Source organism: Copadichromis virginalis, linkage group LG19 (assembly GCF_057382275.1).
Source record: "Copadichromis virginalis isolate Kocher_CV1m ecotype Utaka linkage group LG19, C_Virginalis_male_GT1.1, whole genome shotgun sequence".
NCBI lineage: Eukaryota > Metazoa > Chordata > Actinopteri > Cichliformes > Cichlidae > Copadichromis > Copadichromis virginalis.
The window spans coordinates 21,255,276-21,326,914 of NC_140636.1; the positions used below are offsets into that span (position 1 = coordinate 21,255,276).

General features: G+C 40.5%; 3 protein-coding genes and 1 long non-coding RNA gene across 4 annotated transcripts; all 4 read left to right on the forward strand.

The window, feature by feature from the left end:
- Positions 1-487: 487 nt before the first annotated feature.
- kcns3a (potassium voltage-gated channel, delayed-rectifier, subfamily S, member 3a) lies at positions 488-4,968 on the forward strand. Its single transcript, XM_085442371.1, has 2 exons — positions 488-528; positions 3,471-4,968. The coding sequence occupies exon 2, from the start codon at positions 3,521-3,523 to the stop codon at positions 4,832-4,834; it is 1,314 nt and encodes a 437-aa protein (XP_085298497.1). The 5' UTR covers positions 488-528; positions 3,471-3,520; the 3' UTR covers positions 4,835-4,968.
- Positions 4,969-15,203: 10,235 nt separating this feature from the next.
- Positions 15,204-22,959, forward strand: LOC146685996 (G protein-coupled receptor family C group 6 member A-like). Its single transcript, XM_085442370.1, has 6 exons — positions 15,204-15,736; positions 15,819-16,113; positions 16,286-17,047; positions 18,861-19,073; positions 19,153-19,267; positions 20,337-22,959. Exons 1-6 carry the CDS (start codon positions 15,549-15,551, stop codon positions 21,272-21,274), a joined length of 2,511 nt encoding a protein of 836 aa, XP_085298496.1. The 5' UTR covers positions 15,204-15,548; the 3' UTR covers positions 21,275-22,959.
- Positions 22,960-33,423: 10,464 nt separating this feature from the next.
- On the forward strand, positions 33,424-34,961 carry LOC146685997 (uncharacterized). The gene is made up of 4 exons (XR_014916859.1): positions 33,424-33,519; positions 33,596-33,704; positions 33,919-33,989; positions 34,108-34,961. It is a non-coding gene; the product is annotated as an uncharacterized LOC146685997 (long non-coding RNA).
- A 134-nt stretch (positions 34,962-35,095) lies between these two features.
- LOC146685998 (uncharacterized) lies at positions 35,096-36,786 on the forward strand. The gene is made up of 2 exons (XM_085442150.1): positions 35,096-35,346; positions 35,480-36,786. Exons 1-2 carry the CDS (start codon positions 35,137-35,139, stop codon positions 36,146-36,148), a joined length of 879 nt encoding a protein of 292 aa, XP_085298276.1. The 5' UTR covers positions 35,096-35,136; the 3' UTR covers positions 36,149-36,786.
- Positions 36,787-71,639: the final 34,853 nt, after the last annotated feature.

Genomic DNA, 71,639 nt, shown 5'->3' on the forward strand with positions numbered 1-71,639 from the left:
ATAAAATTATACTCACATTACAGCCTATAAAGCTTAAAAGATACACATATTGCATATACAGTATATACAAAAATGTTCCTTTATTTTTCCATACCTGGACCAATTTGTGTAAAAACAGGGGTGTCTATTCCACCTCTCTTCTTACTGTTAGTGTGTTAGTTTTATCCGCTTTTATTTTTATTTCACGACATTTGCTACATTTATTTTCTGTTCAGTATCCCATCATCGTTTTCAGCACTAATGTAATCGCAGAAAATTGTACACAGCACGGCGAAGACTGATTACAGAGTGATAAAATATTTACGCGGATCGATTTAACACACCTTAAAGGACCTGGTGCGACCTGGACGCAGTTTACACATCAAAGTTTAAATACCCACTCAGAGCCTGTTAGCGGGGCAGACGTGCCGTGCCAGCCATCCTGTGTGAAGTTGCGTCTCCACCTCTCTCACCGCAGAGCGCCTTGAACGGCACACTCCCCTCTGAACAAAGTCAGAAGATCCGCAGGACACATCGGCACATGAGCAGGTAAGCTGCTGGGCTTATTTCTCGCAGATTTGGGGGTCAACGAGATGTCTGAACAGGAAATATGATCTTACTGGGTGTTTAATTAAATTTTTTAGGGTTTTGGAGTTGAGTTCAAGCGGTGTTAGTGCAGAATATTTACTTATAAAAATAGTACTTTGTTGTTTCGCTGCATCTTTTCAGAGTCTAAAATAGTTTGATTCACCGCGTGCGTAACACAAGTCCGCACACACGGACTTGTGTTACGCACAAGAGCTGCACTGCTCCATGAAAGCCGGTATTGATTACCGCTTGGATGAAAAACGCTGCCCAGTGACATGGGTGTGTAAAAGTACATAAGTGGTTGGAAAAACACAAGTACTACAATTTGAGAAAAAGTGTTACATTTCATTATTTTATGCAGCGTATCCTATACATGCGTACAGTGCGCGCGTATGGTCTTTACACGAAACGTATAAATGTCTAATGTATAAACTTATAAATGCTATGGAAGTACCAGCCCGTTCTCACTTCTGGCGTATCATACCGACGGAAATTACACCAAAAGGTCACACAAAAATAAGGAGGAGGATGTATTTGCATAAGGATGGGTTTGGGTGATTTGTTTTTAAATTTTTGAATTAAAAATTCATCATTAAAATTAAATTCCTTTTTTCGTGTAATTATAATAAATTTAAAAGGATGTGCACTTTGAAAGAGTAGTATGTGACGTGACAATTTCTCGAGTGAAGTTCTGAAAATGAAAACGAAAAAACTGAATAATCATGAATATGCGTAAATGTATAATTCTGACAAATGATAGTCACAATCAGCTCAAGTTCTTGCCGTTTATTTATTTTTTTCATATGCTGATAAAAAATGTTTTAATTTATGTGCTGTTTTCCTTTCACAACACATCTCTTTTAGAGCAGAGTGAACACATTTATTTTACTAGCCTACACTTTTCCTGTTGGGCAGTTATTACATATGGAATTAAAATTATACATCAACTACAGTAAAACATAAGGTTTCTGAAAACTCACAATTCTAAAGAAATGTTCTTAATCTAGATATTAAACAAGAACGTTTCGTGACGATACGTCACATACTGGCCAGCAGGGGGAAACAATCAAATACTTGTGGCTGTAAAGAAGTCAATGAGAACCTGAGTTCCCTCATTCCAACATTTTCTAGATTACCTTACTTCCCGTTTCAGATAATACTAAATCACACATGAAGTTCATTATGTACATTAAGGTCATTGTTTAAATCAGGCAGGAGAATAAACCACTGTATCCTCATTGGTTAATCACTCACATGTCAATAGATAATGAACATGCCATATCTCTCACTTTCTCAGATTTACTCCTCAGTTGTGGCTACTAAAAAACCCACAAATACAAAAATAAGTTCTTTATTAAATAATTTAAATATCTGGATAAGTGGTAAAAACTGTGAGTGACATAATGATTTAAACAGATGACTTCGTGTTTAGAATAGATTAAAAACAAAAAAATAATATATCATGTGTGCACATGCTAATTTCACTACAACACTGCAGGACTTTCAAAATTTTTAAAAGTCCTGCAGTGTTGTAGTGAAAATTCTCCAAAGTCCACCATTGTTAGGTCCACCATATTATATCCAAACGCAGCATTTTCACTGTCTGGAACCAAAAGGAAACAAGTTTACACCACCTTTAACAAGAAGAAAAAAACATCTAGTTGATCTCTATGGTCTCAATCTTCGATGCTTCTATATCACTACTAAAGTCTTCATATCTGGGTTGACAGATTAATAAAACCCATTTGAAGTGGGTTAAAGCCACAGCAGGTGTGTAATAACCTAGGTCTTGCAGCGTGGTATCCACACTGGCCTGAAAATCTTTAGATTGTAGAAAGAAAAAAAGCACGACGAGCAAACATAACACCTCGGAGGGGACAGGGGACCCCACCTTCTTTATCAAACTCAATTTTAGATGATGTGTTTTAACATTAGGTTTCCACTCTCACAGGTATCACAGGAAGACGTGACTGGGTCATTTAAGGGCTTCTGACCGGAATTAAAACATAGAGCCTTTTCCTAACGGTTAAACACAATCTTTAACACAAAGCGCTCCATGGACTCAATCAAAGCATTATTTTCCTATGACCTACCTCTTTAGCAGGGGGCTACAAAACCCAATCTGTCGTTGTAAACATCACCCACAGGGAAACAAGCCAACCCTGCCTACAAGGGGGGATACTTAGACCTAGTTTCCACCGATTACACCAATCAGTGTCTCCATAAAACTTTTTTAAAAGGTCCTCAACCCTTTTTAAATCTCCCTCGTTTGCTCTTTAATATATTTCTTTTTCTTATTCTCTGTTCATTTTAACTTCTTGTGCATTCTTCTGGAATCCAGTCAAAATAACTTTGGTTCTGTTGGAGTTTTATTTGGAATAATGTTCTCACATATGACACTGACTTATTCTCAAAACATTGCAGGGGAATTAGTTACTTAAGGCTTAAAATTTAATTAAACTCCTCCGCAGCAGGCAGCTCTGATGATTTCAGGTCCTTCTGCACATTATTGCATAAAAAGTAAGTGAATTTTAACTTTTTAAATCTAACTCTATCCTGACTATGAAAGCTAACATTAGAAAAATTTTAAAATTATTGATATTGATTAAGAGTTTCACACATATATGTGTACAGTTGACGTGGTTCGACCGTGTGAACAGGATGCTTCCTGGGCACCTATGACACCTGCACAACTGTGAAGGGGGTGCTTTTGGCATTGAGATCCTGGGATCGATGGATGGATTTAAAATTGATTTAAAAGCCAGTAATGAAATATAAAGTACAATGGCAGTCAGGGCGTTCATAAAGAGCCGGACACTGTAATTCAATAAAGATAAAAAGAACTAAAAAAGACTAAAGCAAGCGTTAGTACGAGGTGTCCTCATTTCTGTGTTTGTTTGCAGGCACTGACTCCTTTGCAGGCACTGACTCCAGGGACTGGAGGAGCTTCATCATGACATATGGCAAGATTCTTCACCAGCCTGAGGGTTGCTTCATTAATGTCAACGTTGGAGGTTTCAAGCAGCGAATGGACCTCACCGTCCTGAAACGATTCCCGCAGACACGACTGGCTCGTCTTCTGTGCTGCAGATCCAAAGAAGCTATCCTGGAGCTCTGTGATGATTTCAGTCCCTCTGAAATGGAATACTACTTTGACCGCAACCCAAGTTTTTTCTGTTACGTTCTCAACTTTTATCTTACAGGGAAAATCCACCTGGTCGACGGGCTATGTGTGGTCTCATTCTTCCAAGAAATTGAATATTGGGGAATCAAGGAGCGTCACCTGGACTTCTGCTGCAGCACCAAGTTCCACGACCTGATGGATCTTGCTGAGGATGGAATCTGGGATCAGAGGAGCGACGAGATGCAGCTCAATAGCTCTGGTTCTTCTATTACTGATCTGTCTGTTTTGGAGGATGACGAACAAATGTTTGAAGGCTCCTGGTGTGCAAATGTCCGCCGGAGTGTTTGGATTCGACTTGAGAATCCAGGTTTCTCCACATCAGCCAAAGTTATGGCTGTAGCATCCCTCGCTGTAGTCATCACCTCCATCGTGGCCATGTGTGTTCACAGCATGCCAGACTTCCATCAGGTGGATCCTGCTGAAAAAAAAATAGAAAATCCAGTGCTGACGTTTTTTGAGAGCCTGTGCGTCGTGTTTTTCTCTGCAGAGTTTATTCTTCGCTTGGTTGTTTCACCATCAGCCAGGAAGTTCATGTGCAGCCCTCTCAACATTATCGATCTATTGTCAGTCATGCCCTTCTATGTCACTATCCTGTGTGACCTAATGAATGAGGGTGAGAGCACAGACCTGGAGAACGTTGGCAAAGTTGTGCAGATCTTGAGGCTGATGCGAGTGTTTCGTGTTTTAAAACTGGCTCGTCACTCAGCTGGCCTTCGCTCTCTTGGTGCCACCTTACGGCACAGCTCCCGTGAAGTGGGGCTGCTGGTGCTTTTCCTGTCTGTGGGCATTTCCGTGTTTTCCTCCCTCATTTACTGTGTGGAGAAAGACTCTCAAGAGTCTGAGTTGCAGACTATCCCTATTGGCTGGTGGTGGGCCACCATTAGCATGACGACAGTCGGCTATGGAGACACTTTACCTGTTACTTTGGCTGGGAAGCTCATAGGAACTCTGTGCATCATCTGCGGGCTGCTGATCGTGGCTCTGCCCATTACTAACATCTTTAACAAGTTCTCCAAGTTCTATCAGAAGCAAAGACACTTAGAGCTCAAGCCAAGCAATAACTGCACCAGCATGCACAACTAAAGAACAGCATCTAAAGAAGTCCTACCCCTACAGTCTCATTCATGATTTAACTTTACAAGAGATTACATCGGCAGGTTTAAGATTTCTTCATCGTCTTCCATGAGCAAGATAGAAGGGTTAAATAAATAGACTGCATGAAAGTTCTGAGTCATGGTCTTGTTTTTTGTAGTTTTGAATTATTTTAGTGTTTCTGTGCTTTGTAAAAGGTCACGGGATAGCTAAATATTAAACACAAAACACAGGAGGACGTTAGTGTAAATTTCAAAGATATGCAGTTTAGCATTACTGAGGACAAAGAAGACACTGTAGTTTTTACAAATGGCAGTTAGTGGGCTTTTTACAGAGAACTCACACAGTGTTGCATACTAAAATTACCAACCCCAGTCTTTGAACACAGCTGCCACTTTGTCACAGCTTCAGGATTACCAGCAATTAGCCAGATAGAAGATAACAAATACCAGCTTCAAGGTTTCCAGTTCCATGTGCCAGTAGTGTATGAATGAAAAGCTGAAATAAATGTAGATTGTCATCAGATCCTCGCCAATTGTTTTGAGACTGTATTGGAAAAATTAATGTAGTGTCCTATTAGAAATTAATTAAAACAGGAAATGGGTTAATGTCTGCATAAGTGGGAACAAACATGGAGACGGAAACAAAGCCATCAAAACAAAAACAAAAAAAACTGAGTTAATGCAAATATTGAGTAATGTTGAGTAAATCTCATCCTTTTAAATTGCATTAAGGTTTAAAGTTTGCAGGGTTAGCTGTAGCTGCTAGCAGTGATCTCAGCTTTTTTTAATCTATAGACTGGAACTCTTGACTGTGTTTGTGCTATTGGTACATTTTGGAATAATAACATGACCTGCTGAGCAGTTGATTGTCCAAAAGGTCTAGGTTCTAGCTTTGATGAATGCAGCTGTAGTATTTATTTAGTCTGTTACTTAGCATTTAGTAGCAAATATCTCAGTGTGGGCAATGAACTACTACAGTCTACAGATGCAACTTGGAAACCAAATCTAGTTTAGTACACTTCTCTTTTGACCAAATATGGTCACCTCTTCTGCCTCTTCTTCTTCATTTTTTAAGGGGTCACTACAGCAGATTATCAGCCCTATCCCTCCTCAGAACATGTCCAAACCATTTTAGCCTTGCCTCTCTAACTTTGCGTCTAAACTTAACATCTTTCGCTCTGCAACCTCCAGCTCAGCCTCCCATCTTTTTGTCAGTTCAACTGTCTCCAAAGCATACATTACAACAGGTCTCTCTACAACCTTGTATACCCATCTTTTCTCTCTTGCTTTTATCGTTCAAACTTACTTGTTATCATCACTACTGTCTCTAAAAAAACAAAACAAAAAAACAACAACAACAAGATGGCGATGGCCACCAAGCCAAAGTTGAGGCTTCAAAATAGAGTCTACAAACAAATGAATGACATTTCAGAGGCTGTGTTCATTGTTCAGACCCAATCTGTGATTTTTACCAACAAGTGTGAAATATAGCACAGAATTCTAGTAATGTCCTTTGTCTTTACCTATTGCTATCATGCTGCCGCAGACCTGCTATTGATCTGTGCCTCATTTCCCCTTCTCTTGCTTGTATCTTCCTTTCAAATGCAGTTAATTGCTTAATCCAGTGAGATGCCTCTTGTTGTTTGCTGGGTTATCAGTGTAATGAGCTCTTAATCAATGTCCCTGGGCTAAGAGTCAATAAAAAGAACTTGGAGGGTGCTGAATTAACAGTACATGCTATGATGAGTATTGATAGCCTGTAAACGGAGACAGTATAATGACTGTGTCGAGGTTTATTATCATTAGCAGGATTTATATTACGTCCACACAGCTCAAAGTTGACTGTGTGTGAGAGCAAACATTGAATCCTCCTCTCGCCGCAGTCACCTTCATCATCAGTATGTATGTGTGTCCTAATCTTCCACAGATAAGATCAATGAAAACAGGCCAAACGTCCTAGCTGCCCTCCAAATGCTGCCAATACTATACAGATGACTGATTTAAATACAAATCACTGAGTGCCTGTGGTGAAGTGGTGCTCTGTAGTCAGATTAGTCTCACAGACTGCTGAAAACAGTCATACTGCAGCCGTCAGCTGTCAGAGAATTGCTCAGCAGCCTGTGACTTCAGCACTTAAATAAATATTTGCATCAGCACTCAGGAGCACGGTCACCTTTTCTGCTTGATTTCTTTCTCCTGCGCCTTTCCTTTCCGCTAAAAGTCACGCAGTATTGCAATCTAATTCACTTCACTGCGTAGGTTGTTCTAACTGGAAACCACCGTCAGCAATATCTGTGGTTACCTCAGTAATAAAGGTCAGCTGGGAACAGGAACAGAGGGGTGCTTTTTGTCCTGTCATGGTATTCAAACTCTGAAAGTCAATACATGCTGGGAGACTGATAACACAATGATGCAAAGATGCAAAGACAGACAAAGCCAACAGTTAAAACAGTTAAACAAATACAAACTGTATTTGTATTCATGCGTATCGAGTAATTACAGTGAATTTACACAAAGTGTTCAGTAAGCACAGCTTTGAAATAGCTGCAGAAAGGTGCAGAGAAAGGACAAAGCTGCAAGCAAGAGAAGACAAAGTTTATGGCATGCAGCCCGAGCCTGGAGCACCAATAACTATAAGCTTTATTAATAGGAAAGCTTTATGCCTTCTTCTACCTTTTCTGTAGTGCTGTGCAAAAATCTTGAGTCACCCCTCATTTTGTTAAAACTTTGCTGGAAAAATTGAAAATGGGTGCAGTGATCTGTTGGAAAATGTACAAACATATATGGAAATACAGCTTATAAGGCAAAAAACAGAGTTTAAATGGTTCTAATGAGCTTAAGAAGACAGTATTTGACTACTTCCAAAAGAAGATGAAGGCTTTTCACTACTCTGGCAAAATATAATTCCTGTAGATAGAGGAACAAACAAAGTACTAAAGGTCTTAATTTCTTTTTTCAGCATCACTTAAACAGATTATTTCTAGTTTGAAAATATTTTAGAGGTGAAAAGAGGCAGTCATATAGGCATGTTTTATTTAAAAATTAAAGGGGAAAGGTGACTCCAAAGTTCCCTTAAAATAGATTGCCTTTCCACAGAAATCTAAAAAGCATGAAAACATTTCTGTCTATAAATTTCTGAACTGACAGTGTTTAGATGTCTAAAAGTAGGGAGTCACAACATTTCAGTATCTCCATATCTATGTTTATTATCTCTGTTGTTAGGTTTTTAGATCTTTGCTACTTTCTAATTTACCTTCACAAGATTTAAATCCATCCCATTTAATCTCCCTCTTAAATCACTGCTAACTCAGCACATTCACGCCAAAGAAGGATGTGCTGTGCTCTTGAAATGGAAGAGCAGAGGATAAAAGGACACACTCTCTCTGACTGAAGATACTGTTTTGAATTCGCTGTGAGCTGTAATCCAATCTTGGCGTGGAACTTGATTTAATCCAAATACATATAATAGCAGCAGGAAAGACAGAAACCAGATAAAATGGGCTGCCACATGTTCAAAAAATATGCATCAGAACGACAAGTCTTTTTCAGACACATCTGACTTGCACAATTGAGTCTGTCACAAATTAAGTTGTAGCTTTCTTTGCAGACAAAGCAAATTAATTTGCAATGATTAAATTACACAGTGTCTCTGCCAACTCCCTGACTCAGCCCAAACTCGGTGTTTGATTTCAACAAAAGTGCCCGTGCTTGGATTTCAGCTATTGATATTTGAAGGGTCCACAAATACAATCATGTGCACTCTGACGTGTGAGTACTGCGAGGATTAAGCAACAATCTGATGCTGCCGGATGTGAAGGACTGCGAAAAATTCCATTGTCTCAGAAACTAGGATCAGATTTTCTTTACCACATGAAAATTGATTTTTAGTTTTTTTTAGCTCTGCCTGGAAAGATGAAAAAGAAGCAGAATGACATTGAAATATATATAACATATAAAGTAATGAGAAAAGGAGCTAAAAAAAAAAGTGACACACAACATTGGCTTGTATTTAGGAGAGCAGAGACTGGTGAAAGAGGGGACGGTCACATCTATTTCTGGATTATTTATTTATTTATTTATTTAAATATTCTGATCCAATTAATATATTTTTCCTCAAATATTTACAATGCAAATAAAATGCATTTTGCATATTATTCAAATACAGTTGATAAAAATATCCCTTTATAAAAAGGGAACTGAATCAGGCAGGTGATCTCTGACACTTGGCCTCTATCTATGTCACCACTGGAGAGATGAACATGGTTATTTCTTAAAGCATATAGTTAGGGCTGGACCAGGTGAGCCTGAATCCTCCCTTAGTTATGCTGCAATAGGCATAGGCTCCTGGGGGACTCCCATGATGCATTGGGTTTTTCCTTTTCAGTCACCTTTTTCACTCACTATGTGTTAATAGACCTCTCTGCACTGAATCATATTTGTTATAAATCTCTGTCTCTCTTCCACAGCATGTCTTTTATCCCGTCTTCCTTCTCTCACCTCAACCAGTCGCAGCAGATGGCCACCCCTCCCTGGGCCTGGTTCTGCCGGAGGTTTCTTCCTGTTAAAAGGGAGTTTTTCCTTCCCACTGTTGCCAAAGTGCTTGCTCGGGGCTTGGGTCCTGGTTGGTGTGTTGCCGGGGTTGTGGGCGGGTGGGTGTATGGGGGCCCAGTCCTGGCGCAGGGTTCCGCCGGTGCATCGAGCCACCTGGGGGGCACTTCAACTGGTGGGGGAGGTTGTTACATCTTGCAGGAGCTCTCCTCTCTTCAGGAACTCACTCTGCAGGAGGGGGAGATACAGGAGAGGTGGAGGAAGATCTCAGCCTGGGTGTCTATTGTCTTGTGTAGTCTGGAAGATGAGTGGAAGACGGGGTGGGTGCAGTTTTCTCTGAGGTGGGGTCGGGTGGGCTGTCCCGGGCTCTGTGGAGCCGGGTGGCGCTGCTGTACTGGGCCCCGGTCCGGATGGGCCTGGGCCCCCTTTCCCTGGCGGGTTGCAGAGTATGGGGGTGCCTACTGGGATCAGCGAGGGAGCTGGCCCCAGGGAGGGGTCACTTGCCCCTCCCTTCCTTCCCTCCCCATCACGTAGATATTGAGGGCTATCGGGAGGGGCTATGTGCTTACCTGCTGCTCTCTGGCAGGTAGCTCCATGCCCTCCTGGGTTTTAAATGCACCTTAGAACACACATGCATCAACACTACATATGAGCGGGTGGAGGGAGGTTTGGAGTCTTCACAACCCCCCGTTCTCTGCGGCCTGCTGGAGCGGGGGGGCTAGGAGGAGAAGTTGGCCGTCCGACTGGGGTCTGGAGTGTGGGGCCTCCCTGCTGCAGAGTCCGGGTGGTCTGCTTCTCCCCACCCCAGGGAAAAGGGTAACACCACCTGGGTCTGGGTGCAGTTTCCCCCTCCAGGGACAAGGGTACCTAGACCCGAGGCTTAGAGTACACTTGGGGAGTGTGATTGTGTGTAAAGTGTCTCTTTATGTCTGTCTCCACGTGGGGTGAGTGTTGAGTAAGTGCATATGAGAGCATGAGGGTGGGAATGGATGTTTGTGTCTGTGTGTGCCTGTATGTCTGTGTCTATATGTCAGGTTGGGTGTCAGACGCCACCTCTCTGGGGACATCTCAGGCCCTCCAAGGTATGGAGGCCTATCTCCACCCACCACCACTTCCCCTGCCAGTGGCGGACTCCCTCAGACATCGGTGCGTTGGTGGTTCTTTGTGTCTGGGGATGGGCGTCCAGGTACACACCGGCTCACTCCTTGGTGGCTGCTTATCGGGGCCTGGAGCCTGGGGCTCGCTCGGGCCACTTCGGGGGTGGAGTGCCCCCGGCCTGGTGCTCGGTCACTCAGGCACAGCTGGCTGCCGGCGGAGCTCACGGGCACGTCACTGCAACCCCCCCTGGCTTCTGCTCCGCGGTTGCTGAGTGACCCCTCATCTGGGACTCTCATCAGCTCTTTCTGGGACAGTGGCGCGGCTGCCCCTCTGTTGGTCTTCCTTGGTCTCTTGTGTTCTGGGGGCCTCTGGATGTCTGGAGTCTTGATCTCCTCTATACCTGCTTCATGCCCTGGAGGACGGGGCTGTGGCTCCCCCACACCCTCTAGCAGATCATTACATGAAGGAACCTTTTAAATACAAGCGCGTCCATGCTCACAGGTGTACACACGGGTGCTCACACACACAAACTACACCCTTTTTGGCTCCTACCTCAAAGCACACAGTGCGCTGTCGATCTTACGTGCTGCACAATAATATTCAATATTTAGTATTTACTGTTATATTCACATACATCATCGTGATGTTGTTTATTCTATTGCTCTCATTTTCTTCTGCTCATGTTTTCTTTTTTCATTCTCAACAGGTGATCCAGATGATTGATATATGTATTTTTTGTCTGCTTATTTTGTTGGTTTTTGTTTTTTGCCCTTTATCCCCGTCCCTCTTCTCCGCTGTTTTTCTTTCCCTCTTTCTTTCTCCCCTCTCTTTTCATCATTCAAGTCTGTCCCGTATCTAGCAAGTGAAAATAAAAAATAAAATAAACAATAAAAGATGAATCAAATAGACCATTACAGCACGGCTGGGAGGGTCCATTTGGTAAAGTAAATCCGTTGGGCATCTTTCTTCGCCTTTAGACAATAATTCTGATGGCAAAAGAACCAAACGGGACAGGCAAAAAAAAAAAAAAAAAAAAAACCAACACAAAAACAAAACAAAAACAAAGTGCTCGCTCGTAGGGGGTCATTTGATTGTTGGGTTTTTCTCTGTATGTATTATTGTAGGGCCTACCTTACAATATAAAGCACTTTGAGATGACTGTTGTTCTGATTTGGTGCTATATAAATTGAATTGAATTGAATTAAATATATTCAATAATTTGGTGTTTTGATTATGATTCTAATTGTGGTCACTTTCCGTATGTTTATACATACATTGTGACTTTAAGTTTGGAGAACTGTTACTTCTTTAACAGCAAATGCCAACTATAGGTGTTGTTGGGTTATAAGAACACAGTTTATGGTACAGCTGTGCCAAACGTCATATTGAACTGACAACACTTAGAAATGAAGCTACAAAGCAAAGATGCCTCATTTTGTTAAATGCCTGTTTCCTCAAGTCCTCTTGTAGGATATCTTCCTCACCTCCTCTGCTTCCATCTCTGCAGGAGGCTCTGAAATGCAAGGAGAGGGGTCAAAAAGAGGAATCAAGGATGTGCAATCTGTAAAATAAAAAAAGGCAATGTGCGTGTGTCATTCAGTCACAGCATGCTGAGCTTGCATGAAAGGGAGAAGGTATAGCAGGTGTCCTTGTTACTTAACTTGGCACTAGTCCCCGAACTCAGTGAATGAAGCATTCGTGGACATTGTAAACACCGTGCCCTGTGAATCGAGACATTGTCACCCTGGACCACTCCCTAGATGGAAATTAATTCCTGGATGGAAATGCATGATTAAAGTGGAACAAATACCCAGAAGTACTTTTCAATGTTTTGCATGAACTCTTTCTGTAAGGGACAAAATGCTAAAGAAGAAAAAGGCCTCGGACAAAATTCCATTTTTTTTCTTTTATCAGCTTAATGACATAGATGCTTTTTTAAAATCGGAAAAAACAACTAAAACCAAGTGTTCTCATTTACAACCATTTAAGCACATTATAAATGTTATAAAATAAATGTACAATATGCTCTCTGAGTACAGCTTGCTAATACTGGTTGGACTTCTTTCAGACCTGCCTCAATACAGCAAAAATATTTACAATGCAAATAAAATGCATTTTGCATATTATTCAAATACAGTTGGTAAAAATATCCCTTTATAAAAAGGGAACTGAATCAGGCAGGTGATTTCTGACACTTGGCCTCTATGTCACCACTGGAGAGATGAACATGGTTATTTCTTAAAGCATATAGTTAGGGCTGGACCAGGTGAGCCTGAATCCACCCTTACTGCCTCAATACTTAATTGCACAAATTCACCAAGGAAATATTTGTTGCGGTTCTTGTCATGTTCAAGTTTACTTTCCAAAACCATAAATATACCATTAATTTAAATTCACATGATTTATTTTATTAAATGCGTGCAAATGCTAACAGCAACCATTTAAAACTAAGTTTATTGTGGAGTATTTCTTCTCTTTTTCCCCATCGTTTCTGGATTTGTTGAGCAGATTAGATCAGAACTAATTGCTGTTTCTTCCTTTAGTTTTTGAAACCAGTTCTTTGCGTTCATAATATTTGACTGAGTAATGATTATTATTGAATGATTATTTGATTTGATTTGATTTGATATACCTTTATTAGTCCCATAAGGGGAAATTTCATGTTAAGGCTGCCGACCTATTGCACGCAATGGCAGCGCCATCTTACCCTCCGACCATACATACATTACACAAAAACATCACATGGGGAAGACAGGTCAGAAAGGTATAACAATGTTGTCAACTGAAAACAATCCTTGTTTATTGGGCTTTTTGTACTGGGTATTAGACATTGCCTTTAACATTTTTTTTGTCCCAGACACTATTACAGGTAGTGACGGTGTCTGATGAGATCTTAATTTTTTCTTCAGAAAGTCATTTAATGTTTTTTTTTTTTAAATTTATTAAGAATTAAGGGATATAAGAAAAGGCTAGATTATCTCTCACTGAGTGTGATTTTTGACTGAGTATGGTTGTTTTTTTTTATAAGTATTGTCCCTGGTGGCGATAGTTATTTCATCGTTGAGAGTTTAAATGAAGTGCAGTTATTGTTTATGGAGAACAGTTTGTCACTTACCTCAGTGAAACAGTTTGAGGATTCTGTATGGGTTAGTGGGTGGGTGAGGTGGTCCATGAATAAAGTACTTACTAATGTTAGCTTTTCAGAACAACTTTTAAATTTAACCTCCTTATTCTAACTGGTGCTTTCATTGCAAAACTGGTTTTCTGTAAGAATTGAATTGAATTGATATATCTTTATTAGTCCCACAAGGGGAAATTTCATAAGGCTGCCGACCTATTGCACGCAATGGCGGCACCATCTTACCCTCCGACCATACATACGTTACACAAAACATCACATGGGGAAGACAGGTCAGAGAGGTATAACAATGGAAAATGCACCACATGAGGAAAGATAAGGAGAAAAAAAATAACTCCCCCCAGACTGAGCTCCAACAGGGAGATCAGTTTGAGAACAGAAAAAAAACACCTCTGCACATAGCACATGAAAAAAACTCTTAATACACCAAAGAAACACATGACAAGCAACAGGGGTAGGTAAAGGGTGAGAGACCGCCGAATTAGACAGTACATGCGGGCCTGCGTGCGCTGGCCTCCTTGATCCACCGTCAGCATCGGAAGGGAATAAGCGTCGAAGGCGTTTGGAAAGGGAGGGGGGATGAGTGTGTGCATATCAGTGTATATGTATGTGTGTGCGTGTCCAGAGTTCAGCTGAGACAGTGTCCTTCGCCCTGCTAGGCTAAGTAAACAGTCTTCCAGCCAACCCAGGTGGCCTTGCATGGAATGGGAAGGAACAGACTAAACACAGTCGTTATCAGGGTGTTGTTGTTCAGCTCCAGCCTTGAGACCGCAGCTGGCGCCAAAGGGGTATCCGCATGAAGTGATGGTGCTTTTTACTTTAGTGCGAACAGCTCATATGAATTTCAAAGCAGTTCTACAGTCCAACACTGGTCTCTCAATCTCCCGTTGGAGAGCCGTGGAGAGCCATACTTGCGTTCTGTGATGTTGTCATTTCTTGTGCTCAAGGAGCCAATTCTGAGAACGGCAGTGTGCCTCCCCGAGATGTCATCCAATTTGCGCCGAGAGATGTTATTCCGAGCTAGCCCTTCGAGATGTATCCAGTCTGCAGTCAGAGATCTTATTCTGAGTATTCACAGCAGCTGTAGCCTCTCCAAGATCTTATCCGTGCTGCACTCAATGAGCCCATTTTGAGAAACTCACGCCTCTCCCATCGTTCCAATCCCAGCAGGCAGCCTTGTGGGGGTTTGAACAGCCGGTTTCGCTTTCTTAATTCTTCGATAAGTCAGGGCCAAGCCAGCTCCGATCAGCCAGAACCCTGTTACCATGGTTCCAAATAGGTAGATATCTTCAGCACTCAGGCTCACCCAAGCCCAAAGACCAGTTGATCCAATCCATAATTCCTCTTTTAGGTTTTAGAGAACAGACTGTGAGAGAATGTTCCAGGGAAAAGTAAGACAAAAAACACGAGACTAGAAAAGGACATAAGAGGCTAAGCAGGGAAGCTAAGGGAGAGGAGGAGAGGAGAAAAGTGCGACTGCCTTCGTCAAGAGCAAGAGCAGCGTTTTTCTTTTTGCAGGTGTTTTTTTTTTTTTGCAGCATTTTTCTTTTTGCAGCGGGTTTTTTTTTTTTTTTTTGCAAGTGTTTTCTGAAGTTGCAGTCCGTTTGGCCTCTCAGGGCCACCGTATTTATGCCTATTTCTACTCCTGTTTGAATATGTTATGTATTATCATTTAGAAAAACTTGGAAAAAATGTTTTTAATTTATTTTAACATGTTGAAACTAAAACCTAGACATCATTGTCTGTGACAAATTCAAATCATCTTGGTCTTTTCGTGTTTGGAAGATTAAAGAGGAACTCATTTGGATTGCGTTACAAAAACAATCTGATGATGCAAATGATAAACGAGTAGAAGTTTTTTATATAGCTGCTGTACAGGAACCTGGTCATACTGAAAAGAGAAGATAGACACGTGTAAATGTTCTACCTGTGCGTATCCATGATGTTTTTAATGTGGTTATTTGTCATGAGTGTGTTTCACTCCTCTTTAGGACAGAATAGTTTTCTCCGTGCATACTCTCCTGGGAATATCATCATTGGTGGACTTTTCCCCATTCATTTAAAAACTAATAGGACTAACACTTCTGCACCTCTCTCCTGTAGTGAGTAAGTACAGGCTGAGTTCATCAGCTCATTAGTGTCAAATAGATGATTTGTGAATTTAATCTGTCTTCTGTCAATCTTGCAGCTATGGTTTAAACACATTCCTGCACAGTCAAGTGATGATATACGCCATCAACAAAATCAACCTACCTAACATCACGATAGGATACGACATCTATGACACTTGTGGAGATGTCGGCCTCGCCTTGAGAGCAACTCTCCAGCTGCTGAAGAATCAGTCAGACCCAGAAAGCTGTTTAGTGCCAGCAGATGCTCAGTTCAAGTTACTTGAACCCAAAACCAAGGTGGTGATCGGGGAAAGGTACTCAGAAGTATCAATAGCTGTTGCACGACTTGTTGCTCTGTCTTCAGTTGCCCAGGTTTGTTTTCTCTTTTTCTGTCCTACAAAGCTCAGTTAGAAATATAAGAATCTAAATTTGATGAAAATCAATAATATCAGCAAATACATAATCTGTCTTTAGATTTCCATGCTTATGTGTTGAAAAATCTTTAATGAACTGTTTTCATATATGCTCTATGTCTGTTTAACAGATTAGTTATGCATCCACAAGTGAGCTGCTGAGCAGCAAGTTCAAGTTTCCCACTTTTCTGCGAACCGTGCCTAGTGACAAATATCAGACAAGAGGTATTGTTGAGCTGGTGAAGATATTCCATTGGAAAACAGTGATTATTGTGGGAAGTGATGATGAGTATGGGAAATATGGCAGTGATAGCCTTCAAGACAACTTCAACAAAAAGAGCATCTGCACTGAATTTGTTCACATCTTGTCCGCTGATTTTACGACAAACAATAATAGCATGGACCAAACTGAGCTGAATGAACTACTGGAAAAAATTCAAAACTCTTCTGCTGAGGCCATCATCATCTTCACAAAGGACACTAATGCAGAAATCATCCTGGAAGCAGCTATTAAACACAGAGTCAACAGAACGTGGATTGCAAGTGATGCATGGTCCAGCTCTTCAAAGATCTCTGCAATGTCAGACATCAAACTGGCAGGAGAAGTTTTTGGGTTCATATATAAGCAGAAAGAGGTGCCTGGCTTTAAAGACCATGTCATGTCGATGTTTAATGGAACTAATAACACAATTCTTAGAGATTACCAGACGCAGCATCTACTTTCTTTAAATAAGTCTGAAGAAGAAAGAAACCAATATCTGGCTTCTTACATCGACCAGGATGAATCTTATGGTATCTATATAGCAGTTCGAGTCATTGCTGAAGGGCTCAGACGCTTGCTGAAGTGTAACGACCATCTGTGTGAACGAAGCTCCAGTTTCACAGCCTTAGAGGTACAATAAAGATAGCTTGCCAATTATTAATTATTTGTCTTTAACAAATATTTTCAGTTACATAAGAAGTTTGTGAAATTTTGTCTGTCTTTAAAACATGAAACTTAACCAGAAATTGATATTCTTGGAGAAAAATCAACCATAATATTGCCAGGAAATCATTTATGCTGAATGGTACAAACAACATACTTTTTCTTTTCTTTTTTTTTCTTTTTTTTCTTTTGCCTGTCCCGTTTGGCTCTTTTGCCATCAGAATTATTGTCTAAAGGCAAAGAAAGATGCCCAACGGATTTACTTTACCAAATTGACCATCCCAGCCTTGCCATAATGGTCCATTTGATTCACCTTTTATTGTTTATTTTATTTTCACTTGCTGAATACGGGACAGACTTGACTGGGGGAAAGAAAAACAGCCGAGAAGAGGGACGGGGATAGAGGGCAAAAAACAAAAACCAACAGAATAAGCAGCGAAAAAAAAATACATATATCGATCACCTGGATCACCTGTTGAGAAAGAAAAAAGAAAACAAGCAGAAGAAAACAAGAGTAATAGAATAAACACCATCACAATGATATATGGGAATATGACAGTAAATACTAAATATTAAACATTATTGTGCAGCACATAGATCAACAGAACACAGTGTGCTTTGAGGTAGGAGCCAAAAAGGGTGTAGTTTGTGTGTGTGAGCACCCGTGTGTACACCTGTGACCATGGATGCGCTTGTATTTAAAAGGTTCCTTCATGTAATGATCTGCTAGAGGGTGTGGGGGGGCCATGGCCCCGTCCCCCAGGGCATGAAGCAGGTATGGAGGAGATCAAAACTCCAGACATCCAGAGGCCCCCAGAACACAAGAGACCAAGGAAGACCAACAGAGGGGCAGCCGCGCCACTGTCCCAGAAAGAGCTGAGGAGAGTCCCAGATGAGGGGTCACTCAGCAGCCGCGGGTTGCAGTGACGCGCCCGTGAGCTCGGTCGGCAGCCAGCTGTGCCTGAGTGACCGAGCCCCAGGCCGAGAGGCCGGGGGCACCCCACCTCCGAAGTGGCCCGAGCGAGCCCCAGGCTCCAGGCCCCGATAAGCGGCCACCAAGGAGTGAGCCGGCGTGTACCTGGACGCCCATCCCGGGACACAAAGAACCACCAACGCACCGATGTATGAGGGAGTCCGCTACCAGCAGGGGAAGTGGTGGTGGGGGGAGATAGGCCTCCAAACCTTGGACGTTTTCATTTTCACTTCCTCTTTCAGCGAAACTGCACATATTTCAGCAGCATGGCACTTTACTAAAAACACCCTAAGCTGTCTTGCCTGCAGTCCAAATGTTCAATCATTTAAACCAGGGGTGTCAAACATACACCGAGCCAGATACAATTATATCCGGCCTGCAAGATAACTTCATTATCATTATTATTCATTATTATTCTGTTACTTAAATATAGACATGTATGGTCCCTACAAAAATGTCAAAATCTCAGCTGAAAGTCCAAACAAACCATTTCAATAACCTCCAAACAGCTAACAATTTAAAAACAACAACAACAACAACAATGATTAATATTAACTTCTTAAATTTTAAATGATTTGCAAATTTTCCAATTTTCTTTTACACAATGTTGCCCTTTTTCTGGGCAGAGATGTTACACATTCCACAGCACCCACTGCTAAACTATCGACATTTGTCTTGTTTATTGGTAGATATGTAAGTTTTTCTTAGAAAAGGTTAAACATTAAAATTTCAAATATATTGCAGTTTGTGATGATTTTATTTCATAAAAATGTCTTTCTTCCTTTATGATGTTTTGGTTTTTTCACAGCTTCTATCGGAAATCCAGAAAGTAAACTTTACTGAGAACAACACACAAATATACTTCGATAGTGATGGAGATCCCAGTTTGGGATATGATATTGTATACTGGAACAGGTCTGATTGCAACAAGAGTATGATAATACAAACTATTGGAGAATACAGTCCAGATGGAAAAATTACAGTCCCAACAGACCTTTTCAGACACCTCATAAATGACATGGTGAGATGAGTTTTTAACATTCATTTATGTCCCATTAAGGTTTATGAATCATGTACTCATGCTACTGTTTCTTTTGCAGGTCTCTGTTTACAATTGCTCAAAAAAATGTGAAGCAGGACAAGGATTTACATTAAAAGGAAAGTGTTGCGGAGTTTGTGCTCCGTGTGCAAGTGGAGAGATTTCTGATGGAAATCGTAAGTCTTTTATTCCAAATCTAAATTACACTGCTCAAAAAAACAAAGGTAACGCAGATCTGAATGAATGAAATATTCAAAAACTTTGTTCTTTACATAGTTGAATGTGCTTACAACAAAATCACACAAAAATTATCAATAGAAATCAAATGTAGCAACCCATGGAGGTCTGGATTTGGAGTCACACTCAGGGTCCTGGGTCTCCTGACCTAGTGTTTTCAGTTCTTTGTGATTTTTGTGTTATGTCTGGTTCATTTGTGATTTATTTTATGCTTCCTGGGTTTTGATCCCCTCTTGTTTCTCTGTGCCCTCCAGCATTTGGTGAATGTAACGATTACTTTAGTCTTCTGTGTTTAAGTCTTCTCTGTCTGTTTGTTCTCCCTGTGTCGTTGCCTCCTGTGTCTCCCTCTGTGTGACTGTCTATATCATGATGTGCGTTATTGTGCTTTGCTCCCACCCCTTGTGTTCTGTGTTTTCGTCTTCCCTTCGTATATTTCTTCATTCTCTCTCTCTCTCTCTCTCTCTCTCTCTCTCTCTCTCTCTCTCTGTACTTCCTGTGTTACGTTTAAGGTCCATGTCTTGGTGTCAGCGTTTTCAGTTTCGTGTCCTCCCATTCCTGTCAAGTGTAATTGTCCTCAGCTGTGTTCCTTGTGTGCTTCCCTTCCCTCATTACCCTCTGTGTATTTATGTCAGAGTCCCCCTCTGTTCCGTGTTGCGTCGTTCCTCATGCTATGTGATCCTTTGTGTGCCACTCTGTGGAACGTTAGATTATATTTTCCCAGTCTAGTTTAGTTCATCATTAGTTGTAACATTTTCCTGCGTCTACAATAAACTGTCCTTTTGAGTTCATTCCCGTGTTGCAATTCCTGCATTTCGAGTCCTGAGTCCAGATGTAATTTTATTGCCTATCTTGTCTTCCTAAATGTGCAAAGTGCATTATGCATTCATTATACTTGCCTGTTTAATATTAATTTATGATTGCAGCTTCTTTTTCTTTCCAAATGATTATAGGATAGGAAAATATTGTCTTCTTTACTTGTGCTACTTGTGTTTTTGTTTCCTTCTGCAGATTCAACATGCAAGCATTGTGAAGATGGGGCATATTCTCATCCTGAAGAGAATACATGTTTGAAAAAAAGTGATGACTATCTCGATTGGGAAGATCCCTTCTCAATCATTCTCAGCTCCCTTGCAGTTGTTGGGATCATTGCTACCGTTGTGTTTGCTGTTCTGTTTGCAGTATATCTTAAAACTCCCATTGTGAAAGCAGTTGGAGGTTATTTGTGTTTTCTGGAGCTTTTTGCATTGCTGGCTGGCTTCTGTCTTACATTCACCTTCATAGGCAAGCCTACTGAGAAGATTCACTGTGTAGGTGTTCCTCTCTTCGGCATAGCCTTTACTCTCTGCATCTCTTGCATTCTGGCAAACTTGCTTCAGATCTTCTTGGGCTTCAAGTTTGACCTTAAGGCAGAGTCTTGGATAAAGAAGCTGAATAAGCCATTGGTGGTGGTGACCATCATCTCTGGGATTCAGTTGGGCCTATCTGTCTCATGGCTGACCAAAGAACCACCACATCCTGACAATAAATCTTTAGATTACACTATCCTATACAACTGTAAGATTGAGCCCCATACATACTTTATAGCCATGTTAGTCTACAACACTTTCTTGGGCCTTATTTGTTTCCTGTTTGCATTCAAAGGTAGACAGCTGCCAGATTTGTACAAAAATGCTTCTTTGATCACCATCAGTATGCTGCTGTTTGTAGTCATCTGGATCATCTTCCTCCCCATTTATTTGACCTTGACAGGGAAATACCAACCAGCAGTACAAAGTGCAGCCATCCTCACTTCCTGCTTCAGCATCCTTGGTTGTCATTTGGCCCCGAAATGTTATATTATGTTGTTCAGGAAAGAGCTTAATCATGAGCGCGCCATTGCTGAATACATTAGGAAGTTTTATGAGCAAAAGGGTATTTCTGTGGTCCACTCGCAGTGTCACACTTAAATTGTTCTGCAAAGGAATGACTCTTCCTGTGATGACGTTTTAATCAATATGTCTTTCTAGCAATTTAATATGTGATTTTTCCATAGGCTGTATATAAAGGATGAATGCAGCCACTGCCACATTACCTATTGGTTAGTGAATTCCTGTTGTGAAGCCTCCAGCTGAGTTAGGGACTACGTTGGGAAGGCAGTATCTCTTTGGCTCATTGGCACCCTTCTGATTAATCCCTTTTTAAATGTAATTTACAAAATGAGCTATTATTGTGTTCAGCAAGTCTAATTTAACCCTAACCCCCTAACTCAGGGGTCGGTAACCCGCGGTTCCGGAGCCGCATGCGGCTCTTTAGTCTTTATTTTGCACCTCCGGGTGGTTTGGGAAATGAAATTAGAAGTATTTAGCTGAAGTGTATTTTATTTGTGTTTAGTTCTTTTTTTAACTTGTAGTTCTAAATTGGAAGATTATTGTGATTTTGAAATATAAAAATAAAATTATATCTTTTTTTTTTTTCATCGCTCAAAATAAGCGTCACACTCGCGGAAGCCGGTATACCCGCCGAAACGTCGTGCATTTATCGAGACTTTCGACCCCAGGTAGGCCAATTATGGATCTTCGGATCCATATTATGTCGGCAGCTGTTCTCCACCGTGAACTATGTTAAAAACAAACACCGGGGCTCACGCCTCACAGATGACAGCTTACAGTCCTGCGTGAAGATGAAAGTGACTTCGTACAGCCCCGATTTGCAGACGCTGTGCGCAGAGGTTCAGGAGCAGAAGTCCCATTATAAAGATATCACGGCAGACCCGAAGATGTTTGCATGAACATGCTTTTCAGCATCTCTTTATCGATCGCTTTTCACACACGGTTGTTGTACGCATACAGCCGGCTGTAACTTTTCAGCTCACAGCCCGACAACACAACAGCAGAGAGAGCACAGACGTTAAGGCGGCAAGGCGTGATTGTGGGTGCCGCTCAGGTGCGTCCGCCTCCCCTGCAGCGGCGCTGCAGACCACGCCCCGCAACACACATTAACCAGGTAAAATACATATTTAGGGAGAATTTTGCAAATATATATATATATATATATATTTTTTAGCAGCATAGTGCTTTTTTTCAAATTATTTTTTAAAAGTCAGGTCAAGGCTCCAAAAGCCCAAAGGGTGGCGGCTCACAACAGTTTTTGTTTGCTACATGGATCATTTTAGTTCAGCTGGGTGTCTTTCCTTTTGTTATATTTCTTTAAGAGTTCAAAATGTGTTAATTACATAAATAAAATGTAATTTTCTCTGTAGCACTTCATGGATTTCATAAGCAACACACCTTAGTTGCTCTGTGGATTCTTTTAAAAAGCAGTTAAAAACTTTTCTGTTCAAACAAGCCTTTTGTTGATCTACCTATTTTATATTCTTTACATTATTTACATTTGATCTTTTAAATTGTGTATAATGTCTATTGATTGTATTGTTTATTTTAATATTTGTGTACAGTGCTTTGTGACTGCCTGTCTGTGAAAAGCCCTTGATAAATAAACTTTACTTACTTACTTTAGTTGTTCACACCAAGCATAAAGGTAAAAAACACAATATATACAGTGTTATCTTCATTTTAGATTTCAAAAAGTATTTGCGGCTCCCAGTGTTTTCTTTTGCGTGGAAACTGGGTCCAAGTGGCTCTTTGGGTGTTAAAGGTTGCTGACCCCTGCCCTAACTAAAATGAAGGAATCTTGGTTTATATCAAATCAGCGTATATATCAAAGCTCATCTTGTACAGGGCTTGGTGCCCAATCTCGGGAAAACAGGGAGAATGTATGAAATAAGATCTGCCTAAATAAAATGGCATATGTTACATTAAAAATAGAAAAGATGTGTGATAAAGGTACGCCTAGCCTGCCTCCAAACAGCTGAGAAAGAGGGAAGGCAAAATTGACACAACACACAGACAAGCTAGTATAGTAGTGTAGAGACTAGAGTAGTGGGTAGACTACACGTCTTTGGAGCAGAGGATCGCAAGTTTGATTCCCACCCGGCGTGTCTGTATCCAATAAGGGTCCTTAGGCTAGACTAGACTCCCTACCCCGCTGCTAAGCAATCAACAAGGTCTGTGTCAGGTGTTGTGGAACCAGGGCACCTTGACAAGAAGGAAGGTACAAATTAAGTGCTATGGCAAGGGGGAGCCAGGACGCCAGGTCAGGGGGAGTTATCATCACCCCCACCCCCATGTTAGGTCTGCTAGATGTTAATGCAGCACTGTGTACAATATCTGCACCCACCATTATCGAGACTAACTACAATAGGGCAGCAGTAATCAGTGAGATTCTTGGCTGAAAGGGCAGGAGGCTAAGATCAGGGTAGCACAGAGGGAGGTTGCAGAAGTACAGGAACCTGTCCATACCTGCCAAGCAACAACTACACCAGAGAGATCAAAGGCAGGAGAATAAACCAGCTGTTCTCCACAGAACCAAGGTATTCTGTGGAGAACGATGTGGCCAGTGGATCCAGTAACCATCACAGTGGCAGACAGCCAACATGACTTTTAGCCCGTGCCCTGGAAAAAGAAGGCCAGTGTGATGGTTACTGGCCATATTGTTCCATCAATCTCTCTGGCGTAGTTGTTGCTTGGCATATCTCAGGTATGGTTCCTGTACTTCTGCAACCTCCCTCTGTGCTACCCTGATCTTAGCCTCCTGCCCTTTCAGCCAAGCATCTCACTGATTACTGCTGCCCTATTGTAGTGATCTAGTTAGTCTTGATAGATATTGTACACAGTGCTGCATTAGCAGGGGGGTGGGGAGTCGAGTCTAGTATAGCCTAAGATACAGACTCTCCGGGTGGGAATCAAACTTGCGATCCTCTGCTCCAAAGACGTGTAGTCTAACCATTTTATACAACACGTTCTGCTCTGCTCTGAAATAACTCGAGAAATGGGTTGAATATTGGTTCAAACACGCAGATTATGCAGAATGTTTTTACAATTTAAATCCAGCACCAGTAACCAAAGCTGAAACTAAGAACGGAGATCAATCAGGGTAAAAACCAAACATTCATCAGCATCAGCGGTTAAACATGGACCATTTGTTACCTTGAATAATTTCACTTTTTCATAATGAGAGACACAAACTGGGGTTTGTAGAGTGCTTTGGAAAATGTTTTGGTTGTAGTTTAGTTGCAGTCCAATAGGCTCTCGTAACCTGGCTCCAGTTAAGGAAGATTTAGGCAGGCTGTGACCTGTGCATAAATAAAGTAACATACAAATAACCATTTCTTGGATGGAGCCACTTTATTTCTTCATCACTGGAGTCAAATACTTTCCTCAGGATGATGTAGATGCACAGAGAGTATTCATAAAGCTCACAATTTAGACTCATAAGAACAATGTTTATTTCGATTTTGAATTAAAGGAAACATGAACTATTTTCACTCAACAGAAAAATAAAGGTGGCACTTTCACAATTGCTTCACCTTTCAAACTAAAAAATAAAATAAAAATTATGTGTATTTTGTGCAATTCCCCCAGAAAAAGATACCTTTGATGTCAATTAAATCCAGCCTGGGAAAGCTTTCAAATAAAAAGGTCAATATTTGCTGAGATAAACAACAGCTGCATCTTACCTTCATTGGAAAGTCAATACATCTTTATCTGAGCATCATCTTCCTCTTGAGTCATTTAAAACAGAAATTCTCTCAGCAAAGTGGGGCACAGACTTTTTCAGCCATGTATTTGTACAATCAACTGCACAGCCACTCATATTATTTTTCAGATAATTGGGTTAAATGCTTCAGAGGGCACAAACAGCAAAAACATGGCCTGGAGGTCTAATGAAGTGAAGGCCAGCAGATAGAGCAACCTGAGCTAGCCCCCACCTGTCTCTCAATGAGGCCACATCCCTGAAAAGGGAGACATTGGCCTGTGCTAGGCTGCTAGGCTAGCAGTAAATTAATGTTATCCCATCAGAGCAAGCAATGCAGCAGTGCTTGTCAAGTAAACAAGAAAATCAACTAAAACCTACCAAAGTGAAAATTATCTCTCTAGCCTGTTGTAAGCTTCTTGCCTGTTGCATCCATCTTTTCGAATACTGCCATCTTGTGGCCTCTGTGGATAACAAAGCACATGTGCTCTCAGAACATTGAAAGCAGAGTAAGCTGCCGCCTCTCAACTCTCACATGAACTCCAGACCTGCATTCACCTCTTCCCTCTGAAACCCCTCACACCCCCGACATACAAAAATCTGAACATCGCCCTTTCACTGACTGCTCCACCCCCATTTGCACACCACAAACTCTTGCCCACAAGGACTCTGACTCTGTTGGACACTGTTGTTTATGTAAGATTGTATTGTCTTGTATTGTGTTGTAGGGGAGACCGGGGGCAGTTGTAATTATTTTTGACATTTCTGTCTGTAGCTTGGAGCTCTTTTAAGGTAGTGGATTCATAATGTAATGGATAGTATTTACATGTCTCTAAATAGTACAGCTATTTTCTCTGCATCACAATTACTCATTGCATGGTATGGTCTCAAAAACAAAGAGTGAAATATTACAATTCACCTCATAGTCTGGGTTAGTTGTAACATATCCTGGGGTGAAATGTAACACAATGAAATAAGGGTACTGACAAAATCTTAAAATGTAATCTTTTTTATTCAACACCTGAATGCACCTAGAACTATTTATGTAGCTGTGTGTGTGTGTGTTACGACCCCCTCTGCTAGGCGACAGGTGGGGGGGCAAACATACACAAGCCCGCTCACGAAATCAGAGTAAATAAGGGGTTTTATTGCAAACGTTAAACTGAAAACCGACGGGGCTGTTCAACAGACCACTGTGCAAATAATTAATACACAAAGAAAAGAACAGGCAAGAATAAAAGCTAAAGGTTAACTAAGGTGAGCCACTCTTCAGCCATTTATACTCCCAGGTGCAGACAATCAGCCAGTCAGTTGGTCCGGGAGTGTTGTGGGATCTCCAGGGAGCCAATCGTCCGTGTGGTCTGACACACTTCATTCTGCATAAAAGAAGGCTGGCACGGATCTCCCAGTAACCAATCACTCACGAGTCATAGCACACTTGGATTTGCATGAGAAGAAAAAAAAGCAGTCTCACTCCCTCCAAGGCCCAGGGCCGTAACAGTGTGTGAGAGAGAAAGCAGAAATCTAGCTTTTGAATCCCCCAAAAAAGACAAATTATGGAATTTCCAACTGAATATTTCATTAATTTTGGTTGGTCTTCCTTGAGCTTGGCCTCATTGGCTCAGTGGGCATTGTAACCTACAACTCTTGCACCAACTTTTGAACATAACAATGAAGCTGAAAAAATGTGGTTGATTACATTAAGAAGAACTACTTTTTTTCATGGCTTACCTTGGTGTGGTTTGCAAAGTGCTTCAGAAAGATGAGGAAATCTGTTTCTTGTACCCATCCTGATTTATTTCCATTACCAGTACTTCCTACTGGCCCATCTCTGACAAAGTGGTCTGCATATAGTATGCGTGGGAACACAAACATTGGAGGAATTGTGTTGCCAATGGCATTAACCGCATGTACAAAGGTGACCAGTGAACCTCCCTCTGCTGATGTCATTGCCCCAACTTTTTTAATATAAGTTAAAGTAATAGTGTGGTAAGTTGTAATATTTGCGTGAATGTTACAACTAGCTCAGGCTGTTGCTGTTACAACTAACCCAGACTCCTATAGCCATGAACTAGCTAACATTACAGACAACAGCTAAAACATTTGCACTAAAGACCTACACAGATTATATCCCCATAGACATACAAATAACATAATTTAAGTTTGATGAGTTCAACTGCAAAGCAGATAATGCTATTAGGAATTGAAATAGAGTAAAAATAAATTTTAAAATAAAACCCCAAACAAACACTTTTTGGCATACAAATGACTTTTTTTCTTCTTAAATTGTCTGTGTTTGCCAAAATGTGCAAATTTTTCACATGTGATAGAAGAACTGAGTTGGGCATGTACAGGATGAATCACATCATTTGAAACTAAGCCCTGATTGGAGAGATTGGAAGTGTTACAACTGACCCACATTGCAACTATCCCCAGTCTCCCCTACATAAGACTTTTATTTTATTTTTATCTTTAAGTTATTCGTTATACACTGAGGGCCATGGGAGCATTGCTATTTCAAATTCCTGTGTATGATCAGTACATATGGTCTTTGACAATAAAGCTGATTTTGACTTTGACTTGACTTTGCTGACTGCTTGCTGCACAGGGAGGAGTGGGGCGGAGCGGTGGAGGATCCTCTGGCTGGCTGGAGTGGCAGCAAATAACCATTTAACAAAATAAAAACAAAACAACAAAAATACCAGAAATTATGATATAGATTTATAATTTGCATCAATGTGTTTTCTAAATTCTATCACACACATATACGTGAAAAGTAAGCGCAAGGGCACTCGTATGGCGTTATTTTTGTAGCCCTATTCTGAACGCACGTAAATAATCTTTGCAAGTACAAATGTTGCATTTTGAGGAGAATTTTTTTGGAGCAAAGAAAATCTTAATTTGAGCGAACAAAATTAATTGCCGTGTGCAAGAAATGTATTTCAGAGTTTGCGATTATCCATATACACGCACACGCACACAATAGCAGCCCCTCTCGCTCAGTTGTTGGCATTTGCTCTTGCTCAGATCTCTGCTCTGTGTGCTGAGAGACATCTGCGAACCTGCTCTCAGTGTGTCGCTCTCGCTCTAAACATCTCTGCTCCCTGCAAGCTCAACTCTTATTATACACCATTAAAAATGTGCCACAAAAAACAACCAAGCAGACTTGGATGCAAAAATTCTGATTGGTTGTTTTGGTCTAGCTACTACTGCATTCCAGAAACACTGTCCAAAATGTAGCTAAATCCAGTGGAGTGGTTTGGTTTAAACCTGATTGAAACCCATTTTACATCATCTTTCAAGTTTACATAGTTTGCAAGTTAGCTAGTGTCAGTTATCAGGCTAATATTAATGTACAAATTTCTTTTATGTTACTTACATGTGATATCCTTAAACTAAGTAACCACAGAGGGAACTGGGGCCTGCGCCATACAAACTGGCACTACTCTCAAACAGCTTTGGCCCCCTGGTGCATAAATCCCTGCTACATTTCATTCATAATGTTGCCAATCCAAGCTCATTATGTACTAATTATTTTGTTCTTGTTTGTTTGTTTGTTTTTTGCTAATACAACCTTCATCTCCGTAATCAACCACAATTGCTGAATATTGCCACAAGGGGGTGTCTAGTTCTAGTCACCAGGGTCTGGAGCCCACATCCTGTGGGATTTAATCAACAATACCCCATGTTATAAACTGTGAATAGGGCTTTGGAGCGTGATGTCACGGGGGTGGGCGTGGAAAGGATTTTGGCCATTTTGGGGGTCTAAGTAAGGAGCGAAAGCATAGCCATGGTTCGTACTTGCTGTGTTGTCGGCTGCAATGTTCGATCTTACGACCGGCACGGGAATAAGTTTGGATTGTCTTTTTATGCTTTCCGAACCTGGAAGCAACATGAAGGAGCTCATGTATCGGATATTACCAAACGAAGGCGTCTAGCCTGGATAGCAGCCATGAGACGAGCTGATATCAAGTTCTGTTACGTCTCCAGATATCAGTTGGTGTGCTCAAGACATTTTCATTCCGGTAAGTTCTAAATATGTTCACATCACACTTTATAGCTGAATAATATCATCGTTGGTGGTCTCGGAAGTTATAGAAATTGCGATCAAACATCGAATGGAGTGACTTGATTGGTTGATGTAAAGACAATAAATGAAATGAGACAGGAAGGACACAAATTGGCGTTAATAATTTGCCCGATTATCAAGGTGTTAATTTGCATGTACTTTACAATTACGGGCATATAATATGATAACGTTATTTTAGCAGGTCAATGATAAATGTATAACATTAATTATGGTGGGGGGTGGACAATGGCTATTTCACTCGATGCACTCCAGCTGACTTACTTTGACGACGTACTCAGAGTTTGGCGGCTTGAAAATAGCCAAATCTTGCACCCAGCCATTTGTAAATTGGATGTGCGCCTCCAGTGACTTGTAATTACGAAACTGGTTCGCTGTGTAAGCGCTTACTCCATCGAGAGCATCCTGACCAACTGTATAACAGTCTGGTACGGGAACTGCTCTGCCTCGGACCGGAAGGCGTTGCAGAGGGTCGTGAAAACTGCCCAGCGCATCGCCGGAGCACCACTTCCTGCCATAAAAGACATCTACAGGAAGCGGTGTCTGAAAAGGGCTGGGAAAATCATCAAAGACCCCAGTCACCCATCACATGGACTCTTCACCCTCCTGCCCTCTGGGAGGCGCCACAGGAGCCTCCGGACTAAGACCACCAGGTACCGGAACAGCTTCTTCCCCACAGCTGTCAGACTCCTGAACTCTGCCTCCTGACATCTGACCCACGTTAAACTCATGGACTGAACATACACACACCCACAATGGACAACTGTACCCTCAAACACAATAATAACATGGACTGAACCACCACTCACAACCACTAGCACTTTATATAGCCTCTGTAGAAACTATCTACACCCTCACTTATCTTAACTGCACTACTGTATAGCTCTGTGTAAATAATCATTCTGTACATTCGATAATTTTTAATCCTACAACTGTTTACAACTTGCATAGTTCCCATTTCTGTATAGCTGTATATCCCAGATTCTGTAAAGTTATTTATTTCATATTCTGTATAGTTTTTCATATTTATATCCTGTTCATATCCTGTACATAGCTTGTACTCACTACAGCCTGTACATACTTATAGTTATAGAATATTCACAACATACTTCATACCGTGTACATTATAACATACCATAATAGACCCATTTCTGTAATATACTCACATATCTATATTATTGCTAATATATATTGTAATATATCTATATCACTAAAGCACTTCTGGATGGATGCAAACTGCATTTCGTTGCCCTGTACCTGTGCATGTGCAATGACAATAAAGTTGAATTCTATTCTATTCTAAACAAGATACGTGAAGATATTGGGGTAGGACAGTGCCGGTGTTCTGACAAAACGTCCTACCCATCAAGCTGCCCTACTTGTTGTTACTGCGCATGCGCACAATTCAAAACGGCCATGTTTCCGGTGTAAATAGTACACGCCTATTATTTCATCCTACCCCGATCTTGTGCCGATCTCGTTGCTTTCGAAAAAAGGTTTGTATTATAAGTTTTACTTCTTTATTACAGATGATAATTGTTTACCTTAAGCTGCTCACTTGAAGTCATATTCCAAGTGTTTATTTTGTGCTTTTCAACTTCTGCAAACCTTCTCAATTTATTTTAGTCCTCCTGCAGTTACTGGACACCACGCTCCGTTGTTATGGTGAATAAACGCTCCGTTGTTATGTCGAAGAAAGTACTACTGCACCACATACTTGTTAATTGCGTGATAACGTCGTGTAGTCGTTTTATTTTACTGTATAGATTCCGAAGCCATGTTGAAATTGTCCGATTTTCTCCTTAGTTATGGAGAACAAATACGAGGAACTGCTCATGTTTCTGTCTGCTGGGTCCTACCCATCGGAATACGATAAGTCCCAGAGGCAAACCCTTAGGAGATACGCCGCAAAATTCAGACTGAAGGGTCAGTATTGTAATGTAAATAAACAACTAAATGTAATTATTGGTTAAATACATGTTATAATTAATTTACATTTTTTTAAATATAGGCGGAGTGCTCTTGTTTGGAAACAGGAGAGTGATAAAAACAAAAGAAGAAGCCATGGGACTATTCCAAGAGTTTCATTCAAGTCCCATCGGTGGACACACTGGTGTACTCAAGACTCGAACTGCAATTTGTTCCAGATTTTACTGGTATGGCATGTCGGTTGACATTGGGAATTGGGTATGTATTTTTAAAGTTGTTATTTATATATAGTATGTTAATAGTGCACCAATAGAATGCATAGTTATCCTGAAGACACGTACCAGATTTCAGGATGATGTACAGTAATTAACACTGTTTCGCCACTTGATCGAGTATTTTTATAGAACATTTGCAATTTTGTTGTTTAATTAATTGCGATTGTTGGGTAATATAAAGATCGTTCAATATGTTTAAGGTCCTGGCTTGTGACCAGTGTCAAAAAATGGGAAAACCATTGGCTGCTGTGCAACCACTGCAGTGTATAAAGGTAAATATCAGTAGCATTTTAGTAGAAAATAGTAATGTTATAATGTACATTACATATTAATGTGATTCTTTTATCATTGACAGGTGTCACATGTCTGGGAGCTAATCGGAATAGATCTAACTGGACCTCTTCCAAAAACGTCTAGTGGCTTCCAGTACATTATGACTGCAACAGACTATTTTTCAAAATGGGTTGAGGCTTTTCCATTAAAAAGCAAAAGTGCTGCTGAGGTAGCTCATCAGTTGTGCTCACTCATATATAGACATGGCTGCCCAAAACGAATTTTATCCGACCAAGGAAGAGAATTTGTTAACGAGGTAAGTGTTAAGTTTACTTTTCCATACCTCTTTAGGTAAATACTTGGTCACAGTGTGCCAAGTAGCTGCCAGGCCAAAGGTTTTGTGTGGTTGTTTTTAAAAAACAATTTTCTTTTTTCTTTGAAGCTCAACTCAAGACTTTGCAGCTTAATGAAAATAGAAAGAAGTGTCACAGCAGCATATCACCCTCAGACAAATGGCCTAGACGAAAAGACAAATGACAACATAAAAAGGTATGTTTTATTTGTATGTAACATTTCATTTGCTTTTAAGACACTGTCACTATTGTGTTTTTTTTATGTCCACATGTAGAGCCCTGAGAAAATTAGTCAACAGTCAACAGAATGACTGGGATGTGTATCTGGATGCTACACTGTTTTCTTTGAGGTCCAAGGTCCACACCACAACCAAATACACACCATTCCGTTTAATGTATGGGAGAGAAGCTACATATCCTTCTGAAGTTCCTGTTGAAGTCCCAGTAAGTGTTATTAAGGAATTCTATTTATGCAACAACTATGATAATGCATAAATTAAATGTAATCTTAATTGGAAATTGTGCATATTGATATTGGCTGCAGCTTTAATCTTCTCTGCTTAACTTCTATATGCAAGATACATTTAAAAGATAAAGAAAGTGACTAGTTACTTCTTTATATTTGTATCTTTATGTAAAGTAATACATCTTGAGGAGACCGTTAAGTATAATGTGTTCACCTATGGAAGTGTATCAAGAGTAAAAATGACTATACAAAAAATGATATGAGTCTATCTTTGTGGCTTTCTGTGCTCAAAGCTTTATAATAGTATATTTACTTTTAAACATGAGTTATTATAGTTAGATTTTTCAGTTCATGTTTCACATGCATTATTTGTCTTTATGATTTTAATTGTAATTTAAAATGTGAAAATTTTAGCTGTCCTCCATCATTCTCCCTGAGGAGTCGAGTTACGGTGACTTTGTATCTTCTACAAGAGACACACAAGGGCAAGTTAAAAAAAACTGTAGAGGAAAATATGGCAAAGTCCCAAGACTTACAAAAGGAAGCCTATGCCAGACGAGTCCAGAAGAAGTACAGAAACCTTGTGTACAGCGTTGGAGATGAAGTTCTTCTCTTGAACATGAGGAAACGTGGAAGGAAGGGAGGAAGGTTTGATCCAGATTTTTCAGGACCCTACACCATTCAAGACATCGCTGGCAAATGTGTGAGATTAAAAAACACGGAAGGAGCAACTTTAAAAAATCACTACAGCATTGACCATATCAAGCCGTACAGAAGAAGCCACCATGTAAATGTCATGTGGTTGTGCCCTGTGAACTTTGGTATGCACTGGATTCTTGTGGTATGTGTCCATTTAGTTATTAATTTGTTGTGAAGCAGTTTCTTGCTGAAAGTGTTATTCTTAAATAGGTTTTCAGTGGCAAAAACTATAGTAATTTTTAATTTATTAACTTTTTCTTTAGATTGTCAACATTTCTGCACAGAGAATACTGCTCATAGACCATTCCATGGGGAATGAAGGTGTTTATGACAGGAAAATTCTGCGCAACTGGAGGTATGCATGATACTGAGGTATTATTCTTAGATAAAACATTTCTTGTTTCATTACAAACATTTTTGTTCAAATAGGAATGTTCTGAGGATGAGAGGGCATGAAGACACCATGGAGTGGCAGTTACAGACTATGCAACACAACAAGCAACAGGATTCCAGCAGTTGCGGAGTTTTGCTGTTAAAGGTAACCCTTATTCAAATGATTCCATTTATTGTTAGCTACAATTAGGACTTTACATTATAATAATGAGAAATCTCAGTTTGCAGAACACTACCTTGCTTTTGGAGAGGTCAGTGAAGTATTAACAACTACAGAAGCAGTTGTGCTGGAGCGAATGCAGATAGCTTGCACCCTACTTGAACATCGAGGTAAGTCCAGTAAAGTCCTTATCACGTTAGAGTGTGTACTTCCAATTTAAATACTGCTTTTCAAACACTTTCAGATAAGACCCTTCTTTAAGTCTAATTAAAAAAATTCAAGGGACTAATTTGCCATGAAGTATTTGTGGAACAAATTTACTATTATTTTTTAATTAATCAATAAATAATGTTTGATTAAAACCTAACCATGAATGTGTTTCAGGGAACGCTGAGGATTACTGCATTGTTTGCTCTATGTTAGATGCTGACGCTGACCGCAGCATGATTGAAATGGTAAAACAAAACAAAAGAAACACATAAGTCTTAGTATCATTACTTGCTAATCATGTTTAAAATGTTGACTAATAGTATTCACCAAACATAATATGAGCTATTTATTTTTCCTTTCCAGGTGCAGTGTGAATCTTGCCAAAGATGGGCACATTTTGCATGTGCAAAATATAAAGAGAGCAACCAAGAATATAAATGCAAAAAATGTAAGGAAAACACATAACAACTTCTAATACAGTTTTTCTCAAATGTTAAAACACAAAAGCCAATCCTGTAACCCAAATGACCAGTAGTCTAAACACATTTACTAAATGTAGCCACCATATTCCAGTACCATAAACACATGTCACATGAAGACACAATTCACAAAACACAACCCTCCGTACTCATAAATCTAAACACATTTTTCCTTGCCAAAACACATGTTGCAAAACAACTCTGCTCATATTCTCAAATGAAAGCCCATGTGATGCAAAATGCTTGCCACAGTCACCAATCTGTGAACACAGGGAACACACCTGGCGTCAGTCACTACACACAACGACTCAAAATTGAAGACACCTGTTGCTAATGATGTGACCCCACCTATGAAAGCATAGTTTGGTGAAGATGCCAAACAATCAGAATGGATGAAGGCATTCGAGCGTGCGGAAGGAGAAGAGCTGCAGGCCAAAGAGGAAGAGGGGTTGAGATCAGAGGAGGAAGAGGTGAAGGCCTAAGAAGAAGAGGAGTTCGGAGTAGAGGAGGAAGACAAGGAGGCCAACAAGAGAGAGGAGAAGGTCCAGGTGGGAGAAGAAGACAACCTCGCACCATCATAACAGATGATATGCGAGCAACAGTAATTGACCATGTCATTGTCCATGGCATGACAATGGCTGAAGCGGGACGAAGAGTACATCCAAACCTGAGTAGGTTCACCGTGGCCACCATTATCAAGGCATTTAGACAACACAACAGGTATAGTAGGCTATTGCTTTCTTTGTCACACTACAGTTTTACAGGCCTGTGAAAGTGGTCTGTTACCTTACATGTAGTTTTACATATAAATCAGTCAATTGACAACACGTTTCTTTCTTTAGAGCTGAAAGAATGCCACAGAGGTGGGAGGGTTGCCATATTCACAGCGGCACAAGAAACCCTCATTGCAGATATGGTCCGTGAGAACAACTGCATTAGACTCCGAGAGATCAGAGACAAAGTCATTGCAGATAATGTAAACTTTGAGAACATTGATGCTGTCAGCGTGTCCACAATAGACCGAGTTCTCCGGCGCCAACAGATGAGGATGAAACAGGTCTACAGGGTTCCCTTTGAGCGCAACTCTGCGCGACACATAGGACAACGTTACGAGTATGTGCAAGTACGTATACATCCATGTCCACAGTACAGTTAGTGGACATACTGTGTTGCTTAGTGGCCTACATTACTTCTGGACAATACTGTGCTACCTGATTGACCGTTCTGAACACCTGTACGCTTTTCCATGTTCACAGAGGATAATGCAGTTGGACGCGATGGCCAGACCCCATGAGTACCTCTTCCTGGATGAGGCTGGCTTCAACCTCCAGAAACGAAGGCGAAGGGGCCGTAACATCATTGGCCAGAGAGCCATCACTGAGGTTCCTGGCCAACGGGGGGGTAATATTACTCTTTGTGCAGCTATGGGTACGGAGGGGCTTGTCCACCGGCATGCTGTCCTTGGGTCTTACAACACCCAACGTCTCCTCACCTTCCTAGAGGAGCTAAAAGACATCCTCCTGGACCGTCAACAACACCATCCTAGGCTAGCACATCACATGTATGTGATCATTTGGGACAACGTCCGCTTCCACAAGACACACCAAATCAGAGAGTGGTTCACCACCAACAGTGACCACTTTTTAAACGTCTGTCTGCCACCCTACTCCCCTTTCCTGAACCCTATAGAGGAGTTCTTCTCATCATGGAGATGGAAGGTGTATGACAGACAGCCATACACAAGAGAGAACCTCGTACGGGCAATGGAGCTGGCCTGTGCTGACATCCCAGTGGAGGCCTTCCAGGGATGGATTCGCCATTCCAGGGCGTTTTTCCCGCGGTGCCTAGCAAGGGACAATATAGCCTGTGATGTGGATGAGGTGATGTGGCCCAATGCAGCTCGGCGACATGATGCCGCACAGTGACTGTGTGTAATACTGTCAAATGACCGTGTAGACAGTAAAAAAGACTTCACACCCTGATCATGTTTCCGAGAGTACTGTTGTGTGCGATAGATTCTGTTTTTGCATTGAGTTGTGTTACAGTAGTGTACGTACATGCAGGGTGTTTTTATAGATTTATAGTCTTCATGTGAAACTCACAAATCTAAATGCCTAATCCTCTGCAGGGTTCTATGACGATCCGTTACTGTACAGTTTATGAAAATATGCATTGGCAGTTATGAACCAAAGAACCTTCTCACAAATTGAGCATTGTGTTTTCAATTGTTTTGCTGTAGTGTGTAATGCTGTGTATAGTGTTTACAGTTTTGACAGCTTCGAGCTGCTCTCTTGGTGTGGGAGTTTGAGTTTTGCAGTGGGAAGGTGTGGTTGTGTTTATGTAGCTTTAGAGAAGGGTGTTGTGTTTGGACATTGGGGGACCTGGTGGTAACGTTTGTGACATGTGTTTTAGCATTTGAGTAAAACTGTAAAAACAGCTGTCTTTCCCCCTCCATGTCTCTTTGCATTCTTTGTCAACATTAGATGATTGTGTGCAGGAAGCATGTTTTGATAGTGTGATTTGGCCATCTGAACATGCTACCTAAATAAAACTATGCAGGAAGCATGTTTTGATAGTGTGATTTGGCCATCTGAACATGCTACCCAAATAAAACCATGCAGGAAGCATGTTTTAATAGTGTGATTTGGCCATCTGAACATGCTACCCAAATAAAACTATGCAGGAAGCATGTTTTAATAGTGTGATTTGGCCATCTGAACATGCTACCTAAATAAAACTATGCAGGAAGCATGTTTTAATAGTGTGATTTGGCCATCTGAACATGCTACCTAAATAAAACTATGCAGGAAGCATGTTTTGCTAGTGTGATTTGGCCATCTGAACATGCTACCCAAATAAAACCATGCAGGAAGCATGTTTTAATAGTGTGATTTGGCCATCTGAACATGCTACCCAAATAAAACTATGCAGGAAGCATGTTTTAATAGTGTGATTTGGCCATCTGAACATGCTACCCAAATAAAACCATGCAGGAAGCATGTTTTAATAGTGTGATTTGGCCATCTGAACATGCTACCCAAATAAAACTATGCAGGAAGCATGTTTTAATAGTGTGATTTGGCCATCTGAACATGCTACCTAAATAAAACTATGCAGGAAGCATGTTTTGATAGTGTGATTTGGCCATCTGAACATGCTACCCAAATAAAACCATGCAGGAAGCATGTTTTAATAGTGTGATTTGGCCATCTGAACATGCTACCCAAATAAAACTATGCAGGAAGCATGTTTTAATAGTGTGATTTGGCCATCTGAACATGCTACCCAAATAAAACTATGCAGGAAGCATGTTTTAATAGTGTGATTTGGCCATCTGAACATGCTACCCAAATAAAACTATGCAGGAAGCATGTTTTAATAGTGTGATTTGGCCATCTGAACATGCTACCTAAATAAAACTATGCAGGAAGCATGTTTTGATAGTGTGATTTGGCCATCTGAACATGCTACCTAAATAAATCCCAGCAGGAAGCATGTTCTTAACGTCCTAGCGAAATAACTCAAAGTTTTTAAGTGTGAATTGGCCATCTGAACGTCCTACCTATACGACGGAGCCATTAACTACGTAAGGTAGCATATTCTGATAAGGTAGCACGGATTGATAGACAAGACCATAAATTTACGCTACGGTAGGATGTTTTGACAAGGTAGGACGTTTTGTCAGAACACCGGCAAGTCGTCTGGGTCTTTACTCCACTGCCGTATTTCATATGGGTCCAGATTTGCGATGCACTCTATTTTTTTCAAGTACCGCTGCTTCGCCTCTGGACGCAATCGGTCTCTATACCGTCCGTTTTCTTTTGAGCTGCTTTTAAGCATGTTTCTTGTCGTCGTCGTTCCAACACAGTGTATTTGTTTTGATTCGTAGACCCCGAAAATGGAGCTGCGCTCCCACAATGCATTGCGGCGTGACGTCAACTCCAAAGCCCTATCCTTACCTGATTGTTCATTTATCTCATAATAAACACATTATCTAAACAAAGCGCCCCTTCCCATTGTGACTAAACCAAAACATCATGACATGTAACCTTAAACCTTAATTTGGTTTCTTTACAGTTTTTGCCCGTTGCTTGAACACTATAAACCCATGCTTAGACTAAAGTAACACAACGTGAAGCTGTTGTTACCATACCTCAAACACATGTACCCCTACCTTAAACAAAAGCGCTGCTTTGCACCCCAGTACCAATTATGCAACACACCTACTCCCTCATGCAACACACATGGTCCTGCATGCTACACTCTATTTCATACATAAGACACTTCGCTCACAAAATGAAATCTCAGGGTGCCATTCGGAAAACACATGTATCCAAAATACAAAACACATCGGGTAATTGCAACCACTCAAATACACACCTGAAGGCACCTACTTGCAAAACCGAACACCAATTAGCCAACTACAAAAAGCCCTCAGCGTAGCCATTCCAAGAACTTTGCAAGCATGGATGGAGGGAGAGCAAGAGGATATTTACCCCGGTGCCTAGCGGGAGAGGACATTGCTTGCGATGTTGATGAGGTCCTGTGGCCAGACCCCAACAGACGGCGGGATCCATGAGCCCACTTATGCACAATTGTCATGGTTTTTTGTGTTTACAGTATAGTGTTTTTTCTATTGCAGTACTATTGTGTTGTTGTTGTTTTATTTGCTGTACCTGTATTCATGGTACTGCAATGTACAGTATTGAGTAGGTCTATTTGCGTTTATGGTTGTTTGGAAATGTGTCTCCTGTAAATGTGCCTTCTGAATAAACAATGGGAATCAAGGACTGCAGTGTTTTATGTACAGCAGACTAGTGTGTTCCCCCTGATCTGTGAGTGTTTGCATATGGTGCAGGTATGTGTCATTTTGTCAACAGAGTTACATTTTGACAAAGGAATGTTAGGTTTTGACAGCAGAGTTTAGGTTTTGGGAGTAGAGTTCCAATTTGGCACAGATGTGAATAGTATATTTCCCAGTGTTGTGTCATGTGTACTTGTGTGTACAGTTTTGGCACAGCGAGCGGGGTTTTGCAAAATGTGTTCAAGCAGTGGGCAAAAACTGTAATATAGGGAAAGATGCAACAACCACAACTTTTTAAAAAAGAATTTCTGAAAAGTCAGTGATTTATTTTATGTAGAATATTTTTACTTTAAATTCAAATTATTTCTTTTTGCATTTCAAAATTACCTTTCGGTTCACCTTCCATCTGATCATCTTTTTGATTTGTAGCTGGATTTTGGTGAAATTCTGTTGCTTCAAAATCATCTCTGCATATCTCAGCAGCACTGACGAGGCTTATAAAAAAACAAAATGCAAGTCAGGGTGTCTTTCAAATATACCTGAAAACTGTCAAGTCATTTTATTTAAAGGTACATTTAAAAACAATCAATGTCAATATCATAGTGTGAATTTACCTGATTCAAAAAATGAATTTTAACTACAAATGTGTTAACATTGATAACTTTATAGTCCAGAACTGTTTTTTTTTGTTCTTTCTGTTATTATTAATATTACTATTCACAAAAAAAACCAAAACACAACTTTTATGTTTTCATTGTTCGATGTGTTTTGTTTTGTCTTAAACCAAATTGCCTATGTTTTGTGAGCTTCTATTTATTTTGTCTATTGATTGTGCTTTTCTCCAATTAAATGAATTACTAGATTAGCTTTGTGTGAAGTTGTAATTTGCAATCTTTCTTTTTGTTCTGTTTTATTTTGTTTTATTTTTTTGGTGTGTTTTTCAATGTAAGGTATTGCTCTATTGCCATTTGTTATATAAATGTTCAATTGAATTGCCTCAAAAACAAAGGTATTATATTTGCTACATTTTGTTACATTAATAAATTTTGTAATCAAGTTGAAAGTGATCACAGTTAAGAAAGAGGAAAAATTTGCATCAAGTTAGAAAGACTGTCTGACAATGGTGAGAATGTCATAACCTTTTATAACAGCTGTTGCCCATTATTTGTCATGAATGTGTTTCATTCATGTGGCTCTAAAAACAGGAAACCTCCAAAATTTCTGCTTTTGTATTTTATTTCTGCTTCTGTTTTGCTAAACTTTTTATATAGCAACACCTGACTTCTACTTAATCTGTTAATTGAAGCGGAAGCAGTAAAAGTGTATTTACATTTTCATTTTTTTGAGCTCTATTATAGGACTACAATCCTTACTGACCAGGATTTCTACAGAGCAGCATAACTCATTCAGAGACAGATAACCCCTCAAATTAAAAGAAAGAAAAAAAAAAACAACCCATAACTTTTTATATTTAAGAAGTTTAGATATTAAAGTCACTGTCCACAGCAGCCCAGCAGTGGTTGATTGTGATAAGCACACGTTAAGCAGGATCCACCCATCCATGAATGAACCAATCTACAGTAGCTGTCATAGGGAGAACGGCGGGGTACATCCTGGATAGGTCGCCAGCCACTGGCTTCCTGCATCTTGAGTTAATAAATAATTAAATCAGATAGGCAGTTTAATAATCATATCAATCAAGTGGATTTTACTTGCCCTGCAGTCTGGCATTTCTTCCAGCTTCCATGATGACACGAACTCAGGAAATCAGAAAGTAATATCACTTGATTCTCTCACCTGCACTCTACATGCTTCCCTTTTTTCTTTTCATTCGTTTTTGTCACAGTACTTTTCTTTAGCATTTAGCAATAATGTTAAAGCTATAGAATGGGAAGCTAGCATCAACTTAGTTACGTTATTACATGACAGGAAATCTCAAAGGGAAAATGACTGAAAATATGCACAGACTGATTCTCCTGGAACACAATCTGTTATTCACTTAAAATACAACATCTGTACTTGAGGGGGAAAAAAGAGCTTTGCGATAACTTGAAAAGGGAGTAAGATGAAAGTGAGAACAAATAATTTAAAAAGTATTAATTGCTTTACAAGTAATGTTTGACAAAATGGAAATTTAGCTATTCTTTTCAACATTTTCAACAGTTGATCTGTATATGATGTGTTCTCAAAGTTATCTGGTTATTTCATATTTCATGCCTTTGAAAAGAAACTGAATGCTAATTTTGTGATATAATCAGTGTTGGGTAAGTTACTTTAAAATAGTAACTTAGTTACATTACTAGTTACTTCTCTTAAAAGTAACTCAGTTACTTCAAGTTACTTGTTACTTTCAAAGTAACTAGTTACTAGGGAAAGTAACTTTGGTTTTACTCAGAATTCTCTTGTTAATGTGTTTCTTCCATAACTTTGCCAGTCTTCTAGCTTGCTTACTTGCCACAAGTGCACTGTGCCACCTACCAATAGAAAGGAAAAGATAATGTGCATATTTCCACGAGAGAAATCCCACGCCTGGACCGTCATTGACTGCTGCCATGATTCTAGCCTACGTCACAGCGTCATGTGCGCCTTTTACATCCAACACAAAAACTGCAGTCGTGGTGCTTTCGATTGTACTCAGAACTCAGAAATTCTGCCTTCTGAATAGGAAGATGTAGGCAACACCAGACTGCAGATGAGCTGCATACAGGGCTGGACTGGGACAGAAAATCGGCCCAGGCATTTTGACTAGAGACTGGCCCACCATTATAGGAAAAATCATAAAGCCTTTGAATGAAAATAAACACTGTTGTGACAGTGATGTACACTGTTTTGATGGTATATATGCATCAATCTATCAATCGTTTGTTGTAAGATTCAGATAATAATTTTTTTTAAAAGCTAGACATTTTAAATGAGAATAAGAAAGAAAAGTATATCTTTGTGTCCCCCTTTCCCTGTTAATGCCCTAGATGGCCCCCTGGCAACACTTTGCTAGACCCGACCCTGCACAGTTACCAGCTGTCAGCTACCTAAAAAGGATCCTGGTGTTATTTGTCTCTCAGAAACAGTTCCCTTTCCTTCAACTCATTCATGTCACCTAAAAGGTAAACCTGTTTCTCCATCACCTGTTCAGCTCTGATGATCCAGTAAGGACATCTCCTGGTTTCATCTTCATGTTTCCCTCTCACCAGATATCCAAACTGATATCATGACCAGCAGCTTTTTTGCAGCTGTGGCTCCAGCAAACATCAGCTGATACTAGAAATTAATATTAAATAAATTCTAACAATAGCTGATCAAGCTTAAACGTGCTGCTGTTGTTTAGCGCGACATCCGCTGGTTTCCTCTTTTGGCGCAAAGTGGGCGATAAACAAACAAGAGAGCCGATCAGCTGATCATTGATCAGTTTTCATGATTGAAGTAGAAACAGGAGAGGGAGGGGGAGAATGAAAGAAGAAGAGGCAGCTGTGCAGCGTAAAGACCAGTGTTGACAACTTAGCGACTTTGTCGCTATATTTAGCGAGTTTTCAGACCCCTTAGCGACTTTTTTTCTAAAGAAAGTCGCTAAAAAAAGACGTGAAAGCGCGTATCGCTTTTACTCTCAACAAGCAGCAGGTGCTGTAACGCAGTCAGTTCTTCTTTTACTCTTATGCTGTTTTGTGGATCACAAGGTTTAAAACTACTTATAAACACACACACACACAAAGTAACTCCACCAGAGTGCCTGTTTCGGGTCACTTTTGCCGGTCCAAGCCCGGGTAAAGGAGCAGGGTTGGAATTGTGACATTAAAAAAAACAATAATTGCTAAAAGAAATTTAATTTCTAGTTCTAAATAAACTCTAAATGCATTTAGGACGTTTTTTACTCACTTTATGTCTCTTCCATGATGTTATTTCTCTCTCCAACAGCATAGGTTACAATTAGATTAGCATGATCAATTATGCAAATTAGGCGATGACGTCATTTAGCGACTTCTAGCGACTTTTAGGACAGCCAATAGCGATTTTCCTTACTGAGGAGTTGGCAACACTGGTAAAGACACAGAATAACTCCAGCTTTGTGCCTTTTTCATTGTAGCTGAATTACGGGACAAACTGTTCCTTTTCACCTCAATAAGAAACGCGTAATATTTTCTCTGAATACCAGACGGGACGGTTGGCAACTCTAATAACTTATGAACAAAATAAAGTTCAACATCATTAACTTCATAGCACCCACCCAGCTGTATAGAAACTCCGTCATGCTAGCTAGCACGCAGTACGGAAAAGGTCAGAATAACGAAAATAAACTCCACCTAAACTTGGTTTATATCTGACCCAGAGAGACTGCAGGTCATAACTTCTTACCTGAAGTTCAGTTCACACTTGGACCGGCGGCCGCCTCGGGTCTCTTTTCCTTCTGCGTCACTTTTCCTTCATCCACCTGCTGGCCTCCACCACTTGCTAATGTTACTGAATCTGTGGAAGCTCCGCGATAGCCACCACACGAAGTAACGAGTAACGACCCTATCTAAATCCCAGTAACGACTAACGCGTTCCTGATATTGGCATAATAGCTAGTTACCGTGCTCGTTACCACAATAATAACGTAGTTACTGTAACGCGTTACTTAATAACGCGTTAGTCCCAACACTGGATATAATGCTGCATGAGAATATATTTAAAGCTGTAAAAAGTGCTAGTTTAGATTAATAGAGCACCTATGCCTATAGCAGGAAAGCCTGTGGCATTCGTGCTCACTCATAGGTCAAGGTTTTTCTATTTTTTTGCAATGCATTCTATTGACTTTCCATGCAAGTTTAATCTTTTTTTTACTGTACTTAAATCTTTTGAAGCATTTTGAATTGCCCTGTGTCTGAAAGGTGCCAAAACCTTGCATTGCCTAGTTTAACTCCACTGACTTTACACATCAGACTCTTGTGAATTGTTATTACCAATGTGAAAAAAGCTTTTTGCAGTTCCAGTGCAGCTGTGCTAAATCTCATATCCAAGGACCATGCCTTTTCCCTGGAACTTTTAGTAAAATGGTTATCAAGGCTATCTTTATCACTCTCTTTATTTTTATCTTTATATGTCTTTAACTTCTAGTCAATGACAGCCTTAATTTAAGCAAAAGCTTTTTTAAAAAATATAAAAAAAAAATACGACATAAGAAAGACAACTTTGTGCACCACTAAAAACAAGACAGACAATCTTAGACTTTAGTTTTAAATCAATGGGTTGTTTTCATTTGGTCAAGATCACATTTTTGTGTCAGAGAAATCAGAGAAAAGATGCTGCAGTGAGCTCTAGCAGTTCTGCTGAATGGGTTTTATTTGGACAGCTGGCGTCCCATTTCTTCCTGTTTCTAGCTAAGCTTTAATAGCTTCCTGTACGTAGTCTTCATAAAGAGAACTCTTGACAAGACATCCAAATTTAAATGAATATATTCACTTTTAAATGACACTGTGCTAAAATTCCTTTTCAGGATACAATGATTGGAGGGAATTCTGTGGATTGCAGCACATTAAGACATTGGATGATTTGTCACTGGCCGTGGGAGACTCCAGGGTTGCTAAGAGAATACTTGACATATACAAACATCCCGACAACATCGATGTATATCCAGGAGGACTTGTTGAAAGGCTTTTGCCTGGCTCAAGAACTGGTCCTCTCTTTGCTTGCCTGATTGAAAGGCAGATGAAAGTGCTCCGTGATGGTGACAGGTAAATAAGATTTGTCTAGGTTGAACAGTCAAATGAAATCAAGGCTTCAGTGAAACTTGTGTATTTTTCATTTTCAGGTTTTGGTGGGAAGCTGATGGTGTGTTTACCCAGCAACAGAAGGAGGAACTTTTAAAATTTTCTCTATCCCATCTAATCTGTGATAATAGCGACATAGGGATGTTCCTCTTGATCCTTTCAGATTGGGGAAGTATCCATCTCATTATGTCTCCTGTGATCAGATACCCTCAATGAATTTGGAAGCTTGGAAAGACGAAATGGGCGAAGGTCAGCCTGTGAAATTTTTGGCGAATCTTTCGCCTATTATTTAAAAAATCATTGCCTTAAATTGGTTTCCTTTTTTCTGCCACATATTAACGAGAAAATTTTACCCAATTCCAGACTTAAAACGGTGTGGCCTTCCTAAACAGATCAACAATGGAGATTATATCTTGTCCTCTACATCTCGAAAACTGGTTGCTCTATACTCTTGTTACCATGGTTTCACATTAAAGGGTGCCGCTGTCATAGTTTGCATGGGCAATCGATGGTGTATGTCATGGTCCTGGGTCGGTGACCCAGTGCTTTTAGTTTGTTATCATTTTCTAGATGATGATTGTTTAAGTTCTGTGTTATTTTCGATCTGCCTCTGAGTCTGCGTCTGTACCTGTCTGTCTATGGTGTCTCCCCATCTGTTTGTGAATCTGTCTGTTTAGTTCAATGTCTTGTCTGGTTCCATGTATCTGAGTTTCCTGTTTTATTGTGAAGGTCCGTGTCGTATGTGAGTGTGATCAGTTTACGTTTCCCCTGTCCCGTCAGCCCAGATTCCTCCCAGCTGTGTTGCCCTCCTGTCTCTCATCCCCTGATTACTGGTGTGTGTATTTAAGCCCTGTGTGTTCTCCTGCCTGTTGCCGGTTCGTCTGTGTAACGCCGTGTCAGTCTGTTACCCTGTGTTCCACGGTGTCCTGTTCATCGTCTGCGTCTCTCTGCTTCTCATCCCGTTGTCATATGCTCCCAGGTCTGTTATTTTTAGTTCTCCCAGTTTAGGTGTCTTTAGTTATTTGTTATGCCCCACTGTTTGTTTGCCACTACACCTCTGTAAATAAAACCACCGGTATCTCATCCACTGCCTGCATCTTGGGTCCTTCTTCCAACTCCACACGGCTCGCCTCGGCAGCCGTGACAGTACGAACCGGCCAAATATGGACCCAGCGGCATTCGCACCTTCCAAGGAGCTTCGGGAGGAATTAACCGATTCAGTTTCCAGATGGACTAATCTGTGGCTAGAGCATGAGGGGGAGGAATTTCGTCATGCTCTGGAGGCCCGAATACAGCGGCTAGTTTCCAATCACCCCTGGCTGCTGGATTCACTTCACCCACTCCTACAGGACTTCATCCTCAACACGCTTCATCTTCACCCTCCAACTGCGACAGCTGACCTGCCTGGCTTACCGGAAGATTCTCTCCCCAGTCCACCAGAGGACTCTCAGCTGGACACAATGCCGCCCGATCAGTCGGCTTCCCCCTCCTTCCGGGCAAAACGGCGGTCACGCCGCCGTCATCCTTCGCTTGCCAAACCAGCTCTCGGGGTCAGTGAGAGTGACGGTTTCATGTACATGCGGCCCCCCAGTGGCCAGCTCACACCAGCCCAGGCTTTTTACAAAGCACTGGGAATCATCCTCATTCCACCCAGCCCATCCACCTCACAGCAGGGGCAGCCACTTCAGAGCTGCCTCATATCACCGTCCGCTTCCCCGGCCGCTCTCGCCCCTTCTCCCAGGCGGAAGCGACGTCCGCATGGCCGTCAGTTACCGGCGGATTCCGTGAGTCAGGAGCGCAGTGTTTTTTCTGCTCCATCTGAGCGTGCATTCATGAACACTCTGTCAGTTATTCCTGAATCTAGTAATTCAATACCAGTCAACTCAGGGTTATTCAAATTTGAAAAGAGTAATCCGGAAACGGTTAATTCTTTGTCTGATACTCCAAGGTCCGTTAACACTCGCTCTGAGGATCTAGAGGACTGCTTTCATTCTGCCTCTTCCGAGTCCTGTGTTATGCCAACCCGGACTTTCAAACTGAAATCTGGAAATAAGAAAGACTATCGGCCAGAAGCTCAGTTAGCCGCCCGGCCAGAAGCTCAGTTAGCCGCCCGGCCAGAAGCTCAGTTAGCCGCCCGGCCAGAAGCTCAGTTAGCCGCCCGGCCAGAAGCTCAGTCGCCACCTCCACCACCGTTGTCATCACAACCATTATGTCAGTCACCCTTAGTCCAGCCTCCTGTTCAGCAGCCGCTAGCCCGGCATCCTGTATCAATTGCTCCACCTGTAAAACAATACAAGTCAATTCCACCCGAAAAACACCATTCCTCGCCCGTCCATTCCAAGCAGAGGGACACACCTAATAATAATGTCAACACTCCTCAAAGGCTGGCCAGTTCTGAAACTGAGGTGCACTCCAGGGCCTCCCCGGAGGCTGGGTTTCAGCCCCCAGCAGACTCCGGAGCCCTGGAGGTTAAGAAGCTAGCTGAGGGCCGCACCTGGCTGTCGCTGCCTGAGCAGCGTCGATGCTCTATGCAGCTGCAGCCTGCTATGTGTTTGCCAGAGGCCACCGTGCCTGCTGGTCCTGTCCTGTCCCTGCCAGAGGCCCGTGTGCCTGCTGGTCCTGTCCTGTCCCTGCCAGAGGCCCGTGTGCCTGCTGGTTCTGTCCTGTGTGTTCCAGGGGCCCGTGTGCCTGCTGGTTCTGTCCTGTGTGTTCCAGGGGCCCCTGTGCCCACTGGTCCTGAGACTGTTCTCACTGGAGGGCCCGAGGAGCCCGTCCAGCCTTTTGCGTCATCAGCTGGGGGGCCCGAGGAGCCCGTCCAGCCTCCTTTCTCGTCAGCTGGGGGGCCCGAGGAGCCCGTCCAGCCACCAGCTGCTCCACCAGCAGCCTCATCCACGCTTGCAGCAGCAGTTTCATCCATGCCGCCACCTGCTGCAGCGCCTCCGTCTGCATCCTCCACGCCGTCGCCTGGCCCGGCCTCTGCTGCATCCTCCACGCCGTCGCCTGGTCCGGATTCAGCATCCTCAGCGTCGCCTGGTCCAGCGCATGCTTCGGCTTCATCCGCTTCACCTGGTCCAGCCTCCGCGTCTTCATCCTCGCCTGGTCCAGCCTCCGCGTCTTCATCCTCGCCTGGTCCAGCCTCCGCATCACCTGCAGTGGCCTCCTCTTCAGCTTCAGCTGCTTTGCCTGGTCCAGCTTCAGCATCTTCATCAGCTGCTGCCTCGCCTGGTCCGGCCTCCGCATCTGCTTCAGCCTCGCCTGGTCCGGCCTCCGCATCCTCATCAGCCTCGTCTGGTCCAGCCTCCGCATCCTCATCAGCCTCGCCTGGGGCTGCAGGGGCCACGCAGCCTTATTACTACAAGACTTATTACTCCAAGAGTGCATTGATAACTTATCCATAAGGTCCCAAAAGAACCCAGAAAAACATCTAAAGAACTGCAGGCTCACTTATCTTAGTTAATTTCAGTGTTCCTGATACAACAAAATAAAAAAGAGACTTGTCAAAAATGGCATCCATGAGCAGAACCAGGTAATAAGTTTAGGGGGCAATTACTTTTTCACATATGACCAGGTACGTTTGGAAACATTTTTCACTTAATAAATTACATCTTCATTTAAAAGCTGCATTTTATTTTTATTTGAGTTACTTTTATCTAATATTAAAAACTTCCAAACAAATATAAAGTAAGAAATCAGTACAGAAGGATACTTTGTCACTGCGCTGTATTGCCTTTCATGTTAAACAAATGCTTTAACTAAAGTGGTTACGGGTGGGCTTAGGTCAAGTACAATAAACATCATCTCAATTTAATCTTAAGCTAGCTTTACTCTAATCAAGGCAATGTGAATTTGATTTGATATGATTAAATTGATTAACATGACGAGATTTAAAACACAAGATGCAAAATAATAAAGTACAGAACTTCTCCAAAGCAGTAATAGTGAGCGTCTTAATGCACAAGTTCCTGGACAAAATTTCATATTGTGTTTGTCGGTACTTGAGAGTCTGTCGATCTACTGAAAGAAATATTGCCTGTCACATTTTTCATAACTGTCAAGAGTTTCAGTTTACTCTGGTAAGTTGGGTGTGCACAGTAAAACAACACTTGTCTGTCTTAAAGTTATGCTAGCAGGGGTGTGTGCGTTTTGATTGACTTTGGATGGAGCAGCTCTCATTTCTAGAAATATGGACAAATTTATTAAACCCCCCAAAATATGACTATCCAGAGTTGGGACTAGGAAGCAGAGTTGCAGTCTTACACGCCTTCATGTTTTCAGGTATTTGTGGGAATACTATAAGAGAATTCCTCACCACTAATCAAAACTTGGCAATCACGTTGCACTCACTAAAGCATTTTTCTGTTCTGAAATCTTGTCTGTGCAGTTCGTAATTCTAGGAAGACAATTAAAATATTTGTATGTTTTTTCTATGAACACATTCGTTTAATGCTGGGAAAATGTTTGTGTTTCTCAGAAGATGTTCTTACTATAAAATACGCAATAAGATACCATTACGAGAACTCCGTCAACATTAAACCTTAATGATCAAAAGGATTAATTTGATTGGAGGTTTACACTGATAGATTGTCAGTGTCAAAATGTAGGTGGGTCTCTCACTGTTATGTCAGCAATCTTAAACATTCAGGTTGTTCTTGCTTAGCTCATTCTTATTAAGCTGTCATTATAGACATAAAAATGATGAATGGTTTCAGGTTGGTTTCCTCTTAAGTTGGCAACAGCTGATATCAAATAAACTTGGCTCCAATGACTCTTTCAAATAAAACCAACCTGTGAACAGATGTATAACAGTAGAATTTTGCCTGATCCCTTATAAGTATATCAATATAGACCATTTAAAAATATACATACTTATTATTATGCATGTAAACAGCATAAAACATTCTCATTTACATAAAGTCAGACTGATTAGGAAAATCTGAGTTACAGGAAAACTGTAGGATAAGTGACAGAACCCAAAACGCAAACAGGGTTTTTGTGATTTAAACTTATACTTCTCATTTTTATATTTAGTGAATTCGAGGTCAGCAGCTCATTAATGTAGCCCAACAACGTTTTTCACAATATGTTGGGCTACATTTCGGTTCTCTAATTCAAATAAAGTGACTTCAGATTACAAACAAAACCAAACTAAATTGGTGGCTATAATGACTATAGTGATAAACTTGAACCTTTAAAACAGGACTTCACAAAGTAATGGAGAACATCCCAATGGCTATGTCAATCATTATTTGATTGGCTGTTTCAATTTCACACTGTGAACCCTGTACTTGTGTTAAGTTAACCAGTTGCTATCTGCTAATTTTTACAAGACTATGTTTTAAGCGTACAGTTTCTCTCCTAACACTAAATAAAAGTACTTTTCCTGTTTCTCATTTATTAGTTTTCTTTTGTATATGTCACATTTAACCCTTGTGTGGTGTTCATATTTTTGTTACTCAGCCAGTGTTCATGGGTCTGGTGGACCCGCTAGAGTTTTGGCTTTCCAAATGAACACTATCAAACAATTTTATGTTAAATTACTCAACAGATGTTTACTTCATCCCAATTACAAACCATATGAACAGCAAACATGGTTAATTTTTTCCCTTTACCTTTGTTAGATCACATTTATGAATTAATGTGCTTCTCGTTTTTTTTTATTTTTATAAAATGTTATAAAAAAAATAAATCAGTTATAATCAAGTGGAGTGAGTGGAAAGACACAACACATTTACACGTGAAGCAATATGTTTCACAACTAAATGGGATCAGCTGCTCATCAATGGTGACATTAGGCCCAGGGTTGTAAAACAGGGGAGGTGGTGCACACACTTATCCCACACTGCCCTGATGGCAGCTAGCTTGTCTCTCTGCCGTCGAGCTGGTCTGTCGTCTCGGTTATCAAAACGGATAATCCTGGAAATTTTGTGGAAGTTTTCCAGACACACTGATGCACGGAAAGGTTCTTGCCGGTTTCTGCATCCCACAGGGATTCTGTGGATTCCCCTTTGGACCTGAAAACTCCTGCAAGGATAAGAACCCCAAAGTAGGCCTTTGGGGTTCTTAGATGAATTTGGTACATCTCCTTCCACCTCTCTCCAAAAACACACCTTCCTTCTAGATTACTGCAATCCAGAATAATTTTCTGGATGGAATCTGGGATGAAAAGCTCAAATGAAGCCTTGATGTCCTGCACATGAGTAACTGTCAGCCGTGTTAGCCCTGGCTTATCACAGTAACAGCTCTGCAGGGTGGCTCATTTCTTGGGCAAGAAGACCATTCAATTTCACCAGTTATTGACATCCATATTTCTTCACTTGCTGTCTGGTGGGCTTGTTCTGGTCCTGGAGCTGGCTGCAGATGGGGTACTCATCTTCGTTTTGTTACTAAATGGTGCTCAACCTCATCCTCTTCTTCAAAGTCACTGTCAGACTCTGAATTTTCAGAAATGTGAAATATTCTGAAACCTCTTTGTCAACATCATCATCCGAAGCCCCTCTCTCTTCCAAAATCAATTGGATGGCCCTCGCAGCAGATAATCTTTTGCCATCTTGATCAGTTGTGATAAAGAACCACACTGGCAAAGTCTTATTTATAGTATTGTGCCCCTAATTTGCAGGTGGGACAGGGTATGAGAAAATAAAATTTGGATCCCTCAAGAAAGAGGGTAAAATGTGCAGGAATGTCAGAGCAGACCGTGTTGATAGTTGAATTTTCAACAATGTTGCAACTTTGTGCAGGAGGGGAAGAAAACACTATCAGCAGCACCAGAAAGGAGGAGGACAGAGTGTGGGAACACAGGACCTGCACTTTCAACACTTTTATTAGGCCTGGGTCCAGTGGACCCGAACACCTTGTATGTAATGTAAATGCGTGGGGGGAGGTACAGTATGCGGTCATTGAAAATTAGTTCGGATTTATGTTCTTCACAGAAAATAAGCCAAAGCCAATGAATTTTAGTTTGAAAAAATAATTAATTGTTTAATTTTTCTTTTGAGAAAACCTGAAAACGGGTCTCACAGACCCGAACACCATACAAGGGTTAAATGTTTCAGATCATCAAATAAATTTTTATATCAGACAATGCTAACGCGAGTAAATACAAAATGATTTAAATGTTGACTTCATTGATGGGGAGAAAAAAGGCTGTCCAAACCTACCAGGCACTGTGTGAAAAAGTAAATGACCAGCTAGTTAATGTCACGTTTTAGTTAACAGACTCAGGCGCAGACCGGGAATCTTTACAGAGTTAACAATCAGTTTATTTACACAACGACACCAGGTGATGCTATTTACAACGTGCTGGAGGGAGGGGAGGGGGGTCCAGGGTTCCGGGGTATGTGAGGGGAAAGACGCGAATCAGACGCCTTCCAAAGGCTCTCTCTCTTCACTCCCCACACTGGGGAAACACAAATCCACTCACTCGTCCACGGGATGACAGGCAGGCAGGGAAAGGTCCGGGAAAGATCTGTACACAGAAACTTTAGTTAGAGACGAACAGACGGAAAGAACTCACAGATTCTGATTCTCAAACTACTGAGCGACTGACGCTGATAGCTCAACGATCCAGCGACGAGTGACACAGTGCTGCTGTCTTAAATCGGCCTAGTGATCATCCCGATAGGCAGCAGGTGCGTGGGCCAGGGGCGGGAGCCCATAATGAGCACCACCCCGGCAGGTGAGAGAGAAAATATTCATACTCTTTGGTCCAGTCATGGCAGGCCTCAGTTACACAGGCCTAGAGACCAGTCAGCGACCCTCTATCCTTTATTAGTCTATAGAATATATTTCCTGACTGGTTGGTAAATGGTTGCAGGAGGTTGCTGGCATTCACAGGTGGGAAACTGTTCACAAAGATGCATGGGCTGTTTCTCTGAAAACCAAAAACTTTAACAGGAAGTTGTTGACTATTCTCTAGAATTGTGTGACTGATATGATGTAAGAGTGGACTAAGCTATCCTGCAACTGTCTATTTGTAGATGGTAGACAGTTGCAGGATAGCTTAGTCCACTCTTGATGAAATTATTCTTGTTGGGTTATATATATAAAGTATTTCAAAGACAAACAAGTTTTTACTTGTACAAGTATGCTGGGAAAGTCAATGATATCCATTCAATTTATTCATATGACTGTAGCTAGAGTATAACACTGCTCCAGTAGGCAGTATTACAAAAACTCCTTGCAGCCGTCTCACTTTTCTGCATGACACAACTGGTTTTGTCACATTACCCACAATGCATCATTGTTGCTTAACACTGAATACAGAACAGTGTGCAGTGGCCAATGAGATCTCTAGCCTTAATAAAGCTGTAGTTCTGCTTTAATCAGTTCATGACTTTCTTACGTTTTAGCCGCAAACCTCATTCCCTCACCCAGCATTAAAGCCAATGATTAGTTTCATGGAGCTGCTTTGTTTTCCCAAACTAATGAATCAGTGATGAAAAAAATATCTCACATATGTAGCAAATACTCACATCAGTCAGTCATATGAGCATGCACATAATCCCATTTGGAGTTTATATGACATGCTTTCAAGAAAGCAAAAGATGGAAGATGCTTGCACCTTCATGCTGTAAGTATGAATAGGTGTCAGTTATTATCCATCGAGAGTTTACTGACTAAAACAGTCCACTGCAGATTACAACTAACTGGTAAAGACGTACCTTTTTCTAGAACTTATAGAAGTTATTATATGAAATCTGGGTAGAGTTCACGCAGGATATTATTTAGGTATCTATAGTGAAAGGCTTGCTCTTATTTTAAATAGATTGTTTTAAATAGATGTTTTTTAAAATTTTCCTTTCCAGTCACCTTTCTCACTCACTATGTGTTAATAGACCTCTCTGCATTGAATCATATCTGTTATTAATCTCTGGCCCTGCCCCTCCCTGAGCCTGGTTCTGTCGGAGGTTTCTTCCTGTTAAAAGGGAGTTTTTCCTTCCCACTGTCACCAAAGTGCTTGCGCATAGGGGGTCATTGTTGATTGTTGGGTTTTTCTCTGTATCTACTGTACAATATAAAGCGCCTTGAGGCAACTTTTGTTGTGATTTGGCGCTATATAAATAAAATTGAATTGAATTTAATTGAAAATTCATCTAAATCCTTGACCTACTCTGATGCATGCTCATGTAGCTGAGCACTTGAACACAGCTGAGTGCCACTGCCAGAAAGATGGAAAAATACAGGAAATCTTTAACCTCTCATAGCACCAGCAGTAACTTTCGATTTAAGCTCCTTATTGTATCATATTTTGACTTTGGTTTACTGAGCTCTTCACTTTTTCTTAAGTGTATTTTGTAATGTTCCATACTATATTGTATTTCTTTTACTGAGCAATTTTGTTTTTCATATTTTTCACAACACATAATATATACACAACACACAAAACAGTAATTTCCCAACATTGGCCATAGATATTATCTTATCTTACCTTACCAATGACCGGCTTGTGCTTTGAAGATTGTGATAGCTTCTCCTTAGCTTTGTGCAGTCTTTCAGTGTGCATTTCAGTGAGCATTTGAAAAATGTAGTCTTTTGTAACGCTATTCCTGAAGGTTTTGCACAATAGATATAACATAAACATCAAAACCCTCTCAAAATTTTCACAACTCTTTGCATCTCCTGGGCAACAAACGTTATCACTGAACATCTGATAACTATACGATATTAATAAGTGATGGCAATGCACATAAGAAAGTGAAAATTAGTTTTTCTAGAATGTACCAAATTTTCAACGTCTTGATGCATGCTCAATCATCCAGGTGAGGAAATCCCAAAAACATTAATTCTGTTCATCTAGACGTAACGTTTTCAGCGGGAGAAACGGTTTGTCACTCCTCCAAGTGACTTCTTGAGTCTCAGCTGACTGGAGGTTTCCCCAACCTTATAAACAGTACCTTTGCAAAATGACTGAAACTAGCACCACTGAATGAAACATGGGCAGTGAGGTCAGATTCTTGATCATTAATATGCAAATTGTCATGACCATTGATCAACAACAATGTCACAATAAGACGTTTACAATTCTGGGTTCCAAAGATTATACTACCCCTTTTCCCTACTTCTTTTTAGACAATATGTGAAAATGTGTTTGAATGGGAATCCTGCTGCGTGGGTGTCACAGGGGTGAAGAACAGTAACACTGTCAATAATTTAGTAATGACACAACAGTAATTGCACCTGAAAAAACAGGTTTAACTGTTTTGCTTTTTAGGCGTGTCATCTTTTAACACATTAGAGTTACTGGCATCAAAGATTAAGTGCTACATTGGAATGTTTGATTGATTGATTGATTGAATCTTTATTTTGAACATGTTGAAAAAGTATAAAAAAAAATAGAATTAAAAGAGACAAATGAACAAAGCAAACAAAAGGAAAATGTTAATAGGTGAATATGCGATTGTATAGGAATTTCTTTTATTTATGTATTAATCACATTATTTTATTGTATAATGCCTTGGTGCCACTGGATTTTAACATGTCTGACACCCATACTGAAGACAAATGGTGGGGGTGTAGTAGGTAGGGCTGGGTATCGTCACTGATTTCTAGAATCGATTCAATTCCGATTCACAAGGTCCCGAATCGATTCGATCCACAATTCGATTTAATTCGATTCGATTCGATTCGATTTAAATCTGGGAAATTTTGACAGTCAGAAATATTATAATTCAGTATATTTACATATTTTTGTATCAATAAAAAGGAAGCTGACACACGCAAGACTTTATCACAGGTGTGAGCGTCACAGCAGATGCCTTTGTGTCAAAGTAGCTGAGGATAAAACACAGAAAAACATGAAGGTGATTTTCCTGGCCTGGGATTTTATAAAAATATTCAGCAGTACATCAAAAACGAAAGAAAACCATTAATTAATGAACATTACCTCTGACGTTACAGCGGTTTTATTAGAGACACGGCTAAGCATTTTGCATTTTGAATAATTTTAAAAAGTTTAAATTTGTTCAGTATTGAACAGCAGAAATGAGGTTTTCTTTTCGGAAGAATGTAAAAAGGGAAAAAAACAGCGGCCGACAGCGCTGTAAGCAACAGTAGACTGTTGTAGTGCGTAACAAGCAAGCGAATAATGAAGAAAGGGAAACTGTTCTTGAAGTACAGAGAGAGAGAGAGAGAGAGGGAGAGAGAGAGAGAGAGAGAGGGAGAGAGAGAGAGAGAGAGAGAGAGAGAGCTGCGCATCACGATGGAAGCAAAACAGTAAAAGTCAGAGTGAATTCATGACGATGTTTATGTGAAGCGTTTGGATCTTCTTTTGCTGCTGGTTCGGTCAATATTGTTTGGAGAGACATCAAACTAACAGCTTTAGAATCAGCGCATAAAGGGCGTGAACACAAAGCGCGGACCCGGCGACAGATCAGAATCAGCGAGCTGTCGGCTTTCAGCCCCGACCGTGAGAAAGGCGACATCTAACTGATTCTGATCCGCGGGTCGCGCTGTGTGTTTAAGTCTATGTGCAGAATCCGTGTACCTGCTCTCATTTACTGTCTTAACTGTTTGGTGGTTCTTGAAATTTTGTGAGATGTCACCAGAGATCATTTCGGGCAAAATAAATTTATATTAAAAAATCGATTCAGGATTTTAATGAATCGATTTTACGTTATCCAAGCCAGAATCGATTTTAATCGATGAATCGATTATAAAAACCCACCCCTAGTAGTAGGGCTGCACGATTAATCGTTAGAAAATCGCGATCTCGATTCATACTTATGTGGATCTCATTTCCAAATGACAACGATTTAAAGAAAAAAGAAAAAAAAAGACGACGATTGTACCACATTTTGATCCGGGACGTAATCTGCATGAAAACAAGCGCTCACTCTTCCTGCTCAACAAATGACAAGGGCGGAGCCTTATACCACGTGATACAGAAGCTGTGCAGTGTGATGCTAAAATTAGCATGAATCCAAAAAATCGTGATTCTCATTTTATGCAAAATCGTGCAGCACTAGGGTGTAGTAAGGAAGTTGGGGGAAGCAGACCAGAGTCTTTTGTCTCTTTGAGGACTCTGGGAAGTAGCAAGGGAGTGTGAACCTTAAGGTGTGAAACAGCTGTGTACTGCCTTTTGTTCCTGAAGAAGGTATTTAACTGAGAGCCATGCTAGGCTCAGTGAGAACTCTGCTGACCGTCTGTCCCGCGGACATGCAGGGGCTCCATCAAGCTTGGTTGTCTGTTGTCTTTGTGTGTTTGGATTAAAGAATGTTAGCTACCGCTCACTGCTCGTCTGCAGGCTTTATTTAAATGGAAAACTTCCACAACACTATCTGAAATGGTGTCATGTTTTATCACCACATAATACAATGCTGCATTTTCTGTACATGCTCTGGTCACGTGTCAGATTGATTATTACAATTCTATCCTTGCAAACGTCTCTATAGACATCAACTGGTGTAAAATGCAGCTGCTCATCGTATTACCAGACCTTTCTATAGAAAATATTAATACTTTCTTTCAACAGCTTCACGGGCTCCCTGTAAAAATACTGCATAAATGTTAAGATTCTGTTTCTTACTTTCAAATCTCTCCATGATCTCGTACCTCCATTTATCTCTGATCTTCTGCACATGGCCACTCGTTCCTGTACTCTGAGATTTTCCTTTTCGGTTGCTCTTGTTATATTCCCTGCTCGCCTGACTATCTGAACACTATGAGCTTTCAGCCAAGTGGTGCCTCATATTTGGAACTCTTTCACACCACATTTGCATTATTGACCCCCTATCTCCAAAGCCAATGTTAAAACACATCTTATCAAGCGTTCCTATTCTCTTTGATTCTTTATTGCTGACTTTTTAATTATATGATGTTTTCCAACTGTTGGAACCTCTTGCATATTGTGATTTTGGTAGTTATTTCCCCAAAAGTTCATCTGGAAGTAGCGTTTTCAGTGGGATAAACATTTCATTACTCATCACAGTGACTTCTTTAGGTATTTAATTGCTTGTAAGGTGTCTTTGAGTGTCTTGAAAAGCACTTTGGTCTCAGAATCTCATCTCTGCTTTTCTGGTTCTGTTGGCTTCATCGGGTGATGGCCTCCAGCTCGCACTGGAACGGTTTGCAGCCGAGTGTGAAGCAGTGGGAATGAGAATCAGCACCTCCAAATCTGAGGCCATGGTCCTCATACGGAAAAGGGTGGAGTGCCCACTCCAGGTCCGGGACGAGTTCCTGCCCTAAGTGGAGGAGTTTGAGTATCTCGGGGTCTTGTTCGCGAGTGACGGGAGAAGGGAGCAGGAGATCAACAGACGGATTGGTGCTGCAGCCGCAGTGGACGCTGCACCAGTCTGTTGTGGTGAAGAGGGAGCTGAGTGTAAAAGCGAAGCTCTCAATTTACTAGTCGATCTACGACACTACCCTCACCTATGGTCACGAGCTGTGGGTACTAACCGAAAAAACAAGATCGCGGATGCAAGCAGCGGAAATGGACTTTCTCCAAAGGGTGGCCGGCCTCTTCCTCAGAGATAAGGTGAGAAGTTCAGTCATCCAAGAGGGGCTCAGAGTAAAGCTGCTGCTTCCTCCACATCGAAAGGAGTAACAGTTTTAATAATTTAGTAATGACACAACAGTAATTGCACAGCTTCACTTTACTTTCGGTCGTAAAACCAAAACTTGACGATGTTACTGTTTTATTGTAAATTTTGTGAATGGTTTTGTTGGGACGTATCAGTATAACTTTCTGACCAGTTTTATAGTCACTGTTATCATCTTCAATGCCCTGTACCAACATAGAGCAGAGCAGCTATCTGAACGCTACTCCAACAGAGGTCGATTATTTTGTTAATAATTTTACCTCCTTACTACGTACGACTCTGGATACTGTAGCTCCTGTGAAAACTAAGGTCTCTAATCAGAAGTACCTGACTCCGTGGTATAATTCTCAAACACGTAGCCTAAAGCAGATGACTCGTAAGCTGGAGAGGAAATGGCGTGTCACAAATTTAGAGGATCATCATTTAGCCTGGAGAAATAGTTTGTTGTTTTATAAGAAAGCCCTCCGCAAAGCCAGAACATCTTACTATTCGTCACTGATTGAAGAAAATAAGAACAACCCCAGGTTTCTCTTCAGCACTGTAGCCAGGCTGACAAAAAGTCAGAGCTCTTTTGAGCCAACCATCCCTTTAACGTTAACTAGTAATGATTTCATGAACTTCTTCACAAATAAATTTTTTATCATTAGAGAAAAAATTACCAATAATCATCCCACAGATGTAATATTATCTACAGCTACTTTTAGTACCATTGATGTTAAGTTAGACTCTTTTTCTTCAATTGATCTTTCTGAGTTAACTTCAATAATTACTTTCTCCAAACCATCAACGTGTCTTTTAGACCCCATTCCTACAAAACTGCTCAAAGAAGTCCTGCCATTAATTAATTCTTCGATCTTAAATATGATCAACCTATCTCTAATAATCGGCTATGTACCACAGGCCTTCAAGCTGGCTGTAGTTAAACCTTTACTCAAAAAGCCATCTCTAGACCCAGCAGTCTTAGCTAATTATAGGCCAATCTCCAACCTTCCTTTCATATCAAAAATCCTTGAAAGAGTAGTTGTCAAACAGCTAACAGATCATCTGCAGAGGAATGGTTTATTTGAAGAGTTTCAGTCAGGTTTCAGAGCTCATCACAGCACAGAAACAGCTTTAGTGAAGGTTACAAATGATCTTCTTATGGCCTCTGACAGTGGACTCATCTCTGTGCTTGTCCTGCTAGACCTTAGTGCAGCGTTCGATACTGTTGACCATAATATCCTATTAGAGCGATTAGAACACGCTGTAGGTATTACAGGTACTGTGCTGCAGTGGTTTGTATCATATCTGTCTAATAGACTCCAATTTGCACATGTAAATGGAGAGTCCTCTTCACACACTAAAGTCAATTATGGTGTTCCACAGGGTTCAGTTCTAGGACCAATTCTGTTTACATTATACATGCTTCCCTTAGGCAGCATCATTAGAAGACATAGCATAAATTTTCACTGCTATGCAGATGACACCCAGCTCTATCTGTCCATGAAGCCAGATAACACACACCAATTAGTTAAACTGCAGGAATGTCTTAAAGACATAAAGACCTGGATTGCTGCTAACTTTCTGCTTCTTAATTCAGATAAAACTGAGGTTATTGTACTCTGCTCTGAAAATCTTAGAAATATGGTATCTAACCAGATTCTTACTCTGGATGGCATTACCTTGGCCTCCAGTAACGCTGTGAGGAACCTTGGAGTCATTTTTGACCAGGACATGTCCTTCAACGCACATATTAAACAAATATGTAAGACTGCGTTCTTCCATTTGCGCAACATCTCTAAAATTAGAAATATCCTGTCTCAGAGTGACGCTGAAAAACTAGTTCATGCATTTATTACTTCCAGGCTGGACTACTGTAATTCATTATTATCAGGATGTCCAAAAAACTCGCTGAAAAGCCTTCAGCTAATCCAAAATGCTGCAGCAAGAGTACTGACAGGGACTAGAAAGAGAGAGCATATTTCTCCTGTTTTGGCTTCCCTTCATTGGCTTCCTGTTAAATCCAGAATTGAATTCAAAATCCTGCTCCTCACATACAAGGTCTTAAATAATCATGCCCCATCTTATCTTAATGACCTTGTAGTACCATATCACCCTATTAGAGCACTTCACTCTCGCTCTGCAGGCCTACTTGTTGTTCCTAGAGTATTTAAAAGTAGAATGGGAGGCAGAGCCTTCAGTTTTCAGGCCCCTCTTCTGTGGAACCAGCTTCCAGTTTGGATTCGGGAGACAGACACTATCTCTACTTTTAAGATTAGGCTTAAAACTTTCCTTTTTGCTAAAGCATATAGTTAGGGCTGGACCAGGTGACCCTGAATCCTCCCTTAGTTATGCTGCAATAGTCGTAGGCTGCCGGGGGATTCCCATGATGCATTGAGTTTTTCCTTTCCAGTCACCTTTCTCACTCACTATGTATTAATAGACCTCTCTGCATTGAATCATATCTGTTATTAACCTCTGTCTCTCTTCCACAGCATGTCTTTCATCCTGTCTTCCTTCTCTCACCCCAACCGGTCGCAGCAGATGGCCCTGCCCCTCCCTGAGCCTGGTTCTGCCGGAGGTTTCTTCCTGTTAAAAGGGAGTTTTTCCTTCCCACTGTCGCCAAAGTGCTTGCTCATAGGGGGTCATATGATTGTTGGGTTTTTCTCTGTATCTATGAAGTGCCTTGAGGAGACTTTTGTTTTGATTTGGCGCTATATAAATAAAATTGAATTGAATTGAATTCAGATGATGGCGGTCAGGTGTGTGAGTCAGCCTCCCTTTCCTGACACCACACCCTGAACACACTCTCCCAAGCACCTTTCAAGAAACATTACAAAGTGCTTCAAAACAAACTGCTAGAATGTAAAAACTAAAGCAAGTTCATAAAGATGAGTTTTTCGCTCAGAGGGAGAGAGTGCCAGTGTTGCAAGAGGTTTGTCTCCTTCAGTGTGATGCATAGCCAGTAGGGCCCTGATGACCATGCAGCACTCTAAAGGCCAAAATCCAATTCCAAAAGTGGAGTCTGAATTTAAAGGAGAGCCAGTGCAGCTGGAGTGTGACATGTGCGTATTTAAAAGAAGCCTCACAGCAGAATTCTGAGCAACACTGCTAATACAGTGGATGCAAAACAGCCTTTTCCAGTAATGGGAATAATATACGATCCTTTTCTGAAATCTGTCCAAATGACTCATACAAGCCACCTGTTTCACGTCCTGAGTGCCAAAAACGTATTGGTTGCACCGGTCTGCCTTGTTGTGTGATGCCACTCAACACAGAAAACACTTTGCATGCTACCTAGAAGTGCAAGAAACAAAGCTGTGAAAAGTTTTATTATTCTTTCTGTAACTCTCTTCATCGTGACCTCATCCAACACGCACAGAAAAGAAATAAAAAAAATCTGTCTTCTACATTTATAGAAAGTAACCAATATTGGAATTTTGACTGATATCTGGTTAAAATGTAGTAAGTTCAACTAAATATGTTGCACCAGAAAAACACCCACAGTCTAAGCAAAAGACAAAGACGTCCTGTATACATACATTTACTATATATATATATATATATATATAATTTTTTTTTTTTATGTATCAAAAAGCCTGCTGAGGGGAGATTGATAAACATTTAAGAATTTAAGAATTTAGCTTTAGTTTATCCTTCACATGATCAAGAATCATTAACTATGACTTCAGACATGTGTATTTAAGTTTTGTTTTGTTTTAATCAAGTATTTCTTACAGTTATTTTTTAAAAAGAGTTGGCCCATTCACATGGCAAGAACAAAGGCGCTGATGTTTTTGTTTTTTCTAATATTACTAGTATTAAACTACATTTAAGTCCCCAACAGATAAGGATTGTATGAATGAATGTTCAAATGTTAAAATTAATGACAGCACAAGAAGAAAAAACACTGAACAAGCACAGCTCGTTTGGGAGGGTTTTCATGAGAAAGCTTCTCTGATAAACATGGCAGCACTGCTTAGGTTTGTAAAGCAACATTTGATAAAACCACAAGACTTGTAGAGTAATCTGTTTTTTTACAGATGAGACCAAATTGAAGATGTTTGGTCATAATACACAGCACCACATTTGGAGAAAGCCAAACACCATGCCAACTGTCAGCACAGTGGTGGAGAAGTAATGATTTGGACCTGGGCATCACCTCGCAGTCATTGAGTTGACCAAAATCCCTCTGCATATAAAAGTAGCACAAGGTGACACTTTTTTGTTGTGCCATTCGCTTAGCTAGTTTCACCAATGTATAATTCGCAGCAATTTTCTTGGCACTTAGCACCAACACTGCATTTTCTCTTCCATGGCTGCTGTGTCTGTTGGGAAGGTGTTAGTTCTGTGTGGCAATGTCCTGATAACACAATGAGCTTGCATCAAGACGTTAGGTTAACTGCCCTTTCTAAATTGCCCATATGTGCAGATTCGAGTGTGCGTCTCTGTCTCTCTATTATGGCCTTGTGACTAACTGGCAACCTGCCCAGTGTGTACTCCACCTATCACATTGCGTTACATGTGATGCCTTTCAGACTCTGCCACAACTTCAAGAATAAGTGGTCACGAAAGTGGGAATAAAATAATTGGCACATAATTTGCCCTTTTCAGGTAATGAAGTTACAGGCAAGTCTTACTGATAACAATACAGGAGCTGTCTATATTCAGTTACCTTGCAGCCTCTATGAAATATTCTTAGCTTCGTCTACACCTCACACCTGATATCTGAGGGATCTCATGGTCAGTGAACAGTTATATAATTTCAATAGTTGTTGCTGTTATAACCATTGTATCATTCTTGGAGCTCTATTTTATTATTCTGTAAACAACTTTGTAATTATATTTTGAAAAGCTTTACACAAAGCTTTTTAGTATATTAAGTTGTAGATCTCAAAGCCCACTAGGCCATAACTGTCTTCACACATTATTAATCTCAGTGAGACCTACCTGAATAAATAAAGGATATAGATATTAATACTTTGACATTACTAGTGGTAACACTGATAGACTTTTTCACAACAGTTCATCAGGCAAAATCCCTTCTCTCAGATGAGGTATTTTGGACACTTTTGCCTACTGCTCTGCTTTCTGACTTTCATGGCTGCAGACACATAGTATAGACAGATGCCAGAGAAATACTTCAAGACCACCAATCAAATCTATTGATTGTGTTAGACAGCAGAGTTTCAGAGATTACTCTTTTGGGGAATATGCAATAAAAATGAGAGACCTTGTGAAACAATCCTTATTATTTCTAAAGAGGTGGAGAACCTTTGTGGACTCCTCCTGTCTTATGTGACCATTTTTTGTTTGTGTTATAAGTTCTGGTGTACTCCTAATGTAGGTATTTAAAACTTTCCTGAGGCTGCTATATGAGTCATCTTGTTAAGCCCCATCAAGGCAGGGTTTCTATTTAGAATTCCTAACAGCATCTGGTTCCAAGGATTTACCTCAGTAAGTAAAGAAACAACACAACTTCATTCAACTTCATTCGCTGACTTCATTAAACAATCACAGTAAAAAAATGTGCTGGGTGTGTGTGGGAACTAAAACACTGGTCTAAAAATAAACACTGGTGGAATTATTCTGCGAAATTATAACTACAAACAGGTCAAATGTGCAGTAGGAAACCTCCGTGGTACATCCGTCTTACTGATTTATATAAGTCTTATTTTCTGACACCATGTGTGAAATATAGTGCCTTTGTTTAAATAGCTATGTTGCTGTAAGAATATCTACATTCCTCTGGTATTTTCTAAAAAAGTAAATTCTAAAGTAAAATGAGTGATTTTTTTTTCTGTCGTTGCTGTCATGTTATAAAGAAAGTACAGCGCAACCAAAAAACATTCAAGAACATTCAATCCTCCTAGAAGTTTTTGTCTCAGCAAATTCTTCCCAAGGTCAGACCATGCAGAGTGCAGATAATACGTAAGTTCAAGACTGTACTTTCCTCAGTTAGCATGATAAATGTTTGAGTTCGTGACAGTACAATCAGAAGAAAGCCTGAGCAAGTAACGGAAGGCTCGCCAGGAGAAAGGAGGATTTAAGTTTCTAAAGTTGATAAACCACAAGACCTCTGTAAAAATTTTGTCTGGATAGCTGAGATGTTTGGAGAAAAACAAACATCCCATACTGTCTGTAAAACATGGTGGTGGAATGTCTGTTTTGCAGTCACAGGACCTGTACAGTCATAAAGTAGACCAAGAACTCCTATGTATACTGTACCAAAGTGATCTAGAGTCAAATTTGAGGCCATCTAAAGCTTGGCTGAAATTCTATCATGCAATAGCAAAATGATCCCAAGGTGTCGTAATTATCCAGAAACTGTCCAGACCTCAACCAGATTCACATGCTGTAGGAGGGTCTTAGGAGAGATGTGGATAAACAAATGCCTTCAAACTTTAATGAACAGCATTTTAAAGAAGAGTGACCCAAAAGTCTTCTACAAGAACATGAGGAACTAACAAAGTTATTTTGCTGCTGAAGGCCATAATACACACTGTTGAGTGATGGGAAGTACCTTCTTTTGCTCCTTCATTTTGAGACATTTTTTGTTAAGTAAATGATACAGTGTAACACTGATAAGTGTAGAAATACGTATCGTCTATGAAAAATGTGGCATTTTAGGTAATGGATCTTACATAGAATGACCATGAATAATGCTTCCACAATACAAATCTAACCACTAACCAATAGAAATGTGGCATGAAATGACATGCTAATATATTCAACACTGGCCCAATGCACAAAAAAGCTTAACAAACCTAAATGAGCTAGATAAGGGGAAAACGTACAAATATTTGTTTAGGATGTCAAAAAGAAGATACTCTAGTCACTTGTAGCAACCAGTGGTTGCATGGGAAAAATGTTTATTCCACAGCTGGTTGCAGCTGGTTGTTTGACAGTCACTGTGAAATTGATTGGTTAATGACTCCCAGGTAACCACCTGTTGTGCTAACGTGTTTGTTTGTTTATCCACCTTGAGGAATCACCAGTTAAAACACTTTATTATGATTATTATTTATTAAAGCACTGAACAATTAAAAATGATCATGTACATGGATCTCTTCTGTTTAGAAATTTGATAGGCTGTAAAATAGTTAGCTGGAGTCAATCTTCCCAGAAGAGAATAACCTCAATTCACAGATTTTTATATGAGAATTTGCATCTATCTGATCAGTTAAAACCGATGAGGAGAAGCTACTTGCTTTGCAGGACTGAGCTATAGGAGGTGGCCGTGACCGATACCAGGCGCCAGTTATCGTGCCTTCAGCTGCCCCCGCACATTCTTTTATAGTAATATGTCTGCAGGTTTCTAAGTAATTATTCAATCAGTAAAAACTTATAGATTCTACTAATCCTACATAAAGATCAAACCCATCAGCTGCTAGAAAATATTCATACTCTTTGGTCCAGTCATGGCAGGCCTCAGTTACACAGGCCTAGAGACCAGTCAGCGACCCTCTATCCTTTATTAGTCTATAGAATATATTTCCTGACTGGTTGGTAAATGGTTGCAGGAGGTTGCTGGCATTCACAGGTGGGAAACTGTTCACAAAGATGCATGGGCTGTTTCTCTGAAAACCAAAAACTTTAACAGGAAGTTGTTGACTATTCTCTAGAATTGTGTGACTGATATGATGTAAGAGTGGACTAAGCTATCCTGCAACTGTCTATTTGTAGATGGTAGACAGTTGCAGGATAGCTTAGTCCACTCTTGATGAAATTATTCTTGTTGGGTTATATATATAAAGTATTTCAAAGACAAACAAGTTTTTACTTGTACAAGTATGCTGGGAAAGTCAATGATATCCATTCAATTTATTCATATGACTGTAGCTAGAGTATAACACTGCTCCAGTAGGCAGTATTACAAAAACTCCTTGCAGCCGTCTCACTTTTCTGCATGACACAACTGGTTTTGTCACATTACCCACAATGCATCATTGTTGCTTAACACTGAATACAGAACAGTGTGCAGTGGCCAATGAGATCTCTAGCCTTAATAAAGCTGTAGTTCTGCTTTAATCAGTTCATGACTTTCTTACGTTTTAGCCGCAAACCTCATTCCCTCACCCAGCATTAAAGCCAATGATTAGTTTCATGGAGCTGCTTTGTTTTCCCAAACTAATGAATCAGTGATGAAAAAAATATCTCACATATGTAGCAAATACTCACATCAGTCAGTCATATGAGCATGCACATAATCCCATTTGGAGTTTATATGACATGCTTTCAAGAAAGCAAAAGATGGAAGATGCTTGCACCTTCATGCTGTAAGTATGAATAGGTGTCAGTTATTATCCATCGAGAGTTTACTGACTAAAACAGTCCACTGCAGATTACAACTAACTGGTAAAGACGTACCTTTTTCTAGAACTTATAGAAGTTATTATATGAAATCTGGGTAGAGTTCACGCAGGATATTATTTAGGTATCTATAGTGAAAGGCTTGCTCTTATTTTAAATAGATTGTTTTAAATAGATGTTTTTTAAAATTTTCCTTTCCAGTCACCTTTCTCACTCACTATGTGTTAATAGACCTCTCTGCATTGAATCATATCTGTTATTAATCTCTGGCCGCCCCTCCCTGAGCCTGGTTCTGTCGGAGGTTTCTTCCTGTTAAAAGGGAGTTTTTCCTTCCCACTGTCACCAAAGTGCTTGCGCATAGGGGGTCATTGTTGATTGTTGGGTTTTTCTCTGTATCTACTGTACAATATAAAGCGCCTTGAGGCAACTTTTGTTGTGATTTGGCGCTATATAAATAAAATTGAATTGAATTTAATTGAAAATTCATCTAAATCCTTGACCTACTCTGATGCATGCTCATGTAGCTGAGCACTTGAACACAGTTGAGTGCCACTGCCAGAAAGATGGAAAAATACAGGAAATCTTTAACCTCTCATAGCACCAGCAGTAACTTTCGATTTAAGCTCCTTATTGTATCATATTTTGACTTTGGTTTACTGAGCTCTTCACTTTTTCTTAAGTGTATTTTGTAATGTTCCATACTATATTGTATTTCTTTTACTGAGCAATTTTGTTTTTCATATTTTTCACAACACATAATATATACACAACACACAAAACAGTAATTTCCCAACATTGGCCATAGATATTATCTTATCTTACCTTACCAATGACCGGCTTGTGCTTTGAAGATTGTGATAGCTTCTCCTTAGCTTTGTGCAGTCTTTCAGTGTGCATTTCAGTGAGCATTTGAAAAATGTAGTCTTTTGTAACGCTATTCCTGAAGGTTTTGCACAATAGATATAACATAAACATCAAAACCCTCTCAAAATTTTCACAACTCTTTGCATCTCCTGGGCAACAAACGTTATCACTGAACATCTGATAACTATACGATATTAATAAGTGATGGCAATGCACATAAGAAAGTGAAAATTAGTTTTTCTAGAATGTACCAAATTTTCAACGTCTTGATGCATGCTCAATCATCCAGGTGAGGAAATCCCAAAAACATTAATTCTGTTCATCTAGACGTAACGTTTTCAGCGGGAGAAACGTTTTGTCACTCCTCCAAGTGACTTCTTGAGTCTCAGCTGACTGGAGGTTTCCCCAACCTTATAAACAGTACCTTTGCAAAATGCACCACTGAATGAAACATGGGCAGTGAGGTCAGATTCTTGATCATTAATATGCAAATTGTCATGACCATTGATCAACAACAACGTCACAATAAGACGTTTACAATTCTGGGTTCCAAAGATTATACTACCCCTTTTCCCTACTTCTTTTTAGACAATATGTGAAAATGTGTTTGAATGGGAATCCTGCTGCGTGGGTGTCACAGGGGTGAAGAACAGTAACACTGTCAATAATTTAGTAATGACACAACAGTAATTGCACCTGAAAAAACAGGTTTAACTGTTTTGCTTTTTAGGCGTGTCAGAATTTTGCCTGATCCCTTATAAGTATATCAATATAGACCATTAAAAATATACATACTTATTATTATGCATGTAAACAGCATAAAACATTCTCATTTACATAAAGTCAGACTGATTAGGAAAATCTGAGTTAAAGGAAAACTGTAGGATAAGTGACAGAACCCAAAACGCAAACAGGGTTTTTGTGATTTAAACTTATACTTCTCATTTTTATATTTAGTGAATCCGAGGTCAGCAGCTCATTAATGTAGCCCAACAACGTTTTTCACAATATGTTGGGCTACATTTCGGTTCTCTAATTCAAATAAGGTGACTTCAGATTACAAACAAAACCAAGTGCAAAATGACTGAAACTAGCACCACTGAATGAAACATGGGCAGTGAGGTCAGATTCTTGATCATTAATATGCAAATTGTCATGACCATTGATCAACAACAACGTCACAATAAGACGTTTACAATTCTGGGTTCCAAAGATTATACTACCCCTTTTCCCTACTTCTTTTTAGACAATATGTGAAAATGTGTTTGAATGGGAATCCTGCTGCATGGGTGTCACAGGGGTGAAGAACAGTAACACTGTCAATAATTTAGTAATGACACAACAGTAATTGCACCTGAAAAAACAGGTTTAACTGTTTTGCTTTTTAGGCGTGTCATCTTTTAACACATTAGAGTTACTGGCATCAAAGATTAAGTGCTACGTTGGAATGTTTGATTGATTGATTGATTGAATCTTTATTTTGAACATATTGAAAAAGTATAAAACAAAATAGAATTAAAAGAGACAAATGAACAAAGCAAACAAAAGGAAAATGTTAATAGGTGAATATGCGATTGTATAGGAATTTCTTTTATTTATGTATTAATCACATTATTTTATTGTATAATGCCTTGGTGCCACTGGATTTTAACATGTCTGACACCCATACTGAAGACAAATGGTGGGGGTGTAGTAGGTAGGGCTGGGTATCGTCACTGATTTCTAGAATCGATTCAATTCCGATTCACAAGGTCCCGAATCGATTCGATCCACAATTCGATTTAATTCGATTCGATTCGATTTAAATCTGGGAAATTTTGACAGTCAGAAATATTATAATTCAGTATATTTACATATTTTTGTATCAATAAAAAGGAAGCTGACACACGCAAGACTTTATCACAGGTGTGAGCGTCACAGCAGATGCCTTTGTGTCAAAGTAGCTGAGGATAAAACACAGAAAAACATGAAGGTGATTTTCCTGGCCTGGGATTTTATAAAAATATTCAGCAGTACATCAAAAACGAAAGAAAACCATTAATTAATGAACATTACCTCTGACGTTACAGCGGTTTTATTAGAGACACGGCTAAGCATTTTGCATTTTGAATAATTTTAAAAAGTTTAAATTTGTTCAGTATTGAACAGCAGAAATGAGGTTTTCTTTTCGGAAGAATGTAAAAAGGGAAAAAAACAGCGGCCGACAGCGCTGTAAGCAACAGTAGACTGTTGTAGTGCGTAACAAGCAAGCGAATAATGAAGAAAGGGAAACTGTTCTTGAAGTACAGAGAGAGAGAGAGAGAGAGAGAGAGGGAGAGAGAGAGAGAGAGCTGCGCATCACGATGGAAGCAAAACAGTAAAAGTCAGAGTGAATTCATGACGATGTTTATGTGAAGCGTTTGGATCTTCTTTTGCTGCTGGTTCGGTCAATATTGTTTGGAGAGACATCAAACTAACAGCTTTAGAATCAGCGCATAAAGGGCGTGAACACAAAGCGCGGACCCGGCGACAGATCAGAATCAGCGAGCTGTCGGCTTTCAGCCCCGACCGTGAGAAAGGCGACATCTAACTGATTCTGATCCGCGGGTCGCGCTGTGTGTTTAAGTCTATGTGCAGAATCCGTGTACCTGCTCTCATTTACTGTCTTAACTGTTTGGTGGTTCTTGAAATTTTGTGAGATGTCACCAGAGATCATTTCGGGCAAAATAAATTTATATTAAAAAATCGATTCAGGATTTTAATGAATCTTGTTATATTCCCTGCTCGCCTGACTATCTGAACACTATGAGCTTTCAGCCAAGTGGTGCCTCATATTTGGAACTCTTTCACACCACATTTGCATTATTGACCCCCTATCTCCAAAGCCAATGTTAAAACACATCTTATCAAGCGTTCCTATTCTCTTTGATTCTTTATTGCTGACTTTTTAATTATATGATGTTTTCCAACTGTTGGAACCTCTTGCATATTGTGATTTTGGTAGTTATTTCCCCAAAAGTTCATCTGGAAGTAGCGTTTTCAGTGGGATAAACATTTCATTACTCATCACAGTGACTTCTTTAGGTATTTAATTGCTTGTAAGGTGTCTTTGAGTGTCTTGAAAAGCACTTTGGTCTCAGAATCTCATCTCTGCTTTTCTGGTTCTGTTGGCTTCATCGGGTGATGGCCTCCAGCTCGCACTGGAACGGTTTGCAGCCGAGTGTGAAGCAGTGGGAATGAGAATCAGCACCTCCAAATCTGAGGCCATGGTCCTCATACGGAAAAGGGTGGAGTGCCCACTCCAGGTCCGGGACGAGTTCCTGCCCTAAGTGGAGGAGTTTGAGTATCTCGGGGTCTTGTTCGCGAGTGACGGGAGAAGGGAGCAGGAGATCAACAGACGGATTGGTGCTGCAGCCGCAGTGGACGCTGCACCAGTCTGTTGTGGTGAAGAGGGAGCTGAGTGTAAAAGCGAAGCTCTCAATTTACTAGTCGATCTACGACACTACCCTCACCTATGGTCACGAGCTGTGGGTACTAACCGAAAAAACAAGATCGCGGATGCAAGCAGCGGAAATGGACTTTCTCCAAAGGGTGGCCGGCCTCTTCCTCAGAGATAAGGTGAGAAGTTCAGTCATCCAAGAGGGGCTCAGAGTAAAGCTGCTGCTTCCTCCACATCGAAAGGAGTAACAGTTTTAATAATTTAGTAATGACACAACAGTAATTGCACAGCTTCACTTTACTTTCGGTCGTAAAACCAAAACTTGACGATGTTACTGTTTTATTGTAAATTTTGTGAATGGTTTTGTTGGGACGTATCAGTATAACTTTCTGACCAGTTTTATAGTCAAAAATATAACCATGTCAACAACAGGTCCAAACGACACTCATGTAGCCTACGTAGATTTTGCATAACATTGAAACTCATCAACCCGGTTGTACTAGTGTTTGTTGAGCCCAGAAGCAAATTCTTTACGATCTTCCAACTACTACTAAACAACTACAGTGACTGGGCAGAAACAGTGATGTGTTTCAGCTTTTAAGAAGTATGTTTGGTCTCAAGAAAAGTAAAGTCAAAATTAAGGAAGGTGTTTTTGAAATCTTTTCCTAAAGTCCATGAACTAATGCTTAATGATGAGTTCAAAAGAAAAAGCCAGCTGAATTAAAAGCTTAGGAAGCATTCAAGCAGATAGTCCAGAATTTT

What these genes read in the sequence shown, in the direction of transcription:
- kcns3a (XM_085442371.1), top strand. Translation starts at nt 3,521, where the DNA reads ATGACATATGGCAAGATTCTTCACCAGCCTGAGGGTTGCTTCATTAAT.
- LOC146685996 (XM_085442370.1), top strand. Translation starts at nt 15,549, where the DNA reads ATGTTCTACCTGTGCGTATCCATGATGTTTTTAATGTGGTTATTTGTC. An exon ending in CTCTGTCTTCAGTTGCCCAG is followed by an intron (nt 16,114 to 16,285) that starts GTTTGTTTTCTC and finishes TCTGTTTAACAG; the next exon opens with ATTAGTTATGCATCCACAAG. An exon ending in CCAGTTTCACAGCCTTAGAG is followed by an intron (nt 17,048 to 18,860) that starts GTACAATAAAGA and finishes GTTTTTTCACAG; the next exon opens with CTTCTATCGGAAATCCAGAA.
- LOC146685998 (XM_085442150.1), top strand. Translation starts at nt 35,137, where the DNA reads ATGGTCCGTGAGAACAACTGCATTAGACTCCGAGAGATCAGAGACAAA. An exon ending in AACGTTACGAGTATGTGCAA is followed by an intron (nt 35,347 to 35,479) that starts GTACGTATACAT and finishes CCATGTTCACAG; the next exon opens with AGGATAATGCAGTTGGACGC.